The 69,813-nt window shown below is 46.6% G+C and overlaps 4 protein-coding genes across 4 annotated transcripts in view; 1 reads left to right on the forward strand and 3 right to left on the reverse strand.

The window, feature by feature from the left end:
* Positions 1 to 13,076: 13,076 nt before the first annotated feature.
* DCAF13 (DDB1 and CUL4 associated factor 13) lies at positions 13,077 to 35,150 on the reverse strand. Its single transcript, XM_054167425.1, has 11 exons — positions 35,031 to 35,150; positions 32,291 to 32,490; positions 30,708 to 30,815; positions 28,947 to 29,036; positions 27,639 to 27,794; positions 26,833 to 26,910; positions 24,622 to 24,704; positions 23,884 to 24,048; positions 21,517 to 21,652; positions 14,631 to 14,794; positions 13,077 to 13,827 (listed from the first exon to the last, which is right to left on the reverse strand). Exons 1-11 carry the CDS (start codon positions 35,098 to 35,100, stop codon positions 13,740 to 13,742), a joined length of 1,338 nt encoding a protein of 445 aa, XP_054023400.1. The 5' UTR covers positions 35,101 to 35,150; the 3' UTR covers positions 13,077 to 13,739.
* A 125-nt stretch (positions 35,151 to 35,275) lies between these two features.
* Positions 35,276 to 46,714, forward strand: SLC25A32 (solute carrier family 25 member 32). The gene is made up of 7 exons (XM_054167453.1): positions 35,276 to 35,456; positions 38,279 to 38,429; positions 40,211 to 40,296; positions 41,714 to 41,874; positions 43,655 to 43,768; positions 44,241 to 44,386; positions 46,502 to 46,714. The coding sequence occupies exons 1-7, from the start codon at positions 35,285 to 35,287 to the stop codon at positions 46,635 to 46,637; spliced, it is 966 nt and encodes a 321-aa protein (XP_054023428.1). The 5' UTR covers positions 35,276 to 35,284; the 3' UTR covers positions 46,638 to 46,714.
* A 4,109-nt stretch (positions 46,715 to 50,823) lies between these two features.
* On the reverse strand, positions 50,824 to 56,501 carry CTHRC1 (collagen triple helix repeat containing 1). The gene is made up of 4 exons (XM_054167352.1): positions 56,261 to 56,501; positions 53,311 to 53,532; positions 52,227 to 52,443; positions 50,824 to 50,978 (listed from the first exon to the last, which is right to left on the reverse strand). The coding sequence occupies exons 1-4, from the start codon at positions 56,390 to 56,392 to the stop codon at positions 50,836 to 50,838; spliced, it is 714 nt and encodes a 237-aa protein (XP_054023327.1). The 5' UTR covers positions 56,393 to 56,501; the 3' UTR covers positions 50,824 to 50,835.
* A 10,454-nt stretch (positions 56,502 to 66,955) lies between these two features.
* The window catches only part of FZD6 (frizzled class receptor 6), a 23,055-nt gene continuing 20,197 nt past the window's right edge, over positions 66,956 to 69,813 (reverse strand). The window contains exons 4-6 of the mRNA XM_009898207.2: positions 69,630 to 69,778; positions 67,837 to 68,265; positions 66,956 to 67,332 (exon numbers count right to left, since the gene is read on the reverse strand). Coding sequence (XP_009896509.2) covers positions 67,176 to 67,332; positions 67,837 to 68,265; positions 69,630 to 69,778 — 735 coding nt within the window. The 3' untranslated portion in view covers positions 66,956 to 67,175. The remainder of the gene's footprint in view (positions 67,333 to 67,836; positions 68,266 to 69,629; positions 69,779 to 69,813) is intronic.

Genomic DNA, 69,813 nt, shown 5'->3' on the forward strand with positions numbered 1-69,813 from the left:
TTCTGCTACGGAAGAGAAAGTCAAATTCTTTCCATCCTTTGGCAGATGCAGCCTAAGGTTTACAAACCAAAGAGCTGCATCTATCCCATAGCAGCAGGTGACTGCAGGCCAGCCAGTGACGACACAGCTGACTCACATCCTGAAAGCAAGGGGAACATGTTGCTTCTCTCACAAGGAACCCTTTCATTTCTAGTCACAAGGCTGCCTCCTGTGACTTTGCTCATCTGATGCAGAATGCCAGGCTTTTATGTACTCATTGACTGTTGCCCCAAAGTCCACACTCTTACTGTCCATGATTCCAAATCCAGCAACTACTTTACTCCATTGTTTTAACAGAAGCATATGCAAATATGTCTCAGCTTTGCCTTATTCTTTCCAGAACAGCTTAAAGAGGAGACAGTAAACCTGTTCACTACCTGACTAAATCCTTTTGTAGAGAAGAAATATATGTAATAATGCCCATGTGCACTTATCAGTGATGTTTTGCTGCTTTTTGTCATTCATCCTCAAAATCAGGATGAAGGAGGCATGAGGGAAGTCTTCAAAAAGGGCAAAAAGGAAGACCTGGGTAACTCTAAACTGGTCAGCCTCACCTCCATCCCTGGGAAGGTGATGGAACAATTTATCCTTAGTGCTGTCTCTACGCATATCAAGGATAAAAACAAGGTCATTTGGAGCAGCCGGCATGGTTTCACCAAGGGGAATTCATGTTTAGCCAACCTGATAGCCTTTTATGAGGACATGACCAGGTGGACAGATGGTGGTAGAGCAGTGGATGTGGTTTTTCTTGATTTCTAAAGCATTTGACACCATCTCCCATAGCATCCTCACACCTAGATTGAAGAAGCGTGGTCTGGATGATTGAGAACCAGTTGAAGGAAAGATGTCAGAGAAGTCAATGGGACAGAGTCTAGATGGAGGCCTGTATCTAATGGAACACCAACCCCTCAGGGGTTGGTATTCAGACCATACTGCTCAATATATTCATCAGCAACCTGGATGAGAGCACAGAGGGCACTCTCAGCAGGTTTGCTGATGACACCAAACTGGGAGGAGTAGCTGACACCCCTCAGGCTGTGTTGCTATTCAGCCAGATCCCAATAGGCTGCAGACCTGGGTGGGGAGAAATTGAGTGAAATCCAACAAGAACAAGGGTAGGGTCTTGTGTGTTGGAAAGAACAGCCCCATGGAACAATATCGTTTGGGGAATGAGCTGTTGGAGAGCAGCACAGGGGAAAGACTTGGAGGTCTTGGTGGACAGAAGGATGACAATGAGCCAGCAATATGCTCTTGTGGCCAAGAAGGCCAGTGCCACTCTGGGGTGGATTAGAAGGGATGTGGTTAGTAGGTCAAGAGAGGTTCTCCTCTACTCTGCCCTGCTGAGGCCATATCTGGAATATTATTTCCAGTTCTAGGCCCCTCGGTTCAAGAAGAACCTCAGGGAACTGATCGAAAGAGTCCAGCACGGAGCCACAAAGATGCTGGAGGCAGTGGAACATCTCTCTTATGAGGAAAGGCTGAGGGAGCTGGGGCTCTTCAGTTTGAAGAAGAGGAGCCTGAGGGCTGCCCTCATTGCTGGTGATAAAGATGTGCAGAGCAGTGTTGGGAGGATGGAGCCAGGCTCTGCTCAGGGATGTCCAAGGACAGGGCAAGGGGCAAGGGGTGCAAGCCGGAGCAGAGGAGGTGCCAGGGAACAGAAGGGAAAGCTTTTTCCCTGTGAGGGTGCCAGAGCCCTGGAGCAGGCTGCCCAGAGAGGTTGTGGAGTCTCCTTCTCTGGAGACATCCAAAACCCACCTGGCTTCATTCCTGTATGACCCAGATGGTTCTGCTCTGGCAGGAGGGTTGGACTGGATGATCTTTCAAGGTCCCTTCCAACCCCTAGCACTCTGATTGTGTGATGTAGCAGAGAGTATTCTGCCTGTGTACAACTTTTCCCTGTTGGCTTCTACATCATGTGCACACCGATTGCCTCTGGTACTTCCACACATTTGGGTACAATGAATTTTGCATGTTTCTGAAAAAGAAGATAAATCAACACTTCCCCCCCAGAATGTGACAGTACACGGAGTAAAAACCACACAGCAACAGAGCAGGGTGCACCAGAGCTGATCACTGAAGAAAGCAGGATCTGGGGTGATGGGAGGCAACATTTGTGTGACTCAGGAAGGAAGAGAAATTTCTACAGGGCACAGATTCATGAGTCAGAACCACACACAGAAAATAAGCCAAAGACAAACGTTGATGTATAGAAATGCAATTCTCTTGAGAGTTTGTTAACTGGGCCATAAACTATCTGCATTTCACTCCTGTGGTTGCTAACATCACTCAAACCTCTTGTTATTGTCCATTAAGCATCTTCATTTTCCCTCATCTTCTCACTCACACACTCCCCCCCAGTGTATGAGTCTGTAGGACCTGGAGAATTAATTAAATGCTGACAAGCCCTAATTCCTCAGATTTCTAATCACATCCCATTTAGAAGGGTTTTACTTCAAGACATTATTACATGGGGGGGGGGGGGGAAGGCATTTGGGAAAGAAATGTTAAAAACAGCCCACCAGACAAAATGAAAACATGAAACACTTGCAGCATTTTGTATGAACACAAAATTAGCTGATGGCTGAGAGTAGGCTTTCCAAAATCCTCTAAGCACCAGATATGGGGGAGGAGGAAAATAGAGGGAAAGCTAAATTAACCTTCTTGATTCTGAGTATATTAGAATACAGATTGCCAGAATTATAGAGAGTACACCCCCCATCCCCACCCCCCATCCCCACCCCCCATCCCCACCCCCCATCCCCACCCCCCATCCCCACCCCCCCACACACACAGAGGCAAACCTGCATTTCCCCCCAGTTCTGGAACTAGTACCTTGTTGTCTTGGGTTGCTCAGGAGACTCTGATCCAGAGAGTTAGGTCGGCAGGACAAGGTAAGCTCCCCAGAGGTCTGCCAAGGGTAGGTACATCCAAGAGAGAGGCCAGACAGAAATTTCTCTCTCGAGTCTTCAAGCGTGGGAGCTGGATGCCAGGCTGACCACCTTCCCCTTCAAAAATATCACTGGCTAAGTCTTCACTTTGTCTCCATGACAATTTCCATCTCAGTTCCCTGGATCAGTGGAGAGTCCCAAATGAATCTGTGCAACAAGCATCAGTGTGGTCCTGCTTCAGCAAGGAGCTCCAAGCTTGAAGTAGCTGCTGCTCCAGAGTCACTCCATGTTACATACAAGATCCTGGCGTCTACACACAAGGCTGGAGGCTGGAAAAATCAGCTCAAGTTATGAGGGGGATGGAAAATTACAGTATTGATATTCTCAGCGTGAGTGGGTACAGATGGTCAGGAACAGATTGTATCAAATTGAAGAACAATAATAAAATCATGAACTACTTGGGGTCCCCAGCTGGAGGGAAGGGAGAGTTGCACTGGCTGTGAGTGGCACCAGGTAAAGAGCCGGGCGAGACGGACGAGAAAGTGGTTAAGGGCAAAGGAGCAGGGACACAGCTCAGGGTAGGAGGTGAGAATGAAAACCCTCCAAGTGCTAGCACAACACAGAGCAGCTCGCTAAGACATCTTTCAGAACCTCATTGGCACACCCTTGTTGACATGGCTGAGCATGAATGGGAGAGTAGGGACAACTAACTGGGCACTGGATATGCTTTTGGTCCCTGGAATTTGTTCACACAGCAGCAGCGGTGAAGAGCTCGCGCAGGTTTGATAACTAAACCATCTCTTGATGGCATCAATGTGCTCTTCTGCCCACAAAATCACATCAGATTGCTTGTGACAAAAACACAGCATCCTGGGCTTTAACCTAATGAGGTTTTTATTTTTACCTCTGAAGGGGCATGTGAGCTGTGTGTGCTGACAGTGACTATGACAGAGCTGCTGCTGCTGCTGCCATGAAAATAAATACTGCAGAAGCAGGAAATAAGGAAAGCAGCACTCCAAAGGAGGGAATTTGAATTTTAAAAACAAAACGAGTTTTGCACAGACAGGCCTCATTTTCAGCTTCCACACACATGTTTGGGATCTTCCTTTTAGCCAAATGTGTTTGTGGAACTAAGTCTTGTCAGGTATTTTTTTCAATGGTTAGAAAAAGGAGGGGTAGGTCACTGCAACACTATGGGGTGCCATGGTCAGAGGGAGACCAGCAAAGCACAACCTCCCCAGCTCTCAGAGGGACCAGCAAAGCAGAACCTCCCCAGCTCTCAGAGAGACCAGCAAAGCACAACCTCCCCAGCTCTCAGAGAGACCAGCAAAGCACAACCTCCCCAGCTCTCGGACCAGCAAAGCACAACCTCCCCAGCTCTCAGAGAGAGACCAGCAAAGCACAACCTCCCCAGCTCTCAGAGGGACCAGCAAAGCACAACCTCCCCAGCTCTCAGAGAGAGACCAGCAAAGCACAACCTCCCCAGCTCTCAGAGAGAGACCAGCAAAGCACAACCTCCCCAGCTCTCAGAGAGGCCAGCAAAGCACAACCTCCCCAGCTCTCAGAGAGAGGCCAGCAAAGAGCAACCTCCCCAGCTCTCAGAGAGACCAGCAAAGAGCAACCTCCCCAGCTCTCAGAGAGAGACCAGCAAAGCACAACCTCCCCAGCTCTCAGAGACCAGCAAAGCACAACCTCCCCAGCTCTCAGAGAGAGACCAGCAAAGAGCAACCTCCCCAGCTCTCAGGGAGAGACCAGCAAAGAACAACCTCCCCAGCTCTCAGGGAGAGACCAGCAAAGAACAACCTCCCCAGCTCTCAGGGAGAGACCAGCAAAGAACAACCTCCCCAGCTCTCAGGGAGAGACCAGCAAAGAACAACCTCCCCAGCTCTCAGAGAGAGACCAGCAAAGCACAACCTCCCCAGCTCTCAGAGAGAGACCAGCAAAGCAGACCCTCCCCAGCTCTCAGAGAGATGCCAGCAAAGCAGACCCTCCCCAGCTCTCAGACAGGTGCCAGCAAAGCAGACCCTCCCCAGCTCTCAGAGACCAGCAAAGCAGACCCTCCCCAGCTCTCAGACAGATGCCAGCAAAGCAGACCCTCCCCAGCTCTCAGACAGGTGCCAGCAAAGCAGACCCTCCCCAGCTCTCAGACAGGTGCCAGCAAAGCAGACCCTCCCCAGCTCTCAGACAGATGCCAGCAAAGCAGACCCTCCCCAGCTCTCAGACAGATGCCAGCAAAGCAGACCCTCCCCAGCTCTCAGACAGATGCCAGCAAAGCAGACCCTCCCCAGCTCTCAGAGACCAGCAAAGCAGACCCTCCCCAGCTCTCAGACAGATGCCAGCAAAGCAGACCCTCCCCAGCTCTCAGACAGATGCCAGCAAAGCAGACCCTCCCCAGCTCTCAGACAGGTGCCAGCAAAGCAGACTCTCCCCAGCTCTCAGACAGATGCCAGCAAAGCAGACCCTCCCCAGCTCTCAGACAGATGCCAGCAAAGCAGACCCTCCCCAGCTCTCAGAGACCAGCAAAGCAGACCCTCCCCAGCTCTCAGAGACCAGCAAAGCAGACCCTCCCCAGCTCTCAGAGACCAGCAAAGCAGACCCTCCCCAGCTCTCAGGCCAAAATGCCACTAAAAAGGAAAAAGGGAACAAATGTTCAGAAAGGAAAGACAATCATACTGGCAAGCAGCAAAAAGGGGCACCTGGGGATTGTCTTCTGACCAAAAAGAGCTTGCAGGTGATTTCAGTCATAGCTAGAAGGAATTAATCAAAAGCATGTGAGAAAATATTACTGCTATTAAAAAAAAAGCAAAACAAAACAACCAAACCAAACCAAACCACCAACAAAGGGGAGGGAGGAGACTTTCACTGCATGTTGAAACTGCCCTGTCACACACCACCACCACCCCACAAACCAAACCAAACCACTTGGATAATCCAAATAGAAAAATAGCTACTTAAAAAATAGCTGAAAGTAGTTTAAAAATGAACTGGAGGGCACAGAGCAGGGCAAACCAGATCAGATCTGCTCAAAGGCAACAAAAGGATGTCCTGAATCTGAGGCTGCACGCAAGAGAATGAGTGCCCTGCACAAAAACAAGAGAAAGCTTTCACCAGAGCTACCTCAAAGACACTTTCAGCAACGGTGAAACTGAGACAGCAGCACAGCCCTCCTCAAAACCTTCTGCCTCCTTAGGCTGCATTGGAGCTGTGACATCACTGCATCTTCAGGTACTTCTAAGAACAACAGATTGCCTTTGGCAGCCTGAGCTGGTGCTGCCTGAGTTCCCAGGCTGTTCACTGTCACTGAACAAGCCCAAGCACAGCAGCAGCACACGACACACACAAACACACCTCGGCTCTGCTTTCAGAAAGCTTTCACAAGAGGATTTCTGAACTTCTTCAGCAGCTCCAAACAATATCCAGGAAAATTTGGTGGGCTTCATTAAGACACCAGATAAGCCAAGATCTCTAACCAGTGAGTTTGGAGTTAATACTGCATTTACTGTATTTTGGAGGTAACAGGTCTTCCAGACAGCAGAGGTCTGTGGTCAGGTCATGCACATGTATGTCTGGACACTGCTAATGGTACCTGCCTTCAGGAGACAACGAGAAGGTGCACGCCACTGAAGATCAAGGGAGGTTCTCCTCCCCCTCTACTGTGCCTTAGTGAAGCCCTACCTGGAATATTGCATCCAATTCTGGGCTCCCCAGTTCAGGAGGGACAGGGATCTGCTGGAGAAAGTCCAAGGGAGGGCTACAAGGATGCTGAAGGGACTGCAGCACTGCCTGGTGAGGAGAGGCTGAATGACCTGAGGCTGTTTAGTCTGGAGAGGAGAAGACTGAGAGGGGATCTGATCAATGTCTATCAATATCTGAGGGCTGGGGGTCAGGAAGGAAGGGGCAGGGACAGCCTCTGCTCACTTGTGCCCTGTGACAGGACAAGGGGCAATGGATGGAAACTACAGCACAAGAGGTTCCACCTCAACATGAGGAAGAATTTCTTGGCTGTAAGGGTCACAGAGCCCTGGAACAGGCTATCCAGAGAGGTTGTGGAGTCTCCTTCTCTGGAGACCTCCCAGCCCTGTCTGGATGTGTTCCTGTGTGACCTGTGCTGGATTCTATGGTCCTGCTCTGGCAGGGGGAGTGGACTCGAAGAGGTCCCTTCCACCCCTCACATCCTGTGAACTGTCAGAGTTCATTAAATGTCTTGAAGTCAGAAAGTCACCAAAGGTGGTGAAAAGCAGTGTGACCTCAGCTGACAGCAGTGCTCTGTAAGAGGGAAATCTGGAGAAGCGTTATTAGCTCACTTACCCAACAGCAGCTTCTGCACGATCGCAGCTGTGAGCAAATGACTCCAGTGGAAAGCCTTTGCTTTTCCATGGCTGGCCTCCAGCAGGAAATCTAACGCCCTCCACAACAAGCCAGAAGTCTTTTGTAGCTATGCATTAAACATATACCTGCAGGTCAGGAAGGAATGGATGGAAAACTGCTTCCAGCACTGGCATTCCCCTCAGCTACCCAGAGAGACAGAGAATAAAGCAGGCCCAGGTCTTGAACCGGGCACATCCTTACGTCATGGCCCAAGACACAGGAACTTTGGCATCCCCCAAGCCAAACCAGATGGACATTTTTCAGCCAAGGGTTCATTGAAGCAGTGGTTTCGCATGAAAATTTGCCAGAATTGCCTGTGAAGACATCATCTTCTGACAGTGCAGTGTAAAAGCAGCTGAGCTCTTAACACTTCTGGTACAAAATGCATGTTGAATTGAGACAGACAAAATGAGAACCTGACTCATCTGCAGATTCTTCCTTCAGATATCTCTTGCTGAAAGACTTCACTGGTTAGTTTAGCATCCTGCTGCACACTACTTCAGCTTTTCCCATCCTGTGAATAAAGTTTTTGGTTACTAAACATTTTAGCATAACTTTTTATAGCACTTTTTGGGGTGTGGTTGGTTTTGTGTGGTTGGTTGGGGGTTTTTGGGGGGTGGTGTTACTTCTGCTCTGTTCTCCCACCATAAATATATCACTTAGTGTGACTACCCAGTTGGATTTTGACTCAGTCTAAAATTCACTATGTCATTTCTTCAACCTACAGAGCTCAGTCAAAAACCTGTCTAGGGCAGCCAGATAAAAGACTTTCCACAGAATAAAGGTATTTGTCTGCTGAAGCAAATTACTACACATTGTCCATAACCTAAAGAGTTGTTACTGAGCCAGATTCCCATTTTTATGCTCTTTATTCCTGGGGAAAAAACAACCAACCAACCAACCAACCAACCAACCCACCCCTCTCTGCTTAAACCTTAGTTTCAAATCACATTTAGACACCCAATTACTGCATTAAGTTTATTCCAGAGTTTGACATCAATATCATAATCCAGTTACCTACTCCATGCTGCCTTAACTTGTGATAGTGAAGGTTTTCTCTTCAAGATAAGGTAGCAGAGCCAGTGGACAGCCATAACTGACATGATTATGTAAAACCAGTGGCTTATCAGGAATGTCCTAACGTTTCCTGGTGTGGAATACTCACTTGAGGGTGACGCAACGGCAAATACTGCCAGTGGTTTTGTTTGCCAAGGTTATATTTTGCCTTAAGTGATGCAAAAGAACACAGGCTCCACTCCTGAAATAGCTGGTCTATAAATATGATACCTTTAGCTATCCAGCTGAGCCAATGGCTCTTTTGCCTTCAGACTTGAATGCTGGATTATCCCATCTGGGGGGGGGAAAAACCCCAACGTTGGCGTTTGAGATCTTCCTCCTTACATTCCATGGCGTAGGAGAGATTGATTCCGCCCTATGGTCTTCACTCACACTGAGTGAGAAACTGCTGATGTGCTTCTTCCTTTCTCATCTGTGCCTTGCAGCCCCCCCAGCTCTGGCCAGGCCGCACCCCACCCCCCTGGCCAGCATGCAAAGCCTTCTTATATTCCAGCAATAATCCTTCCCCTTTGGCTCTCCTCTGCTCTCATCCTCCAAGCATTTTGCAACCAGGTTTCCTTTCCCCTAACACATCCCAAACACTGGGCACACAGAATCACAGAATGTTAGGGGTTGGAAGGGACTGGAAAGATCATCCAGGCCAACCTCCCTGGCAGAGCAGGATCACCTCTACCAGATCACAGAGGGACACATCCAGGCAGGTTTTGAGTATCTCCAGAGAAGGAGGCTCCACAAGCCCCCTGAGCAGCCTGTCCCAGTGCTCTGTCACCTTTACACCGCAACATTTTTTTCTTCACCATAATTTAGGTTCATAGGCATCTGCACAGGACTGAAGTGACCCTAGGTCTTCCAGATCTTAAAAATCCTCCTTTTTGAGGGATTGAGGGTAATGTGCCACCAGAGAATACACACTAGAAATAACCTCCAGAAAGAAGTATTGATGCTTTAGGGTCAGCAGAAGCTAAGTGATGTGGCCAAATCAATGATGAGCACAGAGAAAGCAAGAACTTCTCAGGTGCTATTTAGGGAAGCAGGCATGTGAAGAAAACAAAACCAGAAGAAAACAGTAATGCTGGGAAAATCTGTCATCCTCTGCTCCAAACAGTTCTACAGCTACACAACTACAAGAATTTCATCCTGAAATACTATTGGAGCTCCACCCTAGACCTCCAAGTGCAGAAAAACACCAAACCCCTTTCTGCAGGGAAATGAGGAATGACCAAATGCTGCTACCCAGGGAGCTTTGGCAGCGACTCAAAGCAGGAGCACAGGCTGAGACTTTGCAGGTGTTGATAAGGTTTGGCTCTACCACGAATTAGTGGACTTGCCTTGTGCAGGTGTTTGGTGCAATAGCCTTTCCTAGAAGAAGTAAGGTAGAGGGCACCTGTTACAACCTCCTACCATTTACTTGTGCCTCATCCATGGCAGCTTTCTGCAGTGTTTTGTAAATTAATGCTGTTTTTCAGGACACTGGGGTAAAAAAAAATTTCCTTTACCACAAGGCTCCTAGAAAACAGCCTTGCCTTCAAGTAATTTCATTCTGCTTGAACACAAGGTGGAGGCTGGGGTGTCAGTCATTACAGTGTGCCAGTCCTGCATGTCTGCTACATCTATATTAAATCTGAGGTTTTCTGTCATCTTGTGGGTTTTAATCACATTTTTACAATGACAGGCAAAATACCTTCTCCATCAATTTATCTTCTTAATAATCAGCAGTGCTCCTTTGTCTGCTGCTGTATCTTTGGGTTTGCCCTGAAAGCAGAAAAAGCACAATGCAACGTGCTAGAAACTCCTGATCATGCCCACCTACCCACTGAGCACACACCATCTGCACCTGCCAAGCTGCTCCAGACTTGGATGCAGTGCAATCACCAACTATACTACCATTAACACCAGAAAAATTTCAAAGCCCAAGACCTTCCACTTTAGAACCATAGAACCAGTAAGGTTGGAAAAGACCTGAGAGATGATCCAGCCCAACCTATCACCCAACACCCCATGACTAAACCATGGCTTCAAGTGCCACATCCAATCCCCTCTTGAACACCTCCCGCAATGGTGGCTCCACCACCTCCCTGGGCAGCACATCCCAATGGCTAACAACTCTCTCAGGGAAGAACTTTCTCCTCACCTCCAGCCTAAACTTCCCCTGGTGCAGCTTGAGCCTGTGTCCTCTTGTTCTGCTGCTGGGTGCCTGGGAGAAGAGACCAATCCCCACCTGGCTACAACCTCCTTTCAGGAAGCTGTAGAGAACAAGGAGGTCTCCCCTGAGCCTCCTCTTCTCCAGGCTCAACAACCCACAGAGATCCCAGCTCGGTCTTTCAAGGCACTGAAAAATGGCAGCTCAGCTTAAAGTCAGTGTAACAGTAAACACCTTTGAAAAGAATCCTGGTTTCAAACTGCATATAAAGAACATCTTTTGAGACTCAGAGGAAGTCTGTTTGTTTTTCATTTGATATAGCAAAGAAGGAGACTTTCAGCAGCTTTTAGTTGGTGGTATTTGAACTGTGATCTTAGATTTTGTCCTTGAATACCTCACACATCTTCTAAAGCCCCAGAGGTCTTAGGTGAGCACATCAGTCTTTTCTGTTATAATGAAAGCCCCTCTTCAAAGGCATCCCATCTTCTGCTAGCCAAACACTGAGCTCCTCAGGTTTCCCACAAACTTATCAGCAGAAACTTAGTTACAGAACTTCTTTCATTTCCCTTCAGATGTTTTCAGATTTTTGTGATGCTCAGTAGCAGACAGCAACTTCCAGACAGTGTGCACTTGCTGCTGGTTTTGCTGCTCTAAGTATCCTCTGTCTGCACCAAAGCTAGACATTCACAAGTTAACAAGCCACCTTTCACATCATGATGCTCATTACAGACCAAGCCAAGCTCTAAACCATAACATCCATGTCTGAAGTATGGGAGAAATGTCTCCTAAAATAAGTAGCTGTCTCCACTGAATTAAAACAGCCACCCTACCCTGGCCATTGTGGCATTACATGTTACTACCTGAAAGGAGGTTGTAGACAGGTGGGAGATGGTCTCTTCTCCCAGGCAACCAGCACCAGAACAAGAGGACACAGTCTCAAGCTGTGCCAGGGGAAGTTTAGGCTGGAGGTGAGGAGAAAGTTCTTCCCAGAAAGAGTAATTGGCCACTGGAATGTGCTGCCCAGGGAGGTGGTGGAGTCACTGTCCCTGAAGATGTTCAAAAAAGGCTTGGTTTAGTTGTCAGGAGGTGTTAGGTAATAGGTTGGACTTGATGATCCCTGAGGTTTTTTCCCAACCTGGTTGATTTTATGATCATATTTTTGCTGCACAGCCGAAGAAAGTATTGGGAGAGCAACTGTAAGTGCTTCCAAAAGGGACAAACCAACAGCAGCTAGCCCAACAGCATAAATCCATGGCCAGGGAGCCTCTGAAAGACTGTGACCACCACCTGCAAAATTCCAAACTTCCAACCAGAGAGCCACAGCCTACACCTAACTTGGACAACAGATTCTTTCTGGATGCTAAGAGTGCTCCACTTGGTGACAAGACTAGAATGTCTGTACAAGACCACTGCCCCTGAATGTGGAACAGCTCTTCATACCCAAATACACAGGCTCTGAGCAGTCTAAAACTCCTTTTTTCAGCATCTGACCACACTTTCTCTAGCAACATTTTCAGCTAACCCTAATCCTTTCAGTTGCTCCACTGTCTGAAAGCAATAGCACACAAAGGTCTTTGTACGTAAGAGATCCTGCAGGAGAGCTCCACATCAGTACCACACTGTAACCAAATTCACTCCAGAACTGAAAGCTCTCTAGTTACAGTCAGGATTCTGCCCCAAAACTATCAAACTCCAAGTGGCAGGGCTTGCTCCCACCAGGGCTTAGCGTGATTCAACGACTCAACCACCAACTACATCAACTCAAGCTGCACTGACAAGCCTGAACACTTTTAATCACCTTGCAGAAGATGAGTGTGGTCCTGCAAGTTGTGCAAGACTTTACAGCTGTGCCACGAGCCATGCTTTGCACTGCACATTCTCCCTCAATTTTCTGTTTCAGGAAGGAAATAAACTGTGTTTGGCACAGAGTGCACTGTATTAGTACAGCAGGCACACAGCCAACATCAGCCTATTCCCTATCTGTTCCACTGCTCCTCAGCATCCTACTTAGAGCTCTTCAGATCTGCTCCTCTTCCTGCATCACTCCATAAGCTAAGTGATCCAGAGAGTGAAAGGTACCTCATAGACTCTTCTCACCAAAGAGCCATGATTTTGCCATGATAATCCAGGGATCCTGCCCAGTCAGTGCTGGAACAGACAAGGGAAAGAGTAAGAACTAGAAATGCACATGGCTGTTAGTGTCAGGGGGTCTGTTAAGCAGGGTGTTACACGAAGGCAAGTGCTCAGAGTGCTCAGTTGCCAGATTCAACAAAAAGTTCAACTAAAAACATTAATCCCAGTTCTGAATATTTTTTGTGTGTGTGCATAAATCCAGGGCAGGGGAGAATGTAGTTACAGTCTGCACAGTGCTGCAAAGGCTTACAAAAATCCTTTAGTACAGAAGCTGTTAAGCAACACTGCAGGGTATGATGTACCTTGTGCTTCTGGCCTTAGGGAGTTTTGATCACCTTAAGCAAAAAGATAACTCTGCTCTGCTAAAAGAGAAGAAATCTGTTTCCCAGACAAAGAGTAAAAGCACTCTGGGCTACAGTACCTTGGGAAATGTGAAGCTTGCTTTTATTTACAATACATCAACTTAAAACAGAAGGGCTTTTTATCACTCTCACCTAAAGAAGTTTGTGCTTTATGCACTTTCCATCCTTCTTTCATACACATTTGGAAAGTTTTAAATAAAACTAAAGAGAGAAGGTATTTGTTCAACCATGGCATTACAGATTAGCAACTTCCACAGTCTCAAGTTTTGCCAAGTCACAGAGTATTTAAGTCAGAAGAGAAGAGTTTACAGATGTCTGAGAATCCCACTGAATTCCTGTTGAAGAAAAATACATTTTGCTGGAAGAGATGTAAGGCAGCACATTTGTCAGTTGGAATAAGCAAGATCTAGTTCATTGCCTTCAGACCACTTGTTCACTTTATTAGGTGTAAACCAAAGGCAAACCAAGCAGGAACAGGACAGCTGATTTTATAACTCTGATGGGGCAGGCTTTTTGCCTCAGACAAAACTCAATCTGTTTCGTCCTTCCTTTGTAGTAATGGCACCAAGGAACAGGACTGGGAGTACAGGTATCCTCCACCAGCTACCAAGGGTCTGGCTTATCTCAAAGGGGCCAAATGCCACTGCAATACACAGCCTTGGACCGACATCAGACAGGCAAATGGCAGTAGAAGAGTTCTTTCATTGTGGCACTTTGTAGAGGTGAGCACAGTTACTTCACTACTGCCACAATATGTTTCCTCCTCTCCGACACCACTGGCACAGACCCTGGCTTGCTGTGCTTACGACGATTCAGCTCCCTAGGAACAAACAGAAACAGGAAAGTGAAGCTCAGTAGTCAGCACACAAGATTTAACTAGTGCTAGTTTTCCCTTAAGCTACTAATGGAGATAACCTAGCATTTTAAAAAAGCACGACTTGTTCTGCTTGCATTCATCAAAAGCTGTGCACTTCCTCCTTGGAGGAGGAGGACTGTCCCTCTGAAAACCAAAACTGCCTCATTTACCCAAGTTTTACACCAACTTTACTCAAGTTTGTAGAGTCTTTCAGCAGAGAAAGAAGACTAAACCCCACTACCTCTTGGTTCTACTGTTGTAGCCATTAATTTAACAAAGTATGACACCTTCTGCTCCTAGAAATTCCAATATGGCAATGATCCAGGTGATGGAAAACACCCATCCTGGAGTCTGGCTTTGGGGGAAAAAAACCCACAGCACAACAAAGCCACACACAAAAACCCGTCAAAAGAGAGCCAAGAAACCTCTGCACACCCAAACCAGCCCATTGATTCCACTGCAATGCTGCATCACATCATGCTTGACAGACCACTGTGCCTCCCTCCTTCCAACACAGTGCTTGCTCCTTACTCTTAAGGTACATCTGGGAAGCAGCCAGCCCTCACTGGCACTCGTCTGCATCTTCCTGATAGTCAAATGTCCATCAGCCAGCAGCTGAGGGTCTCTTACTCAGATGTCAGAGGAAGCTCACACTTGCCCAGCCCACACACTGTAGCCCTGTCACTCCCATGCACTGTTGCCACAGCCCTGCAGTGATGTGTTTCAGGAGGGCCAGGAGAAAGCAAAGGCAGAGGAGGGTAACATACTTGCGTCGGCGAGCTTCTCTCATGATCCTCTGCTCCTTGATCTGGCAGAAGATGCTCTTGGGCAGGTGCCGGTGCTGAGCGATGCGTCTGATCTTTGGGTGATACTGGAACTTCTCCTTCAGCTTCTGGTTGTAATTCATGGCTGCCTTCTCTCGTGGTGCAAGCTAGGGGGGAAGCACAGACAGGGGTGGTATTAAAGCACACAGATTTAACTGTCACCGTTCTCTCCACAGAGCCAAACTTCAGCTTTCAAGTCAAACGGTTTTCCTTCGAGCAAGGGGAGGTCCAGAACAGGGTAGGTCAATTTCAACAAGATCCCAAGGCTCAAGACACAAAACATTATCAGTTTCAAAGTTCAGTAAAGTAACTGAAGTTACTCCCTGGGGGGGGAGGGGGAAATCAGATTTTAAATGTGCTGTAGAGAAAGAAGAGAGAACAGAAACAGCTTGACAGTAAAACCTCTTTGATCAGGCCCTGCTTCCTTTCCTATCCTCTGCTGATGATCAACTTTTGCTGTGAAACAAAGATCTGAAGGCATTTTAATCACTAGCTAGTGTAAGTACAAATGCTTTAAATGAGTTGTCTTCATGAAGAGCTTTACAGACAGCTCTGTAGGTGGCCTAAATCTCACCCAGTGCCTTGATCCATTAGGAAGCACAGTGCATGTACCAGATTTCAAGCATTAGCTTGGCTATATGGCACACAGGGAGTTCCAGCTTTCAGCAGGCAGCTAAAAATACCTTAGTACCACAAGCACATGAAACACAGGTGAGCTGCTATTACCACTGGAGCCTTTTAGCCATGTTTAATGCTGTCTCTGAGCCACCACTACCACTACTGAAAGTGAGAAATGCCTTCTCCTGACAGCTAACCTACAGAGCATTTTTCCCCCCACGAGGCATGTTTCCTTTGCTCCTAAGGCTTATTTATCAACACAAAACAAGCTCTGTCTGCCCTCTTGTTTAAAGCAAGTGCTGCTTCTCAAGGAGTGTCAGCCTCTGTATGTTTTGGACTTGCTCAGATCTCTGGGAATTTCAGCTGCATTTCAGCCTAGTGAGCTTTCACATAACAGGGAGTGGAACATCTCTCTTAGGAGGAAAGGCTGAGGGAGCTGGGGCTCTTCAGTGTGAAGAGGAGGAGCCTGAGGGGTGACCTCACTCATTAGATAGATGTGCAGGGCAGTGTTGGGAGGATGGAGCCAGGCTCTGTTCAGGGATGTCCAATGATAGGACAAGAGGCAAGGGGTGCAAGCTGGAGCACAGGAGGTGCCAGGGAACAGAAGGGAACAACTTTGTCACTGTGAGGATGACAGAGCCCTGGAGCAGGCTGCCCAGAGAGGCTGTGGAATCTCCTTCTCTGGAGACTTTCAAAACCCTCCTGGATGTGTTCCTGTGTGACCTACTCTAGGTGACCCTGCTGTGGCAGGGGGGTTGGACTGGATGAGCTTTCAAGGTCCTTTCTAACCCCTAACACTCTGTGATTCTGTGGAACATTAAATATTAACAGAGGACAAGTCCATCCTCTTCTTTCTACCTTCCTGCCCAAAATACACTCTGTAACTCCACTATTTCAGACATCATAAAAGCCTTCATATGTCAAACAAGCAGTGGCACAAGCCTTGTGCTTGCCCACATTTATTTCACCCACTACTACCTGCACCTAAAGTATTAAAAGCAGAACACTAGCTCAGACAATTTCTCTTTATTCACCTCTATAAATATCTTATTTTCACAAGGAACAAATAAAGCATCCTGAGTTTCAGACACAAACCAAGGGAAAAAAAATAGGCAGTCACAAAGCCAACAACCTTATTAAACACTAAACAAAACTTCCAGGGATGAGGCTTCCATCACCTCCCTGGGCAACCTGTGCCAGTCTCTCACCACCCTCATAGGGAAGAACTTCTTCCTAACATCCAATCTGAATCTCCCCATTTCTAGTTTCGCTCCATCCCCCCCAGTCCTGTCACTCCCTGACACCCTCAGAAGTCCCTCCCCAGCTTCTTATAGCTCTCCTTCAGATACTGGAAGGCCACAATGAGGTCTCCTTGGAGCCTTCTCTTCTCCAGATTGCACAACCCCAGCTCCCTCAGTCTGTCCTCACAGCAGAGCAGCTCCAGCCCTCTGCTCATCCTCGTGGCCCTTCTCTGGACACCTTCCAGCATGTCCATGCCTTTCTCCCCTTTGATATCAGTAACAGGCTATTTCTTCTCCACTCTTGACATGACTTTTATCATGCTCAGATAATTTTGATCCAAAATACCATCATCTGAAAGCAAGTATTAATGAAACCTATAAAGCAGCAACTGCTTTGTTGAGAGAGTAAAGAAACCAGGTACCAGATGCAGTTGCTCAGTGCTCAGACAATTCATCAGAGGTAGACAATGGATTTAATCTGTTTCTCCACACCCTTGTATTCCTAAACCCCAAACCCTTCTACTTTACTTACACTTACCATCACCTCTGTCTACTGGCAAGTGAGTAAATTTTACAATCTTAACCCACAATTTCTGAAGTGAAATTCCTTCTAGGGAGCCAGCCTGAGGAAGTGGTTGACTCTCAACAAATCCCAGGTGCTCCCACTCTGCAGGAAGCTGCCAACATCATCCACATTGAAGCGCTTTTACTCTCATTCAAATGCACCGATTTTCCTTCCAGTTGAGAGCAGCAAACTGCTGCCAGTTCAGCATAACCTTGATGATTCTACAGACAAGAGGTGAATCTGTAAGTTAAAGATATATCCAGGATATCTCATTAAAAACATTAATGGAGGTGAAGAGGTGGTTATGTTTGAGCCTGATCCCATTTTTGTGTGTACTGTGCTCTACAGGAAGGCAGGAACCTGCTAGGAATGCCAGGGCCCCTATCCTAAGTGCACCCCCATCTACGTGATGATAATGACAAACAATAAAGTTAACTTTGCCATAATGACAAATCAATGCCTGTTTATGACAGGCAGCACAGAATGGCTTAGGTTGGAAGGGATCAGCTACTCCAGCCTCCCTGCCATGGGAGATACAGATAGCTAAGAAAGCAAACTGCAGTGTTGTCCTGAATTCCAACCTCTCTTGCAAGTCATCGCACACGAGGTCAGCACAAAGAGCTGCTTTAAGCTGGAGGAGGAGTTGTAAGCAGCATAATTTAGCAGGATTAGAGATTTGGTTTGCAGGGACTGGAACACTCTACAATATACCTGATCTAGTGGCAGATGTCCCTGCTCACTGCAGAGGGTCTGCACCAGATGACCTTTGGAGGACCCTTCCAACCCAAACCACTCTACCATTCTATAATGTATCAGGATTTATGACATCACAACTGGAAGACATGCTGGAAAATGGTGTGTGACCCTTTTCTCCATGCATTCCAAAAGGAACTGTGCAACTTTGCTCCTGTGGGAGGGAGAGAGACATTACATGCTATTACCAGAGCAGCACTTCACAGCAAATACCTGGAGTGAAAAGGGGGCAAAAAAAGAACTCTAAAATGCAACCAAGTTGTCAGCAATAGGAAAATGTGTCCTCAAGCAAACTGTCTATACATCTCTCCTCCCCCCAGGTAGAGGCTGGTTATTCTTCCCATCTAAGCAGAAGGCAGGTAAGCATTTTTCCAGAGCCCTGGTTGAGAAGTTAAAATCACCTCTACCACAACATTCTCCTCTTAAAGAAAGCTGGATTTGTACTGTGCAGTATTTAAACCCCCTCCAGCATGAGAATACAGAAGGGCTGTTTGTCTGTCCCGTCCAGGTTGCCCTTCTAGGTTAGGGCAGACAGAGCACAGAATGTATTTTTAGAGTGCAAACATATCCCAGCAGTTTTCTACACCAAAGCTTGTCTGTCTTCCCCCACCCCCATTGTTCTGCTGAAGACACCTCTCTAAGTTTATTACTCGTTGTTTCCACAGACAAAACACTTCCTGCATCTTTACATCGAAATAGATGACACAAAACACCCAAAAGGTAGCATAAAACCAAAGTTCCATGTGCACTGAATCACAACCCCAACACCCACAAGGAGGAAGCCGTGTCACACAGGATCTGGTACTGCCTGCTGGCAGCCTTAGCTCACAGAATGGAACTGCAGACTGAAAGGCTATGCAATTACTTCAGCTTTGAAGCACTCCTGCTAATGCATTTTGCTAGATCAAAACCAACACTTGTGACTCCACTTCCTCCCATCTTTTTCAGTCCTTAATCAAACCCTATTATTATTTTTGCATCTTGTAAGAAAGCAGCAAACCTGTGGTCCTCTGCTGTCAGCCCCCACACTGCTTTTACTGAAACACAATCGTTCCCAGGCAGAAGGTTTTGGCCTTCAACTGGCCAGAGCTCCAATTCCTAACTACTTTGGAAAGGTAACACTGCCAAATTGTGCAGCTGTTCCTCACAGAAGTGAGGTTAGTGAGCACTTACACTGAGAACTGCAGATGTTTTGTGACCTGGCAATACAGATTGTTGAAGCTTTACTGAGGCTCCATTGCTTTCCTGACCATTCAAAAATCCCTGGGGCCCTGCCCATGGCAGGGGGTTGGAACTAGATGATCCTTGAGGTCCCTTCCAACCCTGACAACTCTATGATTCTGTCCCTTTCTTTGTATGATTAGATTAATTCTACTCTAGTCACTGAAGCCTACTAGGTACCTTTTCAGAGATTCCAAATGTCTCCTAGAACAGAGGCACAGAATCCCCAAGCACACTCACCATATGTTATGTACATTATATGGATGCTCTGGAGTAGCTAGACAGAAAGAAGACATTTTTCACAATGAAGTGAAATGCTGGAACATGCTGCCCAGAGAGGTAATAGATGCCCCATTCAAGCCAGGTTGGACAGGGCTCTAAGCAACCTGATCTAGTTGAAGATCTCCCTATTCATTGCAAGGCAATTAGACTAGATGATTTTTAAAGGCCCCTTAGAACCCAAGCCACTCCAGGACCCTGTGATCTTGAAAGTCTTGTTTAATTGAGGCTTTTGCTTCTGGACATGTAGAGCTAGATACTGTCTGCAAAATAAAAATCAAGTCCTACAGAATAAATAATCAACGTTCATTAAACCCCCCCTAAATATTTCTAATTACTTAAAAGCCATTTCTGCAGCAGGTCCAACAGAGAGATTTGAGTTTTGTTACCCCTATGTGAATCCACACAGCTTTAATTGCCAGTGGAGTGGAGACACAGCATGCCTCTGGCTCCTCCAGAGACTTCTACTCTTATTTTAATGTTCCACTGGTTTTGAGTAATGAGTGCAATGCCAAATACATTAAAAACCAAAAGAAACATGCATGTCAGAACTGATGGCTGCTGGGGTAGCCACAGTTCAGAAAGTACAACTTGCCAACTGCATGAATGCTCCTCAGTCACAACACAAGCACTATATATTCACTGCAACTCCCTGGGAACTCAGCAGTGCTAAAACCAACACTAGGTACTCACCAAAGGGGAAAATAATAGTCAAAGATTTTCTCTTCTCTTTCAGAATGCTGGTTTCTATCCACCCCCACCAAAAATACCCACCTTAAAATACAGTGTATTACAAGATGTTAGCATTAGATCAGAAATACAGTGACCTTTGGATGAGTCACTCAATCAAATCTCCTCAGCAAAGGAAAAACAGCAGACCAAGCAACTAAGCATTTAGGATATTCTGACACTTCTGACAGAACTACTGAATGTTCAGCTCTGAATATTTGGAGTGCTCAAAAAATAGCCACAGAGCATGGAAGAACTGGACATGTCTAAAATCAGCAAGCATATGTCTGTGAAGATAAAAACACCAGCCCTCTAAAAAAAGAGGCAGCAGTTAGAGTGGAAGAGCAGGAAAAACAGTGGAACCTGATAAACAGCCACCAACAGGGGCAACTTAAAAATCACAGGAACTACCCCAGGCTGGACTGAACAACATTTGAGAGCTGTCTGAATCCCAGCAACATCTCTAAGGTATATCCAAGAACGTGATTAAGCCATAAAGATTCCACTCTTAAGTCTTGTTGGCAACAACTTCTCCCTAAACATCTGCAAAATGAAATTTCAGAGTGCTTTTAAAAAGAAAACACCAAGTTAAAAAAATTAACAACTATAGCAGCTTCAGTTACTAATTTAATGTCCAAGTCCCTGCCTTGCCAAATTCAACAGCATCGCTCTTGAACACATCTCACACAAGGCATGGAGATGTGAAACGTTATCTAGTTCTAGTTCAGTTACATCTGATGATGATTGTTAATATTAAGCAAGGCCAAAAACCAATAAAGTCACCTTGTATAGCAGTAATGAGGCACAGAAATTGATTAGTGTAAGTTACAACAGAAACATAGAATGCTTTGGGTTGGAAGGGACCTTTAAAGCTCATCCAGTCCAACCCTCTTGCAGTCAGCAGGGACATCCTCCACAAGATCAGGGTGCTCAGAGCCTTGTCCAACCTGATCTTGAGTATCTCCAGGAATGGGGCCTCAACTACCTCCCTGGGCAGCCTGTTGCAGTGTTCCACCATCCTCATGGCAAAGAATTTCCTCTTAACATCCAACCTAAACCTGCTCTTCTCCAATTTCAGACCATTGCCTCTCTCCCTGTCACTGCAGGCCTTTGCAAACAGTCCCTCAGCAGACTTCTTGTAACCCCCTTCAGGTACTGGAAGGCTGCAATTAGGTGTCCCCAAAGCCTTCTCTTCTCCAAGCTGAACCCCCCCAAGCTCCCTCAGCCTGGCCTGACAGCAGAGGAGCTCCAGCCCCCTGATCATTTTCACCTCCCTCTCTACTAGTCTCAGGCTTCCAAGTAAACACAGACATCGAACTGCAATTGTTTCAGAAACCATTTGAGAAGTTCAGTGTGAAAGCAACAACCCCCCCAAACACCTAGCTCTTGGGATAGAAAGCAAATAGAGAGATGCAGCTCTTACCACCCCCAGCTTCTCGGAAGCGTTGGCTTTCCAGAGGCGGATGTTCATCTCGTCGGAGCCGCACAGGATGTATTTGCTGTCGGCAGTCCACTTCACGGTGATGACGTGCTGCATTCGCTTTGTGTGGTACACCTCCCTGCAACGAGGGCAAGCGTCTTCAAAGGACCTAGCACCACTCCTCCCACCATTACCTTGCAGGGAGCAGGCAGCATTCCCTTCAAGGCAAGTCTTTTTTCCACTTTTGGGGGTGGTGGTTGTTTGTTTTAAAGGACTTTTTCCTCTTTTTCAACACTGTGCTCATCTTAAAGCTCTAGAGAGATATACATGAATTGTGGACTCACAACAGACCACCGAGGAGAAGATGCTCTTCAAGCAAGTGCTTTCATAGAAATTACAGTGAATAGCTACAGATTAACTGTGCAAAACGTGCCACAGGTACACAATGGGAAATGCACACTATTCAGAGCACTGGCAGGGTTGGAAGAGACCTCAAGGATCAGCCAGTTCCAGCCCCCTGCCATGGGCAGGGACACCTCACACTACAGCAGGTTGCTCACAGCCACATCCAGCCTGGCCTTCAACACTTCCAGGGATGAGGCTTCCACCACCTCCCTGGCCAACCTGTGCCAGGCTCTCACCACTCTCATAGGGAAGAACTTCTTCCTAACATCCAATCCAAATCCCCCCATTTCTAGCTTTGCTCCATCCCCCCCAGTCCCATCACTACCTGACTCCCTAAAATGTCCCTCCCCAGCTTTCTTGTAGTTCTCCTTAAGATACTGGAAGGCCACAACAAGGTCTCCTCAGAGCCTTTTCCTCTCCCAAAACAGTTAGCCACAATGTTTAATAACACAAGAATTTAAACTAAATAAAACCAACCAACCCAAGCAAACCCACAAAGGAGCTGAAATACCCAACTACATTTAAAGTGTTATTGCCAGACAAGAAGAAAATTAAAACTATCTGTACTTTAGATAGAAAGGAAAATGTCAACAGCCCCTCTCAATTTTTAGTACAATCTAGGAAGGGATTGTATGAAATACCTATCAAGACAAATAGTTGCACTGTGCACACATCGACCGAGTGGCAGCTTTCAGCTGAGGTTGGAGAGGGAGGGAACTAATAGTAAAATGAAATCAAGAGTAAGGGAGGGAGAAAGAAAGGAAGACCTGACAACTGAGAATAATGAAGGTAGGTGTATGAAGAACAAATGATCCCAGCCAGATCTGATAACTTGCTTCAAATTTTCAAACTAGGAAAGAAAATACAATACTGACGGAGAGTCAGGAGATGTAATCTGAGCTTCAGCAAAACATTAATACACTGCCTTATGAAATCTTGCAGGGAAAACTAATTCAAAGTGAACTGTCTACAAAGCAGTGTCACATGGATGAAAGCCTGGTTTAAAAAGTAATGAACAAGAGCTAATAAGCAGGGTGAAACAGGTCACAGAACTGTCCCAGACACAGGAATTCACACGACAATGCTTTTCACGCCATGGCTTTAGCAATGGTCCACACAGGACGGAGGCAAGTCCCTCAAAACCCAAATGCTACAGTGCTGTAAGGCCCTGCAAACATAAATGGTGACAGATACAGTACAAGGGGACCTAAAAACTATGAAATATGGGATTCATTTTGGTAAAATACAAAAGTGCACCCAAGAACAAGAATCCACTGTCATTTCAACCCAGAACTGCCTAAGTACTGCTAGCCAGGAAGTCACCTCTCAATTTACATGACCTGCCAGTCTCAAGTCACAGAGAGAGTAAGATTTCAATATTCACAGGAAGTGAATGCCCCAATGAAGATGGTAATGAATGAATTCAAAGTCCCAAGTGTGGCAGTTCTAGGCTTATGCCTTTAAAATTTTGTTATGGATTTTGAGCAGAAAAATATAAATAAATCACTACTGGGTGTGCAAAAGAAACTAGAGATAATTCTACATGATTCCATTGGAGCAGTATCTGCTGTAAGACTGGTAGCACCAAAACATTCTGGGGGCTTCTCCTCTCTAGAAATACTAATCTGCTTCTACCTCACCTTGGCTGCAATGTTTTGGTGGCACTCTAACAGCTACTTACTTCTTCTCTGCTCCTTTCTCCCTTTTGGACAGGGGCTGGGGAGGGCAGAGGGACAGCTTCCCTGGTCTCTGACTGGGGGGGTTCATGTTGTTTGCTAATGGTAAATAGGTGTAAATACTGCAAATCCTGTGTATGTTGTACATGTGCATTGCACTCCATTGGAGATTGCAGTTCTGCCTGTAAATACAGCTTCCATTTGCTTCCAGCTGAGCTGGTCTGGCCAAGTTAACGTTGGGGGGCAAGGAATGAAGGGCAGCAAGAGAGAAAGCTGCAAAATCACTCACCTGCTGTGACCTTTGTCCACAGGGAAAATGCGGATGGACTTGTCAAAGCTGGCAGAGACAAACTCCTTCCCGGTGGGCGAATAATCCACGTCAAGGACAGCAGAGACGTGATCCATGTGCACCCTCATAGGGGACTCCAGGTAGCGCATATCGAAAGTATATAAGCTTGGAGAGAAACACCAGGAGCTTAATGTCTGAACAACTCCTCAGCACACACACTGGTGCTGAACACTCGATCAGACACACACTGCACTTCAGGACAGACCCACAGCGCAGAGGGTCTCCTTAAAACTGCTCACAGTGAAGAGCGATGCATTGTTCAGGGCTTGAAAATGCTTCAATCGTTGGATCAGACCTAGGATTCTTGCTTACTGTCAAAGAACAGTGGCAGTCTGTGATGTTAAAATGATGTCAAAGAACTAAGACAGTCTTCACTATTCCCTTTATCATCTGACCAAGCATTTCTCCAACCATCACAATGTCCTCCCTTACTCACCTTCAGATACAAGTATATCATCTCAACGTGGCAGCAGCTCTGAAGCAAGCCTATTAACTCTGCAATGTTTCTGGGTATTCCCATACTGGCAACTCCCAGTAATTCAGTCTACTGTGCAGTTCCCATTTGGTGGCATCAAAGTTACAGTTGAAGTAGTTAAAAAGTCTATTTTTAGCATGATGACAGATCATCAGGATAAACATTAAAAACATAGGGTTAGCAAAAAACAAGGTCACACTTACTTGTAATCTTCATTGGCTGCTGTGAATACATAAGCTTCCATGGGGTTCCAACACAGTGTGTTTGTCCTCATGTTCAGGATAACCTGAAAGACATTTATTTACATGTTGCTGCCTTCCTACAGGCAGTAAAATACTTGCTACAGTCCAAAGCTCCTCACACACCTGGACACAAGCACTTTCTAGACACAGAACTATGGCAGAGAAATAGTGACATAACAATACTGGAACTGGAACTCAAGAACTTCCTGTCCCTTATCACACACTCACTGCTTTATGCTACATGGCAATTAAATCTCCCCCTGTAAGACATCTCTGAGGCAAATTCTTCTAAGTGGTCCTTTAACAGGTAAGCAACAGGAGCATGTTATTGGTCAACATGCAAACCTGGAACTTCTGAAGAGTTTAACTTCTCCATCATATTTACAGGAACCTCTAAGAAAGTTTAATTAAATGGTTATGTCAAGGGTTATAATCCTTAATTGATGCTGTGAACCAGCACTTACAAAGTAACACTTTGATGTTCTCCAAGTTATTACTATCCCTTTGCTATCTTATCTCTAATTGCAGTTCATGAACTCCCCAGGACAGCTGCTATTTCTTCTTGAAGTGCTAAAGGCAATGGAAGTAAAAGTCACTGTGCTGCAGTTTACTCACCATTATCACTGCTTCAGCAGTGAATCCTTTGCTACACATTCATAAAGATTTGCTTCCTGATAGTAAGCAGATAGCTAGAGAGGCCAGTTTGCCTTGAAGTGGGAGGAAGGCAGCTGATGACAGCCTAGTGAGACCCTTCTACTTTGCTAACAGAGGACTAGAAGAGGCATTAAGAAGCTCTGTGTTTGATGCCTCCATCCTGGGGGGCAGCTGGGCCCCTACAGCAGAAGGGGAGACAGAGAGGAATCTTTTTTCCCCAAATGGTCATGTTTGGTCCAAGTCCCTGCTCCACATCTTGCTTCACTGTATTTTAGCCAAGTTTTCAAGCCCTGCACTTGGGAGTTAAAATAGTGCCTAAGAAAAGGATTCTCTGTATGGTTAGTTATATTCTATAACAAACATGTAAAGCAACCTGGGCTGGAAGTGATTTACATATGGAAGTGATTTAAATGCCTTAGGTATGTAAATAATGGCATCTCAGAACTATCTAAACCTGTAGCAGAGCCATCTTTCTGACACTGTTTTTTAAATCAATTGCAGACACACTTAAGTAATTTCATCAGAAAAAGTACCTATTAAGACAAATCAAAGTTGTCATCTCCCTGAAGACTTGGCTATCTTAGTTAATCTATTTTAACTGTGAACACTCACTCACAGTGTATCAGCCTGCAGATTTTGAGCTTACTTCAATGCAAAACCAGATCACCCAAATAATTATCTGTCCTCCCCTACCACCTGCAAGGTAAATTGATGAAGTGAACTGCTACCAATGTTATAAGCAAAAGGAACAACACAGTTCCTGTCAACTGTTTCAGTGCTGAAGTCTATCACTATAACAGTCTAAGCTTTCCTGTGACCATAGAGGAGCTGGTACAAGAACAACTTGAGTTTTAAAGGGTACTGACTTGTACTAAAACATAGCAGGAGTTCCCTTCATCTTTTCCCAGCTCTCTGTAGACTAGTTTTTATTTTGCACTTAGGCAGCAGCTCACCCTCTTATCCATCATTCTTTGAAACTTAAGATTTCAAACCACAGAGACAGGACACTGGTGAGTTCCACACACAAACACAACTTTGATTGCACTGCAATTCTGAACGTTTCTACTAGGTGCATAGGGAAGGGTTTGTCTCCATGAAAAACCAAAACGTCTTGCCAAGTGCAGAGCAAGGCTCTCCACGGGTGCAAAGGAAATGCCTTAGGAGTTACCTTGTTTCCTTCTAGCACAAAGGATAAAAAATTAAATACAGAGACAGAATGCAATAGAGGAACACAAAGTTCTTCCTGTGAAATTGCTGTCAGGTCAGGCACTTTATCAAGAATCACAGCAGAGCGAGCGTGACAGCCCGTCTGAACGCAGGCAAGGCCTCCTCTAACTCTGCCTGGTTTAAATCCCAACATTAATTCAAATCCCTTAAAAGACTCAAAATTAGAGGATGAAAACTCAAGTGAAGTCACAGTTCAGAGCTTCCTTTTATCATCATCAACAATTACAGACTATTTGTGTGTTCAGTACAATTATTAGTGCTGTATCCTTCTGTTAAATAGACAAAGATTACCTTCTTTAATGGAGTTGATTTTCTCATATCATATAGCACAATATTTCTGTCAGAAGCACAGCTTCCCAAAAGGTATGTCTAAAAAAGGCAAAGAAAAGAAGAAAGAAAACCCATGTGTGTGGTCTTCTCTACACTCCTAGAGTACAGTTAACAGTTTACATTAGATTCCCAACCTGCTTCACAAAGCTGATAGCTAAACAGATCCTTGTTCAGTCAGGGAAGCACGTTCATTGGTCTTGATATGCAGCTAATTATTCAGCACAAACATTGTGAATAGCTTCCCCTCTCACCCAGGCCACTCTGCTTCAAAAGTAACAAGTAGTTCCTCATCAACACTGCATCTACAGACTCAGCCCAGCCAAGAGGTACATAGGAACTGCTTGAGAAGATCAAATGCAACTGTTTTGCCCAGGGAGAGGTCTTGATCACAGGGAGAGCAGTAGTGGAACAGGTAAGAGCTCCACAGCCACATAACTGCTCACTGTATGATTGAGGCAGGGCATATGTATAGCTGTGGGCAGAACTAAGAAGGTCCTACTCCTTTTCCTCCTCTCCCCCACTAACAGAGATAAAAGGAAAACAATACTAAAATATACAGTGCTATATTCCAAAGTAATATAGCCACAAAATACATCCTCATACACAACATATATCCATGTAGCCATAAAAATACATGTATACATCCCCACAAATAACACATATCCAAATCTAACTTTGGGAAAAGCTGCTAAAGATGGTGTGATAGAGTCTAGACCTTACACAGCTCAAGCAAAACAGTGGTTTGCAATATATAACAGAAACATTACCTCAATGGGATTAAATTTTACACTGCTTATGCTATCAAACCCCCACGTCAGAGAACACATAGGACTTGTTCTTTGCTCATCCCAAATGTCCACTTGCTGGCCACAGGTGGCAAAAACAGCATCCTTCCAGTGGTGATCAATTCCTGTATACACAGTCTTTAAAACAAAAAACAACAAAAGTAGTTACAAAAACAATTGTACAGATAAATATGCAAGTGTGTTCTGTCACAACAAAGATCCACAAGTCACTGCATAAAACCTCTGTCATGTATTCACTCATTTATATGACTGTAAAGCAAGTCACCTCTGGTACCAGAGATCACATCTTGTAAGAGGGCCACGAGGATGAGCAGAGGGCTGGAGCACCTCTCCTGTGAGGACAGACTGAAGGAGTTGGGGCTGTTCAGTCTGGAGAAGAGAAGGCTCTGAGGTGACCTAATTGTGGCCTTCCAGTATCTGAAGGGGGCCTACAAGAAGGCTGGGGAGGGACTTCTCAGGATCTCAGGTAGTGATAGGACTAGGGGGAATGAAATGAAGCTGGAGGTGGGGAGATTCAGGCTGGAGGTGAGGAGGAAGTTCTTCACCATGAGAGTGGTGAAGCCCTGGAATGGGTTGTCCAGGGAGGTGGTTGGGGTGCCATCCCTGGAGGTGTTTAAGAGCAGGCTGGATGAGGCTCTGGCCAGCCTGATCTGGTGTGAGGTGGCCCATTTGCAATGTCCTGGCTGACTTTAGAGCAAGTGGGAATTTTTAAGGATACAACAACTTTTCAGTGAGGACCTGAGCAGCTCCTATAGACATTACAATGAAAGAGTTTCAAAGTAGCCATTTAAAAATAGGGATTTAACGTTGTCCTTCAAGCAAACTTATCACAAACTTGAAGTGCTGAGATGTATACATTTAGCCTGCTTTTGTCTAAAAAAAAGAAGAGTTACAATTTTATATTGAATGGCTGCAAGGTAGTGGCATGAAAAGAAAATTATTTACTGCAGACAACACACATCTGAAGAGACACAGACTACAGAATGATCTGACCAGCTCACAGGGAAGGGATTATTAGTAGAGACAGAGCTGGGCAGCCTCTGGTGGCATTTGAGAGTTCTTTCTGGTTACATGTAAGCTAAGTATAATGAAATCTTGAACATACTTTAGAAGTGCCACTATAAAATGTATGCCATCCCCTTACAACCCATAATGATAACAGGTGATACCAAACTATTGCTTTCTCCTCCTTTAAAAGCTAGTTAAGAATTGGTTCAAAATTAACTGAAAAGAAGGGATGTGGGAAAAATCAGAACTTGGATTTACTACCTTTCCAAGGATTGTATGAATAGGTTCTTCCTCCTCTCCATATTCTGGGCTCTCCATTTTCCACTGCTTCACAGTTTTGTCATCACCAACCTGGAGATATTGTAGAAAGCATGTACAGTGTTATGTAAACATAGTCTGGGTTTGCTACTACTTGTGCTTTGCCATTCAGTACAGGTAGCCTTCAAAAGAGAGTGATGCATGACACACTGAAAACCACTCTCTTCTGCCTAGTCACAGATCCCTTTTAGACCTCTAAGCTGAAGATCAGTTCTCATCACAGTATTTCACTAGGAACTGAAAAGCTACACATACATCATCTGGCTGGAATGGAGTTAACATTCTTTGTAGCAGCCCTTATGATTCCTTGTATCAGGACTGGTTTAGCCATTGTCTTAGCTATTGCTGAACAGTGTTTGCACAGTGTCAAGGCATTATTCCCCCCAACTCTGTCAGTCATCATCCCTGCCTGCCCCAGCAGAATACAGGCTAGCTGTGGGCAACAGAAAGGGAGGGGATACAGGCATGAACTGAACTGCCCAAAGGAGTGTTCCACACCATGTAACATCATGCTCAGCTATAAAATTCAGGGAGCAGAGGAAAGGGGAGGCAAAGGCTGGCCTCCCAAGGGGCTGCTGCTCAGAGACTGTGTGGGGATCTGTCTGCTTGGTAAAGGAGATGACTACCTACCTACTCTCCACTGTTTCCTCCACCACCCTTCATTCACTTATTCAACTGGTTTTACCCCAATCCAAAAATCTTTCCCAGTTTCCAAAAGAGACACTCCCAGGGTCAAATAGGGAAAATAAGAGCTGGGATGGTGACTGTTTTTCAGTGCTACATTTTGTGATTCTTAATCAAACAGCACCCTAAAATGCAAATTGTCTTCTGCAAGTCATTTTGATATGCATGTGAACAGTCAAAAGGTACTTTCCAGCTCAGGTGCTCCAGTTGTCTGCTCCTGCACTATGCACAAGCTTTTGCCCACCTGTGCAGTGACCTGGATCAGGCATGATGGTCCAAAAAATGCCATTCAAGTTTAACTCTCCTGGCAGCACTACTATTGTTTCTTCTTCCCTTTTAATTTTTAGGAGGAGGGATTGCCAAAAGAGGATTCTGATTTGGAATCACTCAGAAATTTTCACTGTGACTTCCCCTCCATCCTAACTGTCCTCATGACCTGCTATGGTACTTCAGGAAAGATGGATGTACAGCAGTGAACCTGAATGTACAACAAGGAACTTCTTCAGTGTCCAGCTCAAAAGAAGCAATATCTCAGGGGACACTCTTCAAAACTAATTCTTCTTATTCCATCACCTTAGAACTGTTTTAATGCCAAGAGGAAGGTATATTATTTTCAGATGCTTTACATCCAACTGAATTAGTTCTGGTTAATATAAGCCATGGAACCACCTTGACTTAATCAGTTAATCTTTAATCACAGGGGATATGTAAATGGCTGCTTTTTAAAGCATCTGCACATTCTTCAATGAACATAATCTGCTACTTCCATGAATTACTCAAGTTTTAATTACATGACCATTTGTGAGCAATTTGCTGCTGTTTATCCCTTCCACACTCCTAACGCCCAGAACACAGCACAGACACACACACACTCTTCAGAAACAGGACTGCCAGGTTCACTGACAAATTAATAAGTGTATTCACATAATATTTATCCAGTGCATGGCAGAGGGTAATATGCTGAGTGGAAAGCAGATGGTGAGCAGGCTCTGCTGCGCCAGGGAGGGACACGCTGCTCACCGTGAAGAAGGAGGTGCCGCAGAAGCGTGCGCACATGCCTCGAACGAAGCCCTCGTGGGCTTGGATGGTGCGAATGCACTGGCGCTTGGGCAAGTTCCAGATCTTGACCTGTGCAAACCAGAAAGGTATTCTCTTGTCATTTCAGTTGCCTACAGCCCACAACTCAAGTACCAAGAGACTACACATGTTGCAACGAAACGGCAGAACCGGCCTGAAGGCTGGCCGAAGCTCGTGTTCCCCCTGCGTCGTTATTCCCTTCCTCAAAACAAATGAAAGCCAGAAGTGCAGCTTTCTAATTTACTTACCATTAACCAGGCTGGAAAAGACCTTTGAGGTCATCCAGTCCAACCTATCACCCAACACCATCTAATCAACTAAACCATGGCACCAAGTGCCTCAGCCAGGCTCTTCTTAAACACCTCCAGGGATGGTGACTCCACCACCTCCCTGGGCAGCACATCCCAAGCGCCAATCTCTCTTGCTGGGAAGAACTTCTTCCTAACGTCCAGCCTGAACCTCCCCTGGTGCAGCTTGAGACTGTGTCCTCTTGTTCTGGTGCTGGTTGCCTGGGAGAAGAGACCAACCCCCACCTGGCTACAACCTCCCTTCAGGTAATTGTCGAGAGCAAGAAGGTCTCCCCTGAGCCTCCTCTTCTCCAGGCTAAGCAACCCCAGCTCCCTCAGCCTCTCCTCCCAGGGCTGTGCTCCAGACTCCTCCCCAGCTTTCTTGTGCTTCTCTGGGCACATTCCAGCAACTCAACATCTTTCCTAAACTGCTCTTTCTTTCATGCCCCTTCCTGCAACCCTAGCTCTACACTTACTGTATTTTTGCTTTTCCCCATTTCTGAACTAGAATTCTGAACTAAAAGACAGCAGCAGTGGTCATTTTTAGCAAAAAAATACCCCACTGAAGAGAAAAGCTTAAGGCAAATAGCCTTTGGTCCAGTTTCAGTTGCTGTGCTACACTTTACACAGACACCTACCTCTCACAGAGGTTTTGGGCCCATTTGAAAAACAAAGAAAGGAGGTCAGTTTTTACATTGGAGTGTATTTGCAGCAGCCAGTACTTTATCTGCTCCATCAGTAGCTAAGAAAACTGGCCAACATTTCACACTGATTTATTCCCCTCCTCTCTGAAAAGGTTAATCTCCTTCACACTGCTCCATGATACATGCAGTAACTATAAAAAGCAGAAAGCAAGCAGCTACCCAGCAGACACTGCTAAAATACAGGAGAACCATGAAATGGAGAATGTAAGGGTGAGAGAGGGCAGAGAAGACAGAAAACAGGCCATTTTTTTCTGCAGCTGACTCCAGTTAAAGTGTCCTTGCTTGCTACTTGTAACATTTATGCAAAATAATCAAAGACAGGGCTGCCATCTCTTCAGTAATAGGATACATCAGGATCCCAAAATGTTTCTGGCTGCGTGCCTCTTCCCTCTAGCTCATCTGACTTCAGAAATCTTATTACTCTGCAGCAGTTTAACTTCTCAAAGGGAGGAAAAGACAAACAAACACCCAAAAGAAGGAAAGAAAAGAAGGAAGAAAGGTACCTTGTTTGCTGTGGTTTGTAACTGCAGCTTACCTCTCCATCACAAGCTCCAGACAGCACTGTTGACAAACTCTTTGGGTGTTTGGCCATGCAATTAACTCCATCTCTGTGGCCATCAAGGGAGCTAAGAAATGGCTTTGCAAACACCCGTTCCAGCTTGGCTGCGTTCAGAGCCCTTGTATACTCTCGTGGAACCTCGAATGGATGCAGTGCAGGGTCATAGTTCCTGGGAACTGCAGTAAGAGTAACAGACACATCAGAAAATCATGGTGAATTCAGAAGCTCTTCTCTTGGATTTTTCTGCCATGGGAGATTTCTGCCACGCTTCTGATTCTTCCTGCTCCTCCTGTCCTGACAGAGGTCTGTGAGGTCATTAGTGAGCTCACCTAACAAGTTAAGTTAGTAAAGGCTGAAATAACTCTGAAATTATTTTGTCCTTTTCAAGGGAAGGTAAAATAGAGAATGAACTGCAAGCTGCAGGTAACTTCTAACTGTTATTAAGAAGACAAGAACTACAACAAAAAAAACCCTAAACACTCCATAAACCCCTACCCCTAAATTTAACACACAGAAAGGACACAGCTACATGGACATGCAAAGAGGCAACCCAGCTCTCTTCATGCTCACTCTGCTGCAAGCCAGCCCTGGCTCAGAAATAAGACTCATTAGTTCACTACTTTGGGTCCTCTGCTAACTCTCTATCTGGTTTCCCAGACAGAAGAGTTACATCCAACAAGCTTCAAGCAAGTGTCTCTCTGCATCTGCTTGCACAGATCACCTTGCAATAAATTAAGGAAGTCAGTGGATATTGACATTATGCTTCTGGTTTTTGCCTCTGTCATTTCATTTCGTGCAAAAAGGTTGAAAAGTCACTACAGAAACTAACAACAGATCTCTCATTAAGAGCTGATACTTCATATTAATATTTATTAAGGGCTGGTGAAGGGTCTGGATAATAAGTCTTATGAGGAGCCACTGAAGGAACTGAGATTTTTTCAGTCTGGAGAACAGGAACTCATTGTTCTCTAACACCACCTGAAAGGAGGCTGTAATGAGGTAGGGTTTGGTCTCTTCTCCTTAGTATCAGGTGGTAGAACAAGAGAAAAAGGCCTGAAATTGTGCCAGGAGAGCTTTTGATTGGATATTAGGAAAAAGCTCTTTATGGAAAGAGTGGTCAGGCATTGCAGTAGGTTGCCCAGAGAGGTAGTGCATGGGGACATGGCACTTCAGGACACAGTGCTCTCATGCTGTTGGCTGGACATGACAATCTTTGACATCTTTCCCAAACAAAGCAATTCTATGATTCCACAATTCAGTCTGCTAGTTTCCAAATACTACTTGATGCACATCAAACCCTGTAACATCTCTGATTAAATGGAGTTGGGTATGAGTCTGTATTATGGCAGAGCATTTAACAGCTCACACACAAAATCCCACTTAGAAAATTAAGATGTATTCAGCTACTGTGTCAGTGCATAATTGCAACATTTTTGCCTGTTACAAGGAGACAATGTTAGTTATGATGATGCTGCTTCACACAGCACGGCCACCTGCCTCTGATTCAGCCAAACAGGTCTATTGACCTGCTCAAGAGAGTTTGTTGTAGCACATCCAGGGCTTTTATCCCTGCTCTTTCTGACAAAGGGTGGCCGTTCTACAAACTGTACTTCTGCCACTAGGGAGAAACTAAACCTCATTTCTACACTAGAAGTGAAGCTAGACGACTGCACAGCAACAACTCTACAGAGGACGCACAGCCCAGAGCATGGAATGCAGCATCCCATCTACCAGACACCGCTGCAGCTGCGAAGTTGTACGTTCACAAGAGTTTTGCCATGTTTAGTAAGGGATATGCAAGAAGTGGGGAAAGCTATTGAAAGCAGGCAAGAAACGGCAGCAAGCGGAAATGACTGCCAAGAGTAACCTAGGCAATGCTAAGCGTCAACCCGGGGGACCAGAACGGTGACTAAACTCCGCACTCGTCCTCGGAAGCGTTTCTAGGCCACGCTCCGTCGCGCCCGGAGCCGGGTTCCGGCAGCCGCCAGGCCCCGCCGGGAGGGCGGCGAGAGCAAACGACTGCCCCGCACACACGCGGCACCGCCGGGGGCCGGCAGCCGCTGGGCAGCCGGGGCAGAAGCCGGAGGACAGTGCTCGTACCCTAGCCCAGAGCCTCACGGCCTCCCCAGCGCCTCATGGACGGCTGAGCAACTGGGGCGGGCCGCGCACGGTGACGTGACCGCCGCCGCCGCCTCCTCCGCTGACCGGCCCGGCTAGGCCCAGCGGTGGAAGGGAGAGAAGACCACCGCCCGCCAGGAGCCCGTCGGCTCGCAGCTGGCGAGCACCCTGCGCCGGGGGCAGCTCAGCAGCGGTGCGGGCTGACAGCCGCCCGCGCGCGCGCCTGCCTTCCTTCCGCGCCGCCGCCGCCTCCTCCGCTGACCGGCCCGGCTAGGCCCAGCGGTGGAAGGGAGAGAAGACCACCGCCCGCCAGGAGCCCGTCGGCTCGCAGCTGGCGAGCACCCTGCGCCGGGGGCAGCTCAGCAGCGGTGCGGGCTGACAGCCGCCCGCGCGCGCGCCTGCCTTCCTTCCGCGCCGCCGCCGCCTCCTCCGCTGACCGGCCCGGCTAGGCCCAGCGGTGGAAGGGAGAGAAGACCACCGCCCGCCAGGAGCCCGTCGGCTCGCAGCTGGCGAGCACCCTGCGCCGGGGCAGCTCAGCAGCGGTGCGGGCTGACAGCCGCCCGCGCGCGCGCCGCCGCCGCCTCCCTCGGCCGCTCACCGCGCTGCAGGTCCAGCTTGGTCTCGCGCACGTAGTCGTCGGGGTTGCGGCTCAGCACCTTGACCCGCATCCTCGCGCCGCACACGCGCCCGCTCCCGCGCCCTCGGGAAGAGCGGCCCCGCGCGCCCACGTGACCGGATGCGCCCGGAGGGCTGTTCTCGCGAGACGCTGCTCCTCGCGGCCGCCGGGCCGGCTGTCAACGCGCGGCGGCCGCCCCGCCCCCTGCCCGCGGTCCGCCGCCGCCGCCGTTGGCGATGAGCGCCCAGCGGCCCGCGTGCGCCGTGGAGGCGCCGGCCGCGGCACCGTCGCCCCTGCGCTCCCTGCTCCGCCACGTACAGCTGGAGAACCTGGCGGCGGGGCTGAGCGGCGGCGTCGTTTCCACCTTGGTGCTCCACCCGCTAGACCTGGTCAAGATCCGCTTCGCAGGTGAGGCCGTGCGGCCGCCCCCTTTCCGCACCTCGGGCCGGGGAGGCTGCGGGTCACGGGGGCTGCCCTCGCAGGACCGAGGTGCCTGCAGGGGCGGTAGGTGTGCCGCCAGCGAAAGCCCCCGACGTCGGCTGTCACGGGAGCTTGCCGCTGACGGCTGCAGATGCAAACCGTGCTCCGTGCTGAAAGTATCCAAGTGCCGCCGGGATCGCCGTGCCAGGCGGTGCCCTCCAGCTCTCCCTGCCGGAGGGCACAGCCGGGTGAGCCTGCGTGGGTTTACCCGAGCACGGCTGCGTGACAGCGGGCGATGGCAGGGCAGCCCCGCGGCTTGGAGTAAACGAAGGGGTAGTTCCCCGGTTCTTTCCGCCTCTGTCCCAAAGCTTGATCCTGCTGTCATTTCTAGGGTCTATAAACCGTGCCGAGTGCCCCAGGCTGCGTTCAGGCACGTTGGAGAGCCGGCCAGGTTTCTCCCGCTCTGCGGGCTACCAGTGCCACAGGGACACAGCACGGTGGTTTTAACGGTTCAGGGCAGTGTTCAAAGTTCACCTTTATGCCAAAGACTTCAAACACTTGGGGCATAACAGCAGTTTTATAATCGTGTCGGTTGCTAACAGAGGTGTCACTGTTCCGCAGAGAGGTCTTGCTTGCTCCCGCAGGGAGGCAAGTCGGCTTCTCCCTCTTGATTCTGCTGTTGAGAAGGGAAACACGTTGCCCTTTTATCATCCTCTCTTTTACAAGAGGTTGAAACGTTTTCGCTGTGTCTGTGGATTGCTAAGTTAAGTGGACTCGTGGGTGTTTTAAGATCTCAAAACAAACACTGAACCGGCACAGGGAAGTTTTACAAAGTTCAAAGCATTACATTTTCCAAGCAGGCTTTATGGAAAGCTGGATTCAAACACTTCCCTGCCACATCCTACTGCAGGCACATCCTGGGCTGTGGTATGAAGAGCATAGTTAGCAGAAGTGCTTGCACGTGTAAGAATGCACCTGGAGTCCTATGTCTAGTTTAGGGCTCACCAGTACGAGGAGCACATTGACATACTGGCAGTGGAGGCCACCAGGTTGGGGAAGGGGCTGGAGCCCGTGGAAGTAGGAGTACAGGCTGGCAGGACAGGATCAGCTCAACCTCACAAAGAGAAGGCTGAGGGGAGATACTACTGCAGTCTGTGACTACATGATTGGAGGACACAGAGAAGGTGAAGCCAGATTCTTCTTGGAGGCAGGACAAGACAGAACAGGCACAAGTAGGATCATGGAAAACTCCAGTCATTTATTAGGAAAAGTGATTTTCACTGTGCAGGTGGCCACACTGTGGAGGAGGTTACCCAGGTGTAATCATCTTTGGAAACAGTCAGGAACCAACTGGACATGTCCCTGAATACCCTGATCTAATTAAGCCTGTTCTGAGCAGGGGATTGGATTAGGTGACCTCTGCAGGTTACTTACTTTCACAGGCTCGTTTGGGTTGAAAATAAGGATTCCTATGTTTTGTCAGCAACCAGGAATCAGTGTCATGAAGAGATTCTCAGCAGCATCAGAGACAGGCAGGCATTTGCCTCTGATTTCCCACACTCTCTAATGTGTTTATCAACATGCCACAGCAAACAGTACTGTACATGAAGTTCAAAGGAGAATGAATAATGAATGTGGCACCTAAGAGAAAACATCTGGAATTCCTGATTACCAAGATTCATTTTGGTAGGGACACAAAGCCCACACTGACTGTAGAACTCTGTGATTAATTTTCCATTAAATGGCAGTCTCTATTGAGAAAGAAAGCTGCTGCTATGCTGGCATCACAGTCATGCAGGTCAGAAGAGATCTCTGGAATTCTCCCCTGCTCAGGTACAGTCTGCTCAGAGTTTTGCCTGCTGCAGTTCTGAGTAGCTCCAAAGATGCCTCTTCAGGCAACTTGTTCCAGTATTTAACCACTCTGGAGAAAAAGTTCTGTTCAGAATTCTCTCTGTTCCAGCTTGTATCTCTTAATTCCTGTCATCATGCCTTATCAGGCATGTCATCAGTAATCACCTTACTCTCTTGCTGCTACAGTAAGAGCACAGTAGTTATCACTGTGTGTTATGCCAGCATCTGTGTTCCAAATCAAACCTGTCAAACAAAAGCCTGCATGTTGTTAATCTTACTTGACAGTGATATTGTCTGAATGTTTGGAGAGCCAGCTGTTTGCTAATGGGGTGGGAGGAGTGTCTGCATTTGCTGTTCTCCAAAGCCATCCTATGAGAATGGAAGGAAAACACAGGTGGTGTGGGTGGAAATAAACTTTGAGTCTTCTGGCATCAATAAGACACAACCTGTTGAAAACATTCAGAGCTTTGTAGAGTATTTAAAAGAGGAAGAATGAATTCAAGAGTTGTTATTTGGGGTTTGTCCAAACCCCTTATAGAAATGTGCTGTCAAACACCCCAACACATAGCACTTGAGATACAATGTGAAACTGCAGGGGCCCTAAAGAGAAGAGACAAACCCCCTCCATTTGAAGTTGCTGCTCACCCAGAAGCACAACAGTGCATTTATTTGGTCATGTCAGAATGAAGGGAACTTTCCTCTTGCAGAGCTTAGAGATTATTTGGTTGGTTGTTGTGTTGGTTTTTCTTCAAGCTCTTTAACTCCAGACTTACAAAGCTGTAAACCTCAACTCTTGCTTAGTTCTGAAAGAATACTTACAAAGTACAGCTTATAAAATCAATTCAGTTTGCTGTTCATGTGCAGCTTGCCTTGGAGGCTGTATGCTCCTCTGGTGGCTCTTACACAGCTGAACTTCATGCTTCCTGAAATGTTTCCAGCATCCTTTCTTTCTTCCCTAGTAAGTGACGGCTTGGAGCTGAGGCCAAAATACAACGGGATTCTCCACTGCATGAGCACTGTCTGGAAGCATGAAGGACTACGAGGCTTATATCAAGGAGTAACTCCAAACATGTTGGGAGCAGGAGCTTCCTGGGGTCTTTACTTTTTCTTGTAAGTAGAACTGTAGGATGTGTCATGTCCTGTGCACTGTAATGTTCCGAGGTACACTGCATCTTCTTTGGCCACAGCAACCCCAGGCAGTGCTACAGGCTGGGGACAGAGTGGCTGGAGAGCAGCCAGGCAGAAAGGGACCTGGGGGTACTGGTTGGCAGTAGGCTGAATATGAGCCAGCAGTGTGCCCAGGTGGCCAAGAAGGCCGAGGGCATCCTGGTCTGCATCAAGAACAGTGTGGCCAGCAGGAGCAGGGAAGTCCTTCTGCCCTGTACTCAGCACTGGTTAGGCCACACCTTGAGTCCTGTGTCCAGTTCTGGGCCCCTCAGTTTAGGAAAGATGTTGAGCTGCTGGAAGGTGTCCAGAGAAGGGCAACAAAGCTGGGGAGGGGTCTGGAGCACAGCCCTGTGAGGAGAGGCTGAGGGAGCTGGGGTTGCTTAGCCTGGAGAAGAGGAGGCTCAGGGGAGACCTTCTTGCTCTCTACAATTACCTGAAGGGAGGTTGTAGCCAGGTGGGGGTTGGTCTCTTCTCCTAGGCACCTAGCACCAGAACAAGAGGACACAGACTCAAGCTGCACCAGGGGAGGTTTAGGCTGGACATTAGGAAGAAGTTCTTCCCAGCAAGAGAGATTGGCCATTGGGATGTGCTGCCCAGGGAGGTGGTGGAGTCACCATCCCTGGAGGTGTTTAAGAAGAGCCTGGCTGAGGCACTTGGTGCCATGGTTTAGTTGATTAGATGGTGTTGGGTGATAGGTTGGACTTGATGACCTCAAAGGTCTTTTCCAGCCTGGTTAATTCTGTATTTGGTATTCTGTATTCTTTGGGGGTATCAAAAAGTGCTAAGTGGCTTCTCAACTTGTGGTTCTTTCAGTAAGCCCAGGTCTGCTGCTCTTTATGATCATTTGCTGTTTGAGAATGTATGAGTCAGAGACCTGTTACTCTGCCAAGTGCAGTGCACTCCCTTGATGCTGTGACAACTGAAAACCTTGAGATGGTGACATCATTCCTGAAGAATCCTTTCCAAGTGCTGACACACTGTGTTTAAAACAACACCAAAAGTAAAAACTTAACTGTTGCCTTAAGAATTGGAGACCATGAGAAAGTTTTGTACTAAAGATAGATGTTTAACTGATTTTTAACCATTTTAGTGACCCTTTTCTTCATGCTCCTTGTGAGTTGATGGGCTCTGCTTATAAATCTCATGTTTCAATAATCTTTCTACTTTACTAGCCTTATAACTATGACCTGATTTACTGCTGACCCCTACTAATTGAAACTCTTCAGGGAGTAGTTAGTTGGTATGCCTGTGCAAGCCTCACTTGTCAGTTGTCTAGACTCTTACTGCTGTACTTCAGTCCTCAAGCTTTGTTACAGCTTCCCATTGGCAGTTTCTCAATCCACAAAGACTGGAGGCTGGATCAAGGAAAGAAAGGTCAGTGTTGCTCTCACTGCTCTCAATCAAAAGGATGCTGTCTAATCAGTTTCTTTTAGAAGTCAAACCTTGAGGTCCAATAGCTGTGTGAAGATGCAGTGCCACTGACAGTGATACTTTGTCAGTTGGAACAGGTATCACCACAGCTCACTTTCAAGAGCTAACTGCTCGGAGATCAATGAATCAACTAAACAAAGACATCTTGCTCACATGTCTCTTTTCACAGGCTGTGTACCACCTGTTTTCCATCATCTTAAGTGAGGTGTTTAGTTGTTTTGGGGTGCTGGTGTTGGTTTTTTGTGGTGTAGGCCTGTTTTCACCTTTACCAAAAGGTATTTTACCTTTTCCAGTTACAATGCCATCAAAGCTTACAAGAAGGAAGGGAAGATGGAAAGTCTCAGTGCAACTGAACACCTCGTGTCAGCTGCAGAGGCTGGTGAGTTTCAAAACAAAGAAGATTCGTTTTGGGCTTCTAGCTTTTCCATATGTTGCTGCTTTGTCTTACAGGTGGCAAGTGCAAATGTTTCAGTCTAAATACAACCACTTATTGTCTCTAAATAAATGAAGTATACCTAAGATGAACAGAGAGATCCCTGTGGTCTCTTCAGTTTTGCTCAGAAACAGCAGTTGTCAAAGTGCCTTTTGATGTTGTTTTCATTGTGTATAAACTTCTTCCATAATTAGTACTATATTTGGTACTATAGAAGTGTGCCTGTTAGCTCATTAGCTGTTTAACACTTAGACCTGGAAAAGAGGTCTGCTGAAGTTATATAGAGCAAGTGAACTGGCCATTGGCCTCTGAAAATCTTTACCTATAGTCCAAGTTTTCTTACAAACTAAAAGATCTGAGATAAAAATACAGCTTCCATCAGCAAGGTTTTTAATATGTTCTTTCTAACATATCATCTCCTGCATGATTCTGTGGTGTATTTAATCTAGGTCATGGTAGAAGACTATTAGAGACTACTGGAGCATTCATTTAACATTGAAATGCAAGGCATGTTTTTGGAGGTGAAAACCAGTCATGGATTATTCACAACTGTGTTTCCAATATCCTATAAAGCTACAACAGGTTGCTTCTATTAACCTGTCAGTAGGCTTACACATTATTTCTCATGACTGAGGTGTCCATTCCACTTTGGACAATGAATGACCCGAAGAACAGGTCAGATCATCAGGAGTACACTAAGAAATTACTTACTTTTCCTATCTGTTACAGATTACACAGTCAGCTGTGGAAAGATGAGGCAAGAAAAGCAATGTACTAGGAATATTCAATAAGCTCTGTGCTCTACAGAAGTGCCCTCAGCAGGAGGAAAGGCTGAGAGCCCTGGGGCTTGTTAGCCTGGAGAGAAGACTGAGAGGGGATCTAATCAATGTCTATAAATATCTGAGGGCTGGGGGTCAGGAAGGAAGGGTCAGGCTGTGCTCACTTGCACAGGGGGCAATGGATGTAAGCTGTAGCACAGGAAGTTCTACCTCAACATGAGGAAGAGCTTTACTGTGAGGGTCACAGAGCACTGCAAGAGGCTCCCCAGAGAGACTGTGGAATCTCCTTCTCTGGAGACTTTCCAGCCCTGTCTGGATGCATTCCTGTGCAGGGGGGTTGGACTCAAAGGTCTCCAGAGGTCCTTTCCAACAGCTAACATCCTGTGATCCTGTGAGCTTTGAAGGCAGAGAGAGAGAGGGGGGAAACAGAGGTGGGCATAAACTTTGCCTGTTTTACTTACATGGATGCTTGCGTAGGGTAAGTAGTTTTGTCATCATAGAAGTCTGCATTATGTTGGACTGAGCAAACTGGGACAAGCCTTGGAGCTGGCATAACCATCAGTCTGACTGCCTTCTGTTCTCAGGAGCCATGACTCTCTGTATTACAAACCCAATCTGGGTGACAAAGACACGACTTGTGCTCCAGTACGACGCTGGAGTGGATCCATCCAAGCGGCAGTACCGGGGAATGTGCGATGCTCTCCGAAAGATCTACAGGGCGGAGGGCGTGCGTGGCTTGTACAAGGTAATGCAACCCCATGCCACTTCCAGGCTTGGCTGGCACTGCTCAGTAGCATGGGGAGACTTCTAAGTATTTGTCTGAAAATAAGACAGGCCAGGCATTTTTTGTTACAGCTCATTCACTGGCATGCTGTGAATCTTCTTTCCCACTCAAGAGCCGAAGCGAAGAGGCTTAATTAGAGGAAAAGCCACTGTGCTGTTGGCATGTGGGAAACCACTAGAGAGCAGAAGCTTTATGGCTAAGCCATCTTCTGTTGGGTGGGCATGCTGAAAGGAGAGTAAACTACAAGCTGCTTGTGGCAGTTTAGGGGTTTTGAGTCTTCCTGTAATTAGAATTCGGATAAGGGGGGGAAGCAGTAGTGAAATCCATCCTGCTGCTGTTGCTTTCCTCCATTTCATTCCCTGTCTCTGTCTTACTGACATCTTGTGGAGCATAATATATGACTAAAGTAGTTGCTATGTTATTCTTCCACAATGGGCAGTTTCACAACTGCTCATTTGCCCTGCAGTTACTGAGGTCTGTAATCTGTCATCTCTAGATCCATCAAATTTGCAGACTTCTAAATAAGGTCTGCATATGTGTGGGGTTTTTACTCCCTTTAATTTAGAGAAGCAGATGGCAACTGGATTTGGATTTTGCCTCCTCCTTCCTTCAGGCCATGACATCAGTGCCTGGAAGGTGTGAACAAACCTATTTTAGTTCAGTCTGGCTCTCCTCCTCCAAGTAATGCTATAGTACAAGAACATTATCTCTTAGGACTTGTCTTGGTTACTGAACATTAGCTTCTTTGATTTGCAGTGAAAAATACCATCCTTCCTAAGTGGAAAGGCTGCTATGCCACAAACCAATGGCTGCTGACTTCTGGCTATCACTGGAGGTGTTTAAGAAGAGCCTGGCTGAGGCACTTGGTGCCATGGTTTAGTTGATTAGATGGTGTTGGGTGATAGGTTGGACTTGATGATATCAAAGGTCTTTTTCAACCTGGTTAATTCTCTCTCTAATTCTATGTGCTGCCTTTGGCACTAGACACTTTGTAGTGTTAATCTGCAAGTGGGGAACTGAACCAGTTGCCTGCTTTGAAAGAGTAAATTACTTGCTTAAATCTGCACAAAAGGTGACCTGAATAGGTGCTGCACACTGAGCAGCCTCAGTGAGACATCAGTGTTCTCTCAACCCTGTCTGTAGTGAGGAAAAAGGCACCTCTTCAGCTGCCTCTTTGACTTCTCCCTAGTTTTGCCTTCCTCCCTGTTCTGCTTTTGGGGGAGTTTTCTTTGTTCTCGCTTTATCTGCAATTTGGCAGCTGAAGTTCTGTCAGTTGCCCTGAGCTGCAGAGCTGTATTGCACACAAAGGGTGAGGAGGGTATTGCCTTAGCAGTCTCAGGTAGAAACTGAAGAGCTCAGTTGCAGGCCCCAGAAGGGGACAGGCACTGAGCAGCACATTTGCAAGCCTGCAGCTTGATTTGCATTCTTCCAGTCCTGAACTGTGTTGACCAGCTTTTTAAGGCCTTGCTCATGGTCTGTGGAGTTCCTAGGCCACTTGCTTTACCTTTATCACTCATGAGCTGTCTTTAGCCTGTATGGCACCTGAAGAACAGTAACATCTATGGCACTTTGGTTCCTGCCATTACGAAGAGCAACCCAGAATGGCTTTGAGTCTTACTGTGCAGTAACAGAGGACATCTATATGTGTGTAAGCTGAGCTCTGTCAAGCCACAGAGTTTTGGGCTCAGTTTTTGTGCATTACTGTTTAACATTGGCTTATTCCTTTTTTTTTTTTTGATAGGGATTTGTGCCTGGTCTCTTTGGAACTTCACATGGAGCCCTTCAGTTCATGGCATATGAGGATCTGAAACTGAGATACAACCAATACAGAAACAGAGTGTCAGATACAAAACTGGTATGACTCTTAAGAGTAAAAATGTGTGTTGTGGCTGGTGAATAAGCAGGTCACAGCCAGCTCTCCAAACCCTTGATGCATTAATTGGAATGTAGAACAATTCCTTTTCACACTTTAGGAGCAAGCAACTGGTGAGTGTTCTTTTCCTGTAGGGAAAGCAGCTCCTTATTTTGGCAGGTGTTTGGGGAATTTCAGAGGGAGGAATGTCTTTTTGCCTTACTTTATGGAATCATGGGTGGTGGTCTCCAACACTTAACAAGGAAAACTGGTCAAGTGCAAGCTGGGCAAAGGAATGAGAGAGCACCACACACATTTTACAGCCAATGAATGCTACCATGTTTTTTTCAATGTATGTAAGATAAGGGAGAAGAATCCAGTGTATTATTTAGTTCAACACTTCAAAGAAAAGTTTGGGAAGTTGGCTGGTTCAAACCATACTAAAGGCAAGCCTGGTGTTTTTTGTTGCTTTTAGAACACTGTGGAGTACATATTAATGGCAGCTGTATCCAAAATATTTGCTGTGTCAGCAACATATCCCTACCAAGTGGTGCGAGCTCGCCTTCAGGATCAGCACAATACCTACTCTGGTGTGTTTGATGTGATCCACAGGACATGGAGGTAGGCATGCAGGAGTCAAAGCTTACATCTTGGGAAGAAAGGCTTGCAGAATCAGGACTATGATTACTGGCCTCCATGCTGGCTTGAGGAACCACTGCAGCTCAGAGCAAACCAAAGGTTAGCTGCACGAAGCCATTTGTGCAGGATGCCACTAACAGCAATAATCAAAGGACTAAGGAGGAGATAGGAGGGGTTCAGTGCTATCCTGCAAGTTGCTTCTGTTTGTTCTGTCTCCCTTCTCTCTTCCTCAGCAAACTTCACTTACAGGTTAAAAAAACAGCCTTGAGTTGACTGTCTTGGGCTCTGAAACAATGAAGTCTCACTTCAGCTGCTTTAGATTATCATACAAGACAGCAGCGCTGTGCTGCTGGGAGTTGTGACTAAGCCAAATTCCTGGCAGGAGGAAGTGAGCTAGCCAGAGCTGTTCATACTGAGCTCCCTGGGTTACCTTGGGACCTCTCTGCATTTGTAGTCTAGTCCCAGCATCCACAGGACCTTTAGAGACCTGCTAGCTCACACCTATGCATATCTTCCACCAAACCCTTTTCCCTCAGCCCTGCAGGGCATGTGAGAGTTTTGACTCAGAACTTGGTAGTCACTAGGGTTGGCCAACTTCTGCAGGATGCACCCAGTGCTGATCCTGCTTTGGACAGTTTCTGGGTTGCAGCATACTGCTAGAAAGAGGAGAATGGAGTCAGATAATTCCTGAGCTATTAAGTGGTGCCTCCTGATGAGCAACCAAGGCTGTGTTGGTCCAGGACCACACCTGGCTCATAGCAGTACAAACCATTTTGTCTGAAGCTCAAACTGAAAAGGACTCTGATGGCTCAGCACTGTGCCCTTCAGTGCTGCACTCTATAGGAAAGCTTATTCTGATAAAGTCTGAATGCAGTCACTCTGGGGCCACCTCTGTACTCACTAAGAAACAAGTGCAGCCTAGAGCCCTGGGGGCAGGTAGTACAAACCACACCCCAGCACTTCCCAGGTTCTGTGTTAACTGTACTCATTGCTCCAAGTATTCCTACACCTCTGAAGCCAGAAAACAGGGAGCTGAGATTAAAAGTCTGAAACATTTTAACAGCCCTACCATCAATGCTCAGATGGAAGTTGGGAGAAGTTAGATTCTCAATTACTGGCAGTGGAATCAAAATTCTGAAGCAGGAGCTTTCATTCTGCAAATAAATGCTGACTTATGTTGCCTGTCAGCTTGTTTTCTGTTACATGACCCAGAACCACTGAGCCTTTCAGCCTTGCTGGCTTCAGTGAGATTAAATGTGTTAATGCTTTCTGGAACAGGCTGCAGCAATTTGAAGTTATTTTAACCAGTTGTGTGGCAGGAAGAAAGAAAGAAAATTGCCTCCCACTTAGACAACTGAATTTGAGAAACCCATTCAAACCACAGGCTAAGTAACTGACCTACAGAATACTGTTGTATGTTCAGGAGAGAAAATGATGGGTTAGGAGTTGACACATTATGGCTCTTTAAACACTATAGCAAAAACTTACTCTGAAATCACAGGATCACAGGGTGTGAGGGCTTGGAAGGGACCTCTGGAGATCTTTGAGTCCAACCCCCCTGCCATAGAATCCAGCACAAGTCACACAGGAACACATCCAGACAGGGCTGGAAAGTCTCCAGAGGAGGAGACTCCACAATCTCTCTGGGCAGCCTGTTCCAGTGCTCTGTGACCCTTGCAGTATAGTTCTACCTGATGTTGAGGTGGAACCTCCTGTGCTGCAGTTTCCATCCATTGTCCCTTGTCCTATCCCAGGGCACAAGTGAGCAGAGGCTATCCCTGTCCCTTCCTTCCTGACCCCCAGCCCTCAGGTATGTAGAGACCTTGATCAGATCCCCTCTCAGTCTTCTCTCCAGACTAAACAGTCCCAGGGCTCTCAGCCTCTCCTTACCAGGCAGTGCTCCAATCCCTTCAGCATCCTTGGAGCCCTCCCTTGGACTCTCTCAAGTAGCTTCCTGTTCTTCTTGAACCAGGGAGTCCAGAGCTGGATGCAGTCAGTCAGGGTGTGAGAAGAAAAATGTCAGGCTTAATATATGTTCATAGAAATCAGACATAAATTAAAGCTAAGTGTTTGTTTTTTTTTCCTCTGTCTTTAAAGGAAAGAAGGAATTCATGGATTTTACAAAGGAATTGTTGCCAACGTGATCAGAGTGACTCCTGCCTGCTGCATTACCTTTGTGGTGTATGAAAATGTGTCTTCTTTTTTACTTGGTTTCAGAAAAGAAAGCAATTAAAGGTATGAGATTGTGTTCATAAGGAGTTTATCTTTTCTTTTTATATTTATGATCTGGGAGAGATTTGGCTCAGCTGCCTTCCCCACCACTGTGAACTGATCTAGTGATTTGGAGGACAGAACCTGGAGACAAGAAAGCCCTGCCAACATCTCTGCTACTGAATGTTCCTGCTCTGCTGCCTTCCTCTCTGAATCAGCTGTGTCTGCCTGAAACAGATGTCTCTGCACTGTGAAATAATAGCACTGTGGCTGGGTGAAGGCAGCTGTGCAGCAGTTCAGTTCGTCCTGGCCTGCCTGGAGTAGCAGACTGAACTGTTTTGACAAGCCTCAAGATAACAGTTGGTCAGTTTCTGCTCCTACAGAAGTGGGAAAGAGATGAAAGCAACTCTGGGGTCTGTCAGAACTCCCTTAAATCTTTATCTGAGCCTCATAAAGAAAGTATGTCTGTAGCTGTTTACAGCACTCTTCTGCACCCACCTCTGTGCTGTCAGATTGTTGGACATGGAATGCTCCAAATTCCATTGCTCGTTCAACACAAAAATGCTGCCTCAGCGGGGTGCAGCTTGGAAAGCCAAATTGTGTTGTGGAAGGGCTGTACACTCCTGGCTTTGAATAGCTGCCAGTCTGATGAAACCCTCTTCTTCTCTCATACCAGGACACATCTGCATTGTGGGGTTTGGCTTGCTTTTAGCACCAGACCAAAGTGTGTGTTGTATGCATAGCTGACTCCTAATTCATTTTCCCTCTCCCCTGCCTGTCCTATCGCTCTCTGAGCAAGAATCCATCTCCATAACTGAAACAGCTGTCCAAATATCACTAAGGAAATGCTTACATTTGAAAACTGAGGGTGGGTTTTTCCCTAGTAATCCCATAGTGATGGAGTTTTCAAGTCACTGTTACAACAATTATGACCATGCTTATTTTCAACAGTATTCCCTGGGGACAAACAAACCAACAAACAGAGACACAAAAAAAACCCCAACTCTCTAAGCAGTCTAAACAAATATTGTGCATAGGACTTGCTTTAAAACAACAACAGAGTCCATTAATAGCTTCTGATTTGGTCTAAGGACAGGACTGTAACAATACCTTGATTGCTAACTTGGATAACCTGAATTACAGCTCACCTCAGTGCATTGGTGTAGTAGTGAGGTTTGGCTGCATGGCAGTGATGGCTGGTAAGGAGATCTGGCTTTGCTGGGGTCTGTTTCAAGCTCTTTAAGACAAGACATTATTAGCCATCACATCTGCCTTCTGCTGGGAATGGGAAGGTATTCAGAAGTCTCTCTTAACTAAGAAGGAAATAAATGTGCAACAATTACTCAGCAGGTAGGGGGAAATGATCAGTTTCATTAGGAGCAGAGAATGCTACCCAGGAAAACACCAGGACAATAACTTAGAGAAGTTTCCCACTTAACACAAAGACTAACCTAAAGCAGAAACAAGGCTTCCCCCCCACACACACAAAACACACCAATGAACAGAATAGAGATTTGGGTTCAGTTTTAAGTCAAAATCAGAAAGGCTACAGAAACTGCTCAATATTTTGGATCTTCATTCAGCAGCTCACTTGCTTGTTCCAGTTGATACTCTTGCCACATGCCACATTTTGTGCATACTTTACACTTCCTCCTCCAGGATCCTATCCTCTTTACTGATAATCTCATCTGCAAATGCCATGCAACCCTTCTGGCCAGCCTTGGGGTTTATGGTGCAAGTTTCCATCTGTGCTTAGCTGAAGAGCAAATTTACTGGAAATTTACCATGGAAATTCCTGTCCAGATCCCTAACTTCTGCCTTTGCAGAGTGCTCACTTGGGTTTCTGTGTTTTTCAGTACCCAAAATGAGTTTAATGAGACCCAAAGTTAGCTCTGCTGCCCAGGGTCCAAAACCTATTTTGAAGATGTGTGAATAAATGAAAAGGAAAGATTGAAAGTTGTGCACTTCCTACCCTGGATTGGTCTGCTCTAAGCCCAGAAGAGTTGAGTTGTGCTCCAGGATAAATGCAAAGACAGGCTCCAAGCATGTATGTACACAATCAGCTACTGTATATTAACTGGCATTCTGTGCATTCACACCATAGCTTAGTTCACAGTAACTTGGTTGTGTTCAGATACCTTCAAACCTATCCTCCATGCCAATGAAAACAGCAGAGTTCTTCAGAGACAAACTACTAACTGTGTAACTTCCTGGCTTGCAGCAGTATCACACACAGGCTGTTTCAGGCATGCAGTTGGGAAAGCCTGAATGCTCTCCTAGCTGCAGGTGTGCTCCACTCCCCTAGCAGCCTTAACAAGAGCTACCAAGGTGAGAAATGTCTGGGGGAAAAAAATCTTACAGCCTCTTCAGGGAAAAAAGAAAAGAAAAGGCTGAGGTTTAATCACAAATAGATGAACTCGATTCCTGATCTCAGGTTTCAGGTTGGTTTGGGGCTTTCCCCTTTTAATTTCAGATTTCTGCATGTTGTACAAGCTTTTTGCCTTTTTTCATTCATTTCACTTTGATTTGCTGATGTGACTGTTGCTTCCCTTCAGAATCTGGACAATTTTTTATGGCGTTTAGAAGGAAGCAACAAAAGGGAAGCAAAGTGTGCTGGCCTGAGCAGTGATGACACTTGTCCAGCCTGCAAGATGCCAAGGCATTTTAACCTGCCTTACTTCTGTATCTTCCAAACTATTTAATCTAGCTAGCTTTTAACTGACACCAAAGCAATTGCTGTCTACCTGAAAGGATAAATCCAGAATTCATTTTTTTTTAGGAGCAATGAAATTAAGTTTTGTAACTGAGAAATTATTATCTGCATGCTAGGAGTGGAGAAACCCAGTCATTAAAGAAGTTAAAGAGGGAAAGAGACCTTGCATGGTCTATTTCTACTTAGTTATTCAGAATGAGGTATTTAACTCCTACCACATCATCCAGGGCACAGTTAAGTCACAGCATCACAGAATGTTATGGGTTGGACAGGATCTCAAAAGATCACCCAGTCCAGCCCCCCTGCCAGAGCAAGATCACCTAGTGCAGGTCACACATCCAGGTGGGTTTTGAAAGTCTCCAGAGAAGGAGACTCCACAACCTCTCTGGGCAGCCTGCTCCAGGGCTCTGGCACCCTCACAGGGAAAAAGTTTTCCCTTCTGTTGCCTGGCATCTCCTCTGCTCCAGCTTGCACCCCTTGCCCCTTGTCCTGTCCTTGGACATCCCTGAGCAGAGCCTGGCTCTGTCCTCCCCCACTGCCCTGCACATCTTTATCACCAGCAATGAGGGCAGCCCTCAGGTCCTCTCCTCCAAGCTCAAGAGCCCCAGCTCCCTCAGCCTGTCCTCAGCAGGGAGATGTTCCACTGCCTGCAGCAGCTTTGTGGCTCTGTGCTGGACTCTTTCAAGCAGTTCCCTGAGGTCCTTTTTGAACTGAGGTGCCCAGAACTGGACACCATATTCCAGCTGTGGCCTCACCAGGACACAGTAGAGGGAGAGGAGAACCTCTCTCGACCTACTAGCCACACCCCTTCTGATACACCCCAGGATGCCACAGGCCTTCTTGGCCACAAGGGTACATTACTGGCTCCTGGTCATCCTGTCCACCAGGACTGCCAGGTCCCTTTCACTTACACCGCTCTCCCAGAGGTCAGTCCCAAACCTGTACTGGTCCATGGGATTGTTCTTCCCCAGATCACCAGGAGTTTGCTAAGACTGTGACAGCAGAGCATCCTGTTCTGGAGTCAGGTTTACAGGAGCAGATGCTACATATGGTCTCCAAAGGCTAAAAGCAAGACTTGAGTTTACTTCTATAGCACTTTCTAGGAAGTCTTATAAAAGAATCTCCATCATGTATCACAGCCCCATGGGAAATACCTGCAAACAATTAGGTGGTCAGTAAAAGAGCCTGGATGTCTTTTTCTCTTTTTTTTTGTAAAAGGTCCTATTTATTTGATACAAAAAGTTACAGTTGGTTCTTTACATGGAGGTATATCTTCATAGGTAAGACAGTTTAAAAAGCTAAGGAACTTGGGTTTGATATTTATAGTCTGAAATGATGACGACAGGAAAGCCTCTGCAACGTGCAAGAAGAAGCAAGACAAAAGGCTAGGCAAAGACTACAGAGATTGATGCCTTTTAGTCAAATGCTTGCATCCAACTCTACAGAAATAAATCCTGAAGAAAAGTGTACCAAAAAAAAAATTGTATATATAAAAAGGGAGGGAAAATTATTTTGGCAGTTCTTCAATGATGATTCGGGAGACTGAATTCCATCCAGTAGAAGCATCTCCCCTTGGATAATCTGAGCAAGTCCCAACCCAGATGGCAATGTCCACCAAGCCAGCACTGATGCCTTCACACAGACCTTCCACTGGTTAAAGACAAAAATGGGGTCACTTTGTGTTCCACAGCAAGCCCATGCTAGTTAGTTAAACCTGAGTAGCACTGTCAGAAATACAAGCAGTGACTCAGAGGTGTGGCCACAGGTCAGAGCCACTCTTTGTCCATGCTGCTTCTCAGTGTCTGTTGCAGTACCTGAAGCATGTCACACTCCACAAGATGGCTACATAGGAGCTGTATCTGCTTTCTTCCATGTTAACCAGCTAGTAGCTAGGATGTGCCTTCTATCCCATCCTGCCATCTTGTCAGCAGTGATGGGGAGGGAGGGGAACAGAGACACAACCATACCTGGCTTCCACAGCTAAGCCCTGCAAAGGTGATTGCCAACCTGTAACCTTTTGCACTCCTAATTCACTGCTTCTCCATAAAGTTCTGCTTCTGTTGCCCTTTTTTACCTACTAGCACCACTAGTTGGAGGTGGGTTCATGAAGACAAGTGGATCCTACCCCTTGGTGAAAAAGAACTGTCATAGCTCTAGACATTAGATTTCATGCAGGCATGAAATAGTGCTGAGATAAAGCATAGAACCCTAGAATGGCTCAGGTTGGAAGGGACCTCAGAGCTCATCTCCTTCAACCTCCCCACCATGGGCAGGGACCCCTCTCAACTAGACTCAGCTGCTCAAGGACTCATCCAACCTGGCCTTCAATGCCCTCAGGGAGGAGGCAGCTACAGCCTCCCTGGGCAGCCTGTTCCAGCATCCCACCACCCTCTGACTGAAGAACTTCCCAAGATCCAGTTTAAACCTACTCTCTCTCAGCTTAAAACTATTCCCTCTTGTGCTATTGCTACACACCCTCAGGAGAAGTCCCTCTGCAGCCTTCCTAGAGGATCCCTACAGGTATTGGAAGGCAGTTCTAAGGTCCCACCCCCCAGAGCCTTCTCCTCTCCAGACTGAACATCCCCAACTCTCTCAGCCTGTCTCCATAGGAGAGCAGAATGGCTGAGAGTAGATCAGGAGAACTGTCTGGCTAGAAACCTCCACTTCTAAACTGCAGGACACAAGTGCCACAAAAGATACCACAGTCATCAAGTCCCTCTTCATAGTTCTAGTACTATTCATAGTCACCTGTGGGGCAGCAGAGTGAGGGCAACAAGTGTCAGCTGGCCACTCCTTAACCTCTTCCCTCAGCCTTTTTGTCTTCCTAAGGCAGAGTGTACTCTGCCCCTGCTCGCTAGATTTGCTGCGGTCTCCTACTGCCTCTCTTGGCACACCTACCTGAAGACGTTCGGTGTATGTTGATAGTGGAATTCAGCTCTGGGCTTCCTTGGTCTAAATAGATGATGGCTTCGATGGGCAGTGGCCCAGCACACTCTGCTCCATTGAAAGTGAAGTACCAGCGCTGGCAGCAGGCACTCCTGCACTTGAGCCGCAGCGAGCCGCTGAAGAGGACTCGGAGAGCGCTGCTGGAGCGCATCTTGGTGAAGGTGCATTCCTGAGGGGAGGCAAAAAGGCTTTGGTAGCAACCTCTGCATTTCAACCTGCTTGCCTTCCATAGTCCCAAACGTATGGTACAGAGACTGGTGTTTCTTTCAGAGTGTTTGGGCTAAACCCTTTAGGTCCTGCCCTCTGCGGGGAAAGAGAGAAGGGGAAAGAGAGAAGGGGAAAGAGAGAAGGGGAAAGAGAGAAGGGGAAAGAGAGAAGGGGAAAGAGAGAAGGGGAAAGAGAGAAGGGGAAAGAGAGAAGGGGAAAGAGAGAAGGGGAAAGAGAGAAGGGGAAAGAGAGAAGGGGAAAGAGAGAAGGGGAAAGAGAGAAGGGGAAAGAGAGAAGGGGAAAGAGAGAAGGGGAAAGAGAGAAGGGGAAAGAGAGAAGGGGAAAGAGAGAAGGGGAAAGAGAGAAGGGGAAAGAGAGAAGGGGAAAGAGAGAAGGGGAAAGAGAGAAGGGGAAAGAGAGAAGGGGAAAGAGAGAAGGGGAAAGAGAGAAGGGGAAAGAGAGAAGGGGAAAGAGAGAAGGGGAAAGAGAGAAGGGGAAAGAGAGAAGGGGAAAGAGAGAAGGGGAAAGAGAGAAGGGGAAAGAGAGCTGGAGGTACATTTTTGGTAGTGTGCCTCACAGCCTTACAGTTACAGCTCAGATCTAAAGGCACTCTTAGACCAGCCACAGCATGCTTTCAAAACACTACTACAGAAGTGAAAGGGGCACACAGCTGGAAAACACAGCTGAGATCAGTCCACAGCTGCTAAACCTTTGGCTTCACACCCTTCAACGCAAAAACGTGTGGGGTTGCGCTGCCCAGCTGAGGAAGGCAGGCCTAGAGCCAGCTGTGGCTGGTGAAGTGCAGCCCCCCCAGGCACAGCTAGCTCACCGCTATCTTCCCAAGATCGATGCCGTAGTTAAGTGCACTCCAGGAGCACTGCTTGAAGTTGGGGGTCCAGGCCTCGTCGATGCTCTCGTGCATGCACTCGCCCTTCTCCCCCTTCAGCCCGTCCCGGCCTGGGATCCCAGGTGTCCCAGGGATCCCGTTGGCTCCTGGGTTTCCATCCCGTCCAGGAACGCCACTGGGGCCTTGCAAGCACATGCCGTTGTACTGAAACACACAACAGACCTTGCTGCTTACGTCTGCTAACGAGGAGGCTAACCAAGTCAAGCACAACACAGAACCCCTGTGGAGACACAAGCCAAGGGGCTAAATCAGCCAGAAAATGGCTCCCCAGAGGAAGTGGGAAAGAAAAGTAGTGTTACAAAGATAAGCAGCACCAGCAGGATGTGCTGTCAATTAAGAAGCCAATGATTTTATGAAGAGAGGCATAAATCCTAGAATTACACATTGCCCTAGTCCAAGGATTAAAACCTGTTGGAAAACTCCAGTTACATGTTAACTGTTAACTGTCTCAGCTAATAAGCTTCCATTAAAAAATAGATAAAGCTAACAAAACAATAACTAATAGTAGAGGAGCTTCTGCATTTCATATAGAGCCAGGGTCAATGCCAGCTTCCTGGGACAGAATCACATTGCAACAGTCAAGGCATGGCAGTCAGACTCCAGACCTCACACAGCATGTTGGATGTTGGTATGAACGTGGTAAGCTGCACCCCAGAATAATCCTGAACTGGGGATCCCCTTTGGTAGCAGGGGGAAGGCACAGATGGGAGGATGGCACAAGCAACATCGTCCCCAACATCACAATCTTGGGCAAGCTCAAATGGTGCTCTCCCAAACTGCAAGTGAACACACTCTGCCTTCACACCGTATGAGGTTTGGGTGGCCCAGAGCTCCTTCCCACGGTGGCACCTGTGCTGGATGCCAGGGCAAGCACCCATGTGTGGAGCTGGTGGAGCAGGCACAGAAGCACTGAGCAGGAGCCTGCAGGAGCTGGTGATGGCACAGCTTTCACTTTAAACGCTCTTCCTTCTGGTGACTGGCAGCTGCATGCAGTCTTCACTGCAGCTCTTCACAGGTGACTACATTCTGCTCTTCCCCTTTCTCACACCCATTTCTCTCAGCTGCTGCCCCTCTGCAAGCCATGCTGCTATCTGCACTGCAGAGCTGGAACCTGCTGCCCCTGCCCTCTCTCCTTGGACAGATTGGTGAACTTCCTTCTTCTGGGGTTGCTCCTTTGTGCTTTGGTGCATGGGCATCACAGGCTCAGTTGGAAGCACTCCATACATAAAATTGGCGACTATTTGAAGAGAGTTGGAGGAGTGGATGCTGGGACTCCCTTACTACCTTCACCAAGGAAAACAATGTTGGCAAATAGCAGTGGAAACTGAGATATTGTCATCGAGATGACAAAAGAAAGTTATCTGGAGCCACAGCTCCTTGGCAAGGCACACACCCACCCAGGGACTGCAGGAACACTGCAAAGCCATTTCTGTCTCGCACAGCGCTGGTTATCTGCTTCTGCTGCTACTTTCCAGTGGGACCGGATCTGTAGCAGTGCCTGGCTCACCACAGAAGCAGTGACTGTTACCACAGAAATCCTGAGGACGTGGAAATCAGCGAGAACTGGGGCTGCTGAAGCTCAGAGCTGCCACCGCCCTGTCCCTCCGGGCTACCAGGAAAGAAGAGCTGCCCCCACCAGCCCTACAGGGAGTGTGGCTTAGCCACTGCACAACCCAAACAATGTATGGGAGTGAAAGCATTACCTGGGCTTCAGGCTCCACTCCAACTAAAGTCATCTCTGCTTACCAAATCAAGTCTGCCATCCTCTCTTAAGCTGGAAATGAAATATTTTAAAACATCTGCTAAAGGCAGGGTCCCCTCTGGGATGTGCCTTCATTCTGCTCTGCAAGGCTGAAGCCCTCTGTGCTACGGGGCTGTGTCTGACTCGGATGCCATCTGTTTACCTGCACTTTGCTGCACCCTAAAGCATGGAGCAAGGCAAGAGAAACGGAGGACCCCGAAACACTACTCCCACAGAAACTGTAAGCTCCTCCATGTGTGCAAACACCTTTCTTTCGATGCAATTCGATTTCCACAATGCAAGCAAAAAGTAGCGTGGAAGGGAGAGGTCTGTGCTGCCGATGGCTCTTCCAGCACATCACTTTGGGGGATGTCTCTGAAGATCATGGCAGAAATGGCCCCGCCACTGATCTTCCACAGGAGATGAACAACAGTCCAGCAGCTCACGGAACGAGCTTCACATCTGCTTTCTACATTCCAGTGACTGGAAAATCTCCCTCCTTTCTCCCATCCCTGAGACGGGATAGTCCCAACGCATTCACGTTTCCAGTTGCAGTGGAACTGCAAACAGCAGTACGCAGCCCAGGAGCCAAAGGGGACTTGCACTGATGGAAATCCAAGGAGCAGGCACAGCCTTCGCAGCACCTGAAGCACAGCTCTTTCACGGCTCTTTCTGTGGTTTGCGATTTATCCACCATCCTGTTAGTAACCAAGCAGGTCTCATTGCCCGTGCTGCAGGAGCTGTGAGATTCCAGCGCTGCCCGGGTCGCGGCCAAAGCCCAGCTGGGCGCAGGGCTTCCCGTCGCGGTGCCTCCTCGCCGGCTCGGGGCGCGGGAGCAGCAGGAGACGGCGCCGGCTTTAACGGCAGGACCCTCAGGCTCCGAGCCGAGCGAGAGCACCAGGGAGACGCGCACCCAGCCGCCGACCCCCCGCGGTTCCAGCCAGCGCCCGTCCCACCCTCTCAGCACTTCCCGATTCAGCACGGGGTGGGAGCAGCATGAGGAAGGAGCCCCCAGGGCCCGCCGCGGCCGCCTGAGGTCCCAGCCCCCGACCGTTTTCCGCTTTTGTCCAAGCTTTGCAATAAAGCAGCGGCCGAGCCGCCCCCCGCCCGCCCCCCGCCGCTCCCCCTCACCATATCCAGCACCTCCCGCTGCCGGAGCGCCTTCTGCTTCCCCTTGGGGCTGTCGGAGCGGCCGGCCGGCGGGGCCGCCAGCAGCAGCGCCAGCAGCAGAGGGGCCACGGCGGCGGCCGGGACGCGGAGCATGGTGAGAGCGGAGGGGAGGCTGCTGCGAAGGGGCCCGGGTCCGCCGCTCTGGGCGGCAGCGCGGGGATAAATGAGCCTTTCAGAGCATAGCCTAAGCTCCCTCCCCGGAGAGGCCGGGAATTTCCATCCCGTAACCGAGCGGGAACGTCCAGGCAGAGCCGTCCCCCCGCAGCCATTGGCACGGGGGCCGGGGGGCTCCCGCCCCCTCGGGCCGGGCCCCGCCGACCTCTACCCGGGCGTTGCCGGCAGCTCCGGCCGCACCGTGCCGTCTCAAGCGGCAGCAGGGCTGCAGGGGCGGCGGACACCCACCTCGGAGCACCACACAACCCTCTTGGGGTCTGCCAGGAGCTGCTGTGCGGGCACCTCTCTGATGCAGGAGCCCTTCTGCCAGGAGATCGCCGGGGCCTGACGCACCTTGAGTGGAAACGGTGATTAAAGTAGCGGATGGGTTTAAACCACTGATGTTGTTTGCACAGAAGCACAAGGAAAGCACACGAAATTCTTCAAACAGCAGCGGCATTTGGACTTTCGTCGAAGAACTGAGTATTGCCCGATTGAACGTTGTCAGTTTAGTAACAGGGGAAAAGACTTCAGCAAACCAGCATAGCCCCTGTCCTTTCACTGTCACTTCAAACAGTATTTTACTTTCCACCACACTGGAAATGACCGCACTAGAAAATAAAGAACGCTGCATGGCTTCCAGCGTTACAAATAAAAACAACAAGTAGTTGAAAGATAACTTCTGCAGGCTGCGACCTTCGCGGGATTTCACACTCACAGAATGGGAGGGACCTCTCTAGACCATCAAGTCCACCCCCCCTTGGTAAGGCAGGCTCGCCTTGTTTGGGGTTTGAATGGCTCCAGAGAAGGAGGCTCCACAACCTCTCTTGGACAGCCTGTCCCAGTGCTCTGGCACCCTAAAAGTAAAGACGTTTTTCCTTACCTTCGAGCAAAACCTCCTGCGTTGCAGCTTGTATCCGTTGCCCCTTGTCCACTCCCTGGGCACCTCTGCAAAGAGCCCAGCCCCATCCTCTTGACCTTTTAGATCCTCGCAGAGGTGGAGTTTCCAGAAGGGGGAGATAAGCTCCAATACAACACACCCATACACTTCTCCCGCAGGGATTTATGTTCCCAACCGCGGAGCCATTCACACTGGACGGTGCAGAACCCCATTTTAGTTTAACCTAAACCTCTTCCTGTCGCTCTGACTGCAGTGACCTCTACACCTGAAGGCACTTCTGTCTTTCCCCCCTTTCCATGACCATACTGCCTGAACGAAGCAGTGACGTGAGGTCTGCACCACAGGTCACACGCTGTCCTGAGAACGCCAGCCAGGCGTGGGCTCCTGCTCGGTGGGCTGCAGCAGTGCACCCCAGCCAGCTTCCTAACACGGCTGGCAAATAAATCACGGATCCCAGGGCAGTGGGAAGGTTTATGGCATTATGTAAATCCTTAATTAGAGCAATTGCTTCTGTGACAGCCCCAGTGAACATCCATGGGTATGTACACACAGAGGCTTCACTGTGCAGCTGTCTCTGCCTGCAAACAGCCCTGCCTCTGGTCAGGATTGGTGCCAACGAAGATGGCAATGTCTGAGTTTTCTGTAAGGTGCAGGTCCACAGAAGCATCACTACCAAGTGGCTGGGGATCCCCAGCATCAAACTGGGCTGTTACTAAGGCACATTCCTGCTCAGACTGCCAGGCTCCTGTATTACAGAGCCCATTTCACAGTACACCAGAGGTTGGAAGGGAGCTCAGGAGATCAAGTCCTCCATCACCACCACCCCATTTCTTTAGGCAAGGTGCAGCAGCTGAAGCACACAGCACCACAGCGCCGAGCACCTCCCCAACACAATTGCTCTGTTTTGTGGTTAACATGGCCTGCACATCCCCTCATAGGCATTTCTGTGCCTGGGGTTGTCACCACTGGAGTTTGGGTCTGGGCTAGAAGCTTTTAAAGGCTAAGTGGTTGGTTTTGCTAGGGGAAGCAAGCTGAGGAACACTATAAAAGAAGGTCCTAGCAAATAATGTTGGGACATCTGCTTTGAGCTCTGCTAAGTGCACCATGCAGTTTGGAGTGCTCATTTGACTTGCAATGTGCATTACCATCTGGAAAACAGGAACATCAACATCCTCCTCACCCTGCTTCAGTCCAGGCAAGCCTTGCCATCTGCTAGGCTTAAGCTCTGGGGGTTTTGATATAGGGCAGCAACTGTTGTTGGATGCTGGTGAGATACTTGAATCAAAACTACTGATCTCCTTTGCCTTGAATTCTCCCCTGACAAAAGGAGCTGCTGTCATGAACTTGCCTAAGCATCTTCAAACCAGAGTATGCATTATGTCAACTATCAATTCCTTCATCTTACCCTTACTGCCATGGGATACAGGATTTATCTTTTATATGCAGCTTTACAAACACCAGCAAAGCTGATGAGCTGCACAGCTCCACCATTTAAATGCCACCGAAGTCTTCCACACCATCACACTGCTGCTGTACAACCTGGGCAGGCTCATGCAAGGTCACTGTGGTGCTGTCAGTACCTCACCTGTAGCAGATGCTCACACCACCAGGCTGGTCTCATGAGTGGTCTCTCTGATGCAGCTTGAGCTCTCTCACACAGTCTCTCCCAAACATGGAGAGGAGGATGTGCTTGTATCCAGCTGTGTTTCCACTCACCTCAGCTATTAGATGTTTCAGTTCCAGAGGTTGCCCACTGGGTTGCTGGGTCTCTCCACCTTTAGAATCAGAATTGTCAGGGTTGGAAGGGACCTCAAGGCTCAGCCAGTTCCAGCCCCCCTGCCATGGGCAGGGACACCTCACACTACAGCAGGTTGCTCAGAGCCACATGCAGCCCAGCCTTAAAAACATTCAGGGATGAGGCTTCCACCACCTCCCTGGGCAACCTGTGCCAGTGTCTCACCACCCTCATGGGGAAGAATTTCTTCCTAACATCCAATCTCAATCTACCCATTTCTAGTTCTGTTCCATTCCCCCCAGTCCTATCACTCCCTGACTCCCAAAAAAGTCCCTCCCCAGCTTTCTTGTAGGCCCCCTTCAGATACTGGAAGGCCACAATTAGGTCTTCTTGGAGCCTTCTCTTCTCCAGACTGCAAATTCTTCCAGTCTATAAATGCTCTTTGTTAGAGCACTGCTTTGAAGTCACCAGTAAATAATTGCTATCGATTCCATGGTCTTCTCAAACAATTGCAGGAGGAAAGATTAGGAGCTTTTTCTCATGGGAACCCATCGCACTGAAAGACCAAGCCAATATTCCAAATCTGGTAGAAATGACCAAGATCTGGTGGAAGAGTCTCTTTGCACAGTGAGGAGAAGCTTTAACCACTCACAAGCAGATTCTTCTCAGATGGGAACTGTGTTTCTTGTGGCTTTTCACAAGCAGGAAAACCAGGCAGAGGTGGCAAAATACTACAGAAGGTTCAGGGCTGAGGATCCTGAGCCAAAAGAGGCCCAGTAAGGCAAGTGCCAAGACCTGGACCTTTCATCTGCTTTTAAGTCTTCCTGCTGTATATGGTTCCCGTTCTGGTGCCATGTGGGAATGCTGACTGCCAGTCCTGCCTATGCATTGCTTTGGGGAACATGTGCATACCCCAGGCTAAGCAGCAGAGAGCTCAGGCTCAGCAACACTGTACTCAGCACCACAACACTCAGGATCTTTCCTGATCTACCTTTAGGGCTTTTAATTGTGAAGTTAATCATTTAGGTCTTGTTAACTAACTGCTATTTTAGGGTGAGTTTTCAGTTGGTTTAAAAGGAGGCTGAGATCAGACAAGGCTGTTGAATTTCTCCAGTGGCTCTTTGCAGCCTGCCTGATTGAGGAGACAAAGAGCTGTCTGTGCTGCTGTGGAAGAAAGCCCAAGTTAAGAGCTCAGGGAAATTTGTTACAGGTTCCTTGTTTTTTCTCTTCACCCCATGTGTTAAAAGTGACTCCTAAAGTATCACTGCACTTCCCTCCACTGTTCTCTCCTGTCTCTGGTGTCACACCTGAGAGCATGCTCTCGAGGCTGGAGATCTGTGAGCCTCCAGCTCGCCTATGCCCAGTACTCAGTGCCCTTTTAGCACTTCCCTTCCACAAAAACTGCTGCATTCCACCCAGCTCCTCTTGCAGAAACTACTCACTGCTCCAGCTCCTGCTTGTGTGGAGAAAGCAGCTGTGAGCCATCTAACCAAGACAGATCCTTGTAATGCTTAAAGACATCTCCTGCTTGTCATTACTTCAGCAAGACCTGGAATAAAGCAAACCTTTATTTTGATGAACAAAGTTGAGACACAGGGAACAAGCACTAATGAAAGAGTTCAGATCTAAGTGTCCAGGCACGTTTTTTAATCTTTTAATTACACTTTGCATCTCAAGAGCTTTCTTAATAGGAATGAAAGTCTGGTTAGAGACCCAAAAGAGGATTTCATCCTTGTACATCAGAAAGCTACCCTGAGCTCTGCTTCCAGAGAGCCAAAGCAGACAGCTCATGCAGGTGGGGTAGAGGTTGCCCAATGGGTTTGATTTTAATTACAGTTCAACTCTAGTCCAATAATAAAGTAAAATATAAAGTAAAATATAAAATAAAATATAAAATATTGAAAAGTAAAAAAAATAACAAAATAGAGTAAAAATATAAAAAAAATCTAAAAAAGGTAAAAGTAAAAAAGGTAAAAGTAAAAAAGGTAAAAGTAAAAAAGGTAAAAGTAAAAAGGTAAAGTAAAAAGGTAAAAGTAAAAAAGGTAAAAGTAAAAAAGGTAAAAGTAAAAAAGGTAAAAGTAAAAAAGGTAAAAGTAAAAAAGGTAAAAGTAAAAAAGGTAAAAGTAAAAAAGGTAAAAGTAAAAAAGGTAAAAGTAAAAAAGGTAAAAGTAAAAAAGGTAAAAGTAAAAAGGTAAAAGTAAAAAGGTAAAAGTAAAAAAGGTAAAAGTAAAAAAGGTAAAAGTAAAAAAGGTAAAAGTAAAAAAGGTAAAAGTAAAAAAGGTAAAAGTAAAAAAGGTAAAAGTAAAAAAGGTAAAAGTAAAAAAGGTAAAAGTAAAAAAGGTAAAAGTAAAAAAGGTAAAAGTAAAAAAGGTAAAAGTAAAAAGGTAAAAGTAAAAAAGGTAAAAGTAAAAAAGGTAAAAGTAAAAAAGGTAAAAGTAAAAAAGGTAAAAGTAAAAAAGGTAAAAGTAAAAAAGGTAAAAGTAAAAAAGGTAAAAGTAAAAAAGGTAAAAGTAAAAAAGGTAAAAGTAAAAAAGGTAAAAGTAAAAAAGGTAAAAGTAAAAAAGGTAAAAGTAAAAAAGGTAAAAGTAAAAAAGGTAAAAGTAAAAAAGGTAAAAGTAAAAAAGGTAAAAGTAAAAAAGGTAAAAGTAAAAAAGGTAAAAGTAAAAAAGGTAAAAGTAAAAAGGTAAAAGTAAAAAAGGTAAAAGTAAAAAAGGTAAAAGTAAAAAGGTAAAAGTAAAAAAGGTAAAAGTAAAAAAGGTAAAAGTAAAAAAGGTAAAAGTAAAAAAGGTAAAAGTAAAAAAGGTAAAAGTAAAAAAGGTAAAAGTAAAAAAGGTAAAAGTAAAAAGGTAAAAGTAAAAAAGGTAAAAGTAAAAAAGGTAAAAGTAAAAAGGTAAAAGTAAAAAAGGTAAAAGTAAAAAAGGTAAAAGTAAAAAAGGTAAAAGTAAAAAAGGTAAAAGTAAAAAAGGTAAAAGTAAAAAAGGTAAAAGTAAAAAAGGTAAAAGTAAAAAAGGTAAAAGTAAAAAAGGTAAAAGTAAAAAAGGTAAAAGTAAAAAGGTAAAAGTAAAAAAGGTAAAAGTAAAAAAGGTAAAAGTAAAAAAGGTAAAAGTAAAAAAGGTAAAAGTAAAAAAGGTAAAAGTAAAAAAGGTAAAAGTAAAAAAGGTAAAAGTAAAAAGGTAAAAGTAAAAAAGGTAAAAGTAAAAAAGGTAAAAGTAAAAAAGGTAAAAGTAAAAAAGGTAAAAGTAAAAAAACAAATAAAATAACAAATAAAATACCAACTAGGATGACAAGGGACCAAAGCAAGAGTGGAAGAAAAAGGTAATGCACAGGAGCTACCATTTCTTTCCATGTGAGACCTTGGGTGGCAGCCCTCTGAGTTACTGCAGATACCAGTGGTTAATGCTAGCAGAGATCTTTAGCAGTGAGATCCCTTCAAAGACTGCTGCAACAAGCAGCAGCCAGTGTCAAGGGAGGGATGCAGCCTTTCTCCTTTGATGTGCAGCCCTCTGAAACTGCAGGTTGAGACTGGGTGGTCAAACTTCAAAGGGAAACCTGATTCCTTGTCCTGTTCAGCTGCTGCATTCTTCAGCGCTTTGCAGAGTGCGAAGCGTATTTTCCCTGAAGGAGTTCAACCTTTCCATATCTCAGTGTAGTTTGGGTTGTGGTTTGTTTTTCTTCTGAAATTCAGCTGGGTTTGACTGCCTTTAAACCAAGTAAAAAACCCCACAGCCTACAGTTCCCTATGAATCAATTAACAGCTGCCAAGGAACATGCTGTGATGCTGCAGCTTCTGAGTGCTTCATTCCCGAGTTCTGCTTTTTCTTAATGGCTTTAAATAAGGAAAATGATTTAAAGTGGTAAACAGCATTTGAGAGGTGCTGTGGGCAGGTATTTGTCTTATTATCTGCCAGTAGCACCTTTTCAATGTTAGAAACAAGAGAGACATTTTCATCATGGAGTAGTTTTGCAATATGTGAACTACTTTTTTGTCTTCCCTTTTTCTTCTTTCCCCCCACAGGGTGTCAGGGGTTGGAAGGGACCTCTGGAGATCTTTGAGTCCAACCCCCTGCCAGAGCAGGGCCATAGAATCCAGCACAGGGCACACAGGAACACATCCAGACAGGGCTGGCAAGTCTCCAGAGGAGACTCCACAACCTCTCTGGGCAGCCTGCTCCAGGGCTCTGTGACCCTTACAGTGAAGAAGTTTTTCCTCATGTTGAGGTGGAACCTCCTGTGCCAGAATTTCCATCCACTGCTCCTTGTCCTATCCCAGGGCACAAGTGAGCAGAGGCTGTCCCTGTCCCTTCCTTCCTGACCCCCAGCCCTTGGATATTGATAGACATTGATCAGATCCTCTCTCAGTCTTCCCCTCTCCAGACTAACCAGCCCCAGGCCTCTACTCACCAGGCAGTGCTGCAGTCCCTTCATCATCCTTGTAGCCCTCCCTTGGACTCCCTCCAGTAGATCTCTGTCCTTCCTGAACTGGGGAGCCCAGAACTGGAAGCAATATTCCAGGTGGGGCCTCATTGAGGCAGAGTAGAGGGGGAGGAGAACCTCCCTTGATCTGCTTGACACACTCCTCTGAATGCATCCCAGGGTCCCATTGGCCTTCTTGGCCACAAGGGCACATTGCTGTCCCCTCTATAGTCCATCCCTGCAGGGCAGTCTCCTATGCCCTGACTCATCTCTGCATCTCTTTCTTTTCCAGTGCCTTTCCCCTCATCATTTTTGTGGGCACCAAAGCAGCTGTTTAACTTTCCAGCTACTACTTGGGTCTCTCAGGGCTGAAGCATGCAGAGAGCACAACCTCTCGACCCATAAAAGTCACCTTTGGAATTCACAGTCTGCAAGTTATTTCTGGACCAGAAGTAACTGGAACACACAAATGCTATGGCCTCAATCTACCACTGATGGATCTCACCTCCAATTCATGTTTTGATTACTGCTCAGCATTTCACAGCTCTTGGAAAATGCATCTCTTTTGAAGCCTTAACATCAAAACTGTTTTGTATCTCTCATTTTTCAGAGCAGTCAGCACTAAAACACAGCTTCTTCTGAACTACCAAGGCAAGGGGCAAATACTCAACCAATTTCACATGTGTATCAGCATTTTAAGCAGGTTGCAGCAGGCACATAGTGGTCTGTGTCGTCCAAAGGAGGTCTGCAAGCAGAGGTCATGAAAGAAAGAATGCTCTAAATGTGAAGATGAAAGAACTGGTTCAGCTTCTCAACTCTCCACACCACCAACTCCCAGCATTGTTCTGGCTCAGCTTCTCACTGACACAGGAGGGATTAAAAACGCTGGCAGTGCTCATTCCCTCGCACATCTCTAAGGCAAACAAACCAAACCCAACCCAAAACAATTCAAGCGCCTTAGGTGCACAAATACTGCGGTCACAGAGCAGCAAACTGGTTAGTAAGAAACATGAACTCAGAGGCTCTTGCTACACGAGAGTGTGTTTTATTACTAACCAAGACAGTAACAACAAAACTCCTGAACATGTGTATAGTGACTCCTTTACAAACATGACAAGAACCAAGATCTAAAACTCTCCTGTGAAAATTCTCCCTGTCCTCAGCAGCAGGAGTTCTGTATCCTTCTGCTGAGAAAACTGTAACAGAGATAGCACAGGTCCTACTGAAGGCAATAAATTACAAGTGCTAAAATGCAGGTGCTGTGATAGAAAGGTAAACACATTCCATTTTTAAACACAGGATGGATAAAACATTGGATGTTAGGAACAAGTTCTGCACCACGAGGGTGGTGGAACACTGGAACAGGTTGCCCAGGGAGATGGTCAAGGTTGGGCTTGACAGGGCTCTGGGCAACCTGATCTAGTGAAGGATGTCCCTGCGAGGGGGTTGGACTGGATGAGCTTTGGAGGTCCCTTCCAGCCCAGCCCATTCTAGGATTCTGAACAGCTTTGGTTTCTCTGTAGTTCCAGTTGATTCAGCATTTCCCTGAGCTCTGCACCAGGCAGCTTTGCTTGGTTGTACAAAGCACTACCACCAATGCTGCTCCAACTGGAAACCAACAACTTCTCTGCATAAACATCAGAATATTGACAAATCCTCTTGATCAATGATCACATGCAAGGCACTGAACAGTTTCACAAATGCACAGCTCTAGAAAACAGCAAAATCCTGGCTTAGCTACCTCAAGTAATAAATGACATTGACTTCACTGGAGCCAGGATTTGCCAAGAGTCAAAGACTGAAATCTTCAACCACATCAGTAGTATTTGCCCTTGAGAGCCACCCTACCACAGGGAAGGCCACCTGGATTAAGGCCTCTTTGATTTCAAGAAAACACATTCCTGCAGCATATAGAAAACTAAGCTGGGTAGAAAAAGTATGAAGGTCTTCCTTTAACTAATACATTGTTAAGCAAGCCCTATAGGTTAATAACTCAGCAGCTGATTTTCTGCAAGAGACCTCTCTACAGAGTCTAAAAAAATGATTACTTGCATAGAACAAGGTGAAACACACCCTCAGTGCAGCTCAGTACAGAACTCCAGTGTATACCTCAAGTCCTGGCCCCAGAGCCACCAGGGGTGTGAAGTGTTTCCTTCTTTGGCACAATGCACTGGAACACCACCCCAGGAGGGGCTCCATGAAGCATCTTCCTGAAGCAGTGCTGTGTCTAACAGATTATCCCTGTAACAAGGTGCACAGATGGCTGACCAGGTGTGCCCCAAAATGCACAGTGTATGGTGCAGCTTATACAGAAAGGGACAAGCTGCTTTACTCAGAACTAAGTGACATGGGGCCCCTCACTGTAGGAGGGATATTGAGATGCTGGAGTGTGTCCTGAGAAGGGCAACAGGGCTCGAGGAGGGCCTGGAGCACCTGGCCTATGAAGAGCATCTGAGGGAGCTGGGGGTGTTCAGGCTGGAGAAGAGGAGGCTGAGGGAGACCTCATTGCTCTCTACAGCTCCCTGAAGAGAGGCTGGAGTGAGGAGAGGGAAGCCTCTGCTCCTTAGTGTCACACAACAGGACTAGAGGAAATGGTTCCAAGCTGCACCAGGGGAGGTTCAGGCTGGATGTTAGGAAGTATTTCTGCACTGGAAGGGTTCTTAAACGTTGGAACAGGCTGCTCAGGGCAGTGCTGCAGTCACTATCCCTGGGGCTGTTCCAGCGCTGTGTGGACCTGGTGCTTAGGGACCTGGTTTAGTGCTGACCCTGCAGTGCTGGGTCGAGGGTTGGCCTGGATGATCTTGCAGGTGTGTTCCAACCAGATACATTCTGTGATTCTGTCAGACCACTGCAGGACTGCTGGGTTTAGTGACAACCTAATGCAAGCAGGTTAACTCTCCCAGGTTTGTACAGTACATACAACACAGTAGTTCTAAACACTGACCTTATGCAGTCAGCTATGTACAAAATCCACTTCTATGTACAAAATAAATCATTACAACTCCCAATTCCCTTTCCTATTCAGTGTACAAGCTACCCAAAGACAGTGCTAGATTGGATACATCACAACACATCATTTAGAATGATAAATTCCTGTATCCCTTATTGAAGTGATGCTGCTGTTTAAGGTAGTAAAAAGAGAGAATAAAAACTTAAAAGATAACTTCTTTTCCCCTCCAAAAAACATTAAAAAAAGGCAAATGGAACTTTTATGCCTTGAAAAGTAACAGTGCTTCCTAAGCATTATTTTAATGCAATTCACTATGAAGTCTTCTTTATATTTGGAATAGTAATAGATTAGGAGTAAGCTTGGATAGGATTTTAGTAAGATACAAGATTTCCTTACATCTCTTATAAGAAAAAGATATAGATCTCTACAAATAGATCTCTATAGATAGATCTGTATCTCTGTAGATCTAGATCTATAGAGATACCTGTATCTATCTACATCTGTATCTTTTGTCTTAAATGACTGCCTGTCAATCCAGCTGTGTCCTACTTTAGTTCCCATTATTCCTGGATAGGACTAAAATACAGTACTTACACCATTCCTTAAGTGCAAAGCAAGGTATGTGTGTTATAGAGTAAGGCACAGGATATCCATTCTTTCCAGTGTAACACAGAATCCCTATCAGTTTGAGGCACTGAAAGTGTCCATGGAAAATTTCAGCCTTTCAAAGGTTTGAACTGTTTCCTGAATCCAGCTCTCTTCTGGTGTCTGAAGCAGAGTAGACAAGCAGTGGTACAGAAGCTGCCTGTGAGACCTCAGGGATTTGGGAACAGCTGCTTTGTAACGAAGGAGATTCAACAAAATCCTTTTTAGGAGTGATCCTGTAGGCAATGAAAAAGAAAAGACAAGAGGTAAATTCTAAGCACAGTGCATTACCCTGGGGAAAAAAAAAACCAACCCACAACATATTTTTAGCAACAAAGTTGTATCTTAAATTGTCTTCCTGCCAAGAGAATGCAGTAGAGTTCTGTACACTTTTCCAAGCTCAGGAGCACCAGTGCTCTTTTGCAGAATTGCCCCCTCTGAGAATGAGGGCACTGCAGCCATGGATTCCTTCAGGCTCACTGTTCAAAAACACAGGAACATCCTCCCAGCTGAAGCTCCAGCACTCAACTCTCACAGAAGAGTCCTACAGAAACACAAACCAGCCCATGTGCTAAAGATACAGTCTGCATAAAACAGTCTGTAAGAACTACAGCACTCCTGGCAGCTCCTGATGCTTACCTGTGCAGTGTCAGAGCCCTGATCCTTCAGGGGGGAAGAAAGAAAACTGCTAGAAGCACTGGTAATGCACATAAGCAGAGGACTGGGTTAAGGAGCCTTACCTTCCTTCACCTACTCTCTTCATGCTCTCAGCCAAGCTACTCATCTCACATGTGCTGTCTGCTTTGTTTCTCCTCTCCCCCTGATCCACAGTCAGTTTAGAACCAGGTAACATTTGATCTCCGCTGTTTTCTCCTTCCTCCACTCTTCGGGCTGATGTTCCATCTGCCTCAAGCTCTTTCTCAGATGTCTCTGGAGAGGTTTTAATTTCTGCCACAGTTTCTTGGCTTAAATAATCATGATTAGTGATGGCCACTGCAGAAGTTCCATGATTTGCTGTGCCACCTGTACTGGTCCCCATCGACTTGGAAATTACTTTCAGCCTGCGTGAAGTGGATTTGTAGTGCTTCTTTTTGTGTTTAACCTTGGAATTGTGCCTCAAGAAGAATTCACAGGATTCCTGCAGCACTCTGCGACTCTCACTGATGGGGCTGGAAGGAAACACAGGCATGGAGCTAAATGAAAAGGATGAGCTCAGGCAGCACGTCATACAGCTTCACACCCAACAACAATAGCAGCCAGTGATGCAATCTGAGCTGGAGAGTAGTCACAGAATCATACAGGTTGGAATCATCAAGTCCAACCATTTGCCCCACTCCACAAAGTTCACCCCCTAAACCATCTCATGGAATTATAGAATGGTCTGGGTTGGAAGGGACCTCCAAAGGTCATCTAGTCCAACCCCCTCTGCAGCAAGCAGGGGCATATCCCCAAGCACCACATCTAAATGACCTTTAAACACAACCAGGGTTGGAAATGAACACAAGTGGGGGGAGAAAATGAAAGAGCATATGTGAGGAGAGGACTTCAATAGATTAACTATCTAAGAGAGGAAAGCAGGATGAGGTCAGCAGCAGCTGTATTACCAAATTAACTTTCTGCAGAGCAAACCTTGCTCATGTGAAAAAAAGGTAAGCATTATAAAACTGGCTTAATTACTTTTAGATTCTTATAGCTGAAAGCAGTTAACATCTGAAGTGAAAAGAAAATACACAGGAAAAGTGGGGGGGGGAAGGGAGAGGGAAAGGAAGCTGTAAGCTCACCAGCAAGGAATGTAGATGTGAAATAAAAGGAGCTTAAGGACTGCTGCCTTGGGAAATCCACAGGAATAAAATTTATGAGTAACAGAGAGAATCTAAAAAGAAATGATCAAGGAATAAAAAGGAATAGGGGGAAAATGACAACTGCAACAAATGGAGATGCCATTAATCAGCTGTTTAAATCCATATATATACATTTACTACAATGGGATTATTCTGTGTTGGAAGAACAAATAAGGACTAGAAGGTTCATACAAGGAAAGCAACACTGAAGAGAGTGTCATGAAAATTCATTTTGGAATAAGCCAAGCTGGCAGAGGAGAAAAGCAGAGGATGCTCTCACTGCCTGATGGTAAACACAACTAAGCACTGTGCCAAATGAAGTAGTCAGAACACGTGAAAGGATCTAAACTGATTGGCTGAAACAATCTTCCCTCTTTTGACTAGAGATGTATTAGCCAATGTTAAACACAACAAGAGGTTTTCTGCTCTAGGAAAGGAGAAAAAAAGCCAAACCAACAAATCAGCAGAGGGAAGGAACACTTTCAGTCTTCTGGAACCTGCTGTCACAAGGACCCTGCACGTGTAAAACTTCCACAGACGCTGGGGGAGTTCTGCTGATGCCCACACACAGCATTCAGACTCCAAAAACCCAGAGTCTGAGGACAACACTGATCACCTGAGCTGCATTTAAAGACTCATGTCTGGAATCCAACTTGGTTTACAGTCTAGAGGAATGGAAGAATTGTTCTTACTCTCTTTTGCGGTTCCTGTTGAAGAAATTGGCCCACTCAGAGCAGGTCTTCTTACTTCCCACCCAGAAGACAGGAGATATGCCAACAATTAGTGTCAGCAGGTATTTCATCAGAAACAGAAATATTTCTGGTCTTGCTAGTGCTTTTGCCTAGAAGAAAAGCAAGGGCAGTAAATGGAAAGAAG

Source organism: Dryobates pubescens, chromosome 14 (genome assembly GCF_014839835.1).
Source record: "Dryobates pubescens isolate bDryPub1 chromosome 14, bDryPub1.pri, whole genome shotgun sequence".
NCBI lineage: Eukaryota > Metazoa > Chordata > Aves > Piciformes > Picidae > Dryobates > Dryobates pubescens.

Bases quoted from the DNA above. Each gene is read 5' to 3' on its own strand.
- CTHRC1 (XM_054167352.1), bottom strand. From the start codon at position 56,392: ATGCTCCGCGTCCCGGCCGCCGCCGTGGCCCCTCTGCTGCTGGCGCTG. The intron at 52,444-53,310 runs GTGAGCTAGCTG...GCCTCCCCTCAG, and splicing joins TCGATCTTGGGAAGATAGCG to GAATGCACCTTCACCAAGAT. The intron at 50,979-52,226 runs GTAGGTGTGCCA...GTCTTTAACCAG, and splicing joins CATACACCGAACGTCTTCAG to TGGAAGGTCTGTGTGAAGGC.
- DCAF13 (XM_054167425.1), bottom strand. From the start codon at position 35,100: ATGCGGGTCAAGGTGCTGAGCCGCAACCCCGACGACTACGTGCGCGAG. The intron at 32,491-35,030 runs GTGAGCGGCCGA...CTCTTACTGCAG, and splicing joins CAAGCTGGACCTGCAGCGCG to TTCCCAGGAACTATGACCCT. The intron at 30,816-32,290 runs GTAAGCTGCAGT...TGGTTTGCACAG, and splicing joins CTGGAGCTTGTGATGGAGAG to GTCAAGATCTGGAACTTGCC.
- SLC25A32 (XM_054167453.1), top strand. From the start codon at position 35,285: ATGAGCGCCCAGCGGCCCGCGTGCGCCGTGGAGGCGCCGGCCGCGGCA. The intron at 41,875-43,654 runs GTAATGCAACCC...TTTTTTTGATAG, and splicing joins GCGTGCGTGGCTTGTACAAG to GGATTTGTGCCTGGTCTCTT. The intron at 43,769-44,240 runs GTATGACTCTTA...TGTTGCTTTTAG, and splicing joins GAGTGTCAGATACAAAACTG to AACACTGTGGAGTACATATT.